Below are 72089 nucleotides of genomic sequence, written 5' to 3' on the forward strand. Positions count from 1 at the left end.
GAGGAGGCATATGGATTTAGGGGTATATCTTAATATGACATAATGTAATTCTTTTACATATGAATGCCGGTTGATATCCCCGCAGTAAGGACCAAGCATTTGGGATTTTGCTGTGCTACCACCATTGTGATAAAATAGGTGTGGTTTGAAGTGGGTGTGGTTTAAAAGGGGGGAGTGGTCAAAACTGGCTTACATTAGCAGCCCTCCACCATGTATGCTAGAGAAATTCCGTCCCTCGGCACCGCAGAAGTTGGACAGCACTGTTGTAGATTATTAAACTATGAAGTGTTACTTGCCATTATCTTAAACAACATCAAAGAGGTTTTGTAAATACTTGAACTTGATAAACAAATGACCTTTCTCAGACTTAATAGTGTTGTAACTACTGTATAATTAAGTTATTCAAATATAATTGTACTTTGAACAAGGCACTAAACAACAAAACAGTTCTCAGTCCAAGATACTGCCTAGTAAAGCTGTTCCGATGAAGCTAAATCTTGATAAAAATCCAGCTCACACTACCAATATGATAAATGCTCACTCCAAGGTAAACAGCATAAAATAAGGTCATTCAACTGGCCTTGATATTCACAGTTGCAAAACTGGGTGATAAATGTTGACTTTATTGACAGGAACGCCATGCACAATCACATAATTTTCACTTGGCAAAAGTAGGGACAGCCTGGGACAGGTGGAGCAGCAGGGGTTGGGACAGGTGGAGCAGCAGGGGTCAGGGCAGGGGGATTTATAGAGACATGAGGAAAGGTGGTGGTTTTTAAGGAGGAGTAGGTGGAAGGAGAAAGAGCAGATTATATAGGGGAAGTAGGAAGTGGATGAGCATTGCATCATGGACAGCTGACAGGAACACAACATCCCTCCCACTCGCCCTTGGGCAGAGGCATGAGGAAGGGGGATAAGGAAAAGGGGTATGACACAATTGTCGCAGCTATGGGTGTGGTAGGGCTGCCCTAGTGAGAAGTCACAAACAGGGTAAATAGATAAAGGGGCTGGTGTTTTTCTGGAGGGGCAGGCCGGGGGCAAATGCCCACAGTAGGCACAGAAGAGAGGGAAGTTTGGAGGTGGATGCTTAGTCACAGGCTTGGTCCTGGGTTGTTCAAATAGTTTATGTTAATGTTAATAATGATCCACTTATTTGGTGAGGTCGACAGATTCAGCCACCTTCATGCTGGGCCAAACCGGCCTGATCCAATCATTTGGCCCCTGGGCCAAGATCAGATCATAATAGGTGTCTATGCAGAACCATCAGGAGAGGACTGCGTCAACATGCCAACGTAGTCCCTGACCTAAAAGGTTTTTATTTATGTCTGTCGGAGAGACAGTCGCAAAGCAGGCCCAGATTTGTAATGAGGCCACAAAGGCCCAGGCCTAGGGCAGCACAAATTTAGGTGCATGCCGTGCAAGCCGCACTGAAACTTTGCTCACATACGGAGTAATGGGGAATGGGGACCAGACAAACTTCAGCGTGTCCACTCCCCACTGCTCTGTACGTGAGTTAAAAGGACATGAATGTGCATGCGTGGGGGGGGGGAGGCACGTGGTTAAAGGCTTATTAACAAATCCAGCCCTGCCACAGAAGGGCCCATACATAAGCACAGGGGCGGGCCAAGCCGACCGGGCGCCCTAGGCAACCGGGTCGGCCACCTCGCCCCTGCACCTTCCGCCCCCCCTCACGTTTCAACGTGCATGCGCAGTTCCGGGGGAGGGGGGACGGTGGCTACGCGATAGTTCATTGCCCCCACCACGTATTGACAAGCGGCGGGGGCAATGAAAAAGGAGCTAGGGGTAGGCAGTAGAGGTTCCTGCCTGGTGCCCCCCAGTGTTTGCGCCCTAGGCAACTGCCTCTTCTGCCTACCCCTAGTTCCGGCCCTGCATAAGCAGATAAGATCAACATCTTAAATCTGCCCATATATCACCAGCTTTACTTTCTCCTTGTCAGTATCATATTTACACTATATATTGCCCCCCTGTCCTACCTACATCTCTCAGCATTGCTTGATAGTGATGAGCGAATCTGTCCTGTTTCGCTGAAAAATTTTTGAAACTGTGGAAAAATTCGCAAAATGGCAAAAAATTCACAAACGTGGCTATCGTTTGACTTTTTTGACGCTTTTTTTGACATGCACAACTTTTTCACACACGTGGCTTTGTTTTTTGGCTTGCGGCAATTTTTGCATGCAAATCCATGCCTAGTTTTTCTCTCTTTCCTTCTATATCAATATGTTTTAATTACTACAATACAGTACCTACTTCCCCTTGTGCAATACACTCTGTTTTGTGATTCATATTCATATGAAATTTACAGTAATGCTGAAGCTGTTATAAATCACATCAAAATATTTGCAAAGCCATAAAATATCATATAAAGATCGGAATGTACCAAGAGTGATAGGGTACTTCTAAACAGGTGATTGAAGCACAAGGATTTTTCCACCATACCGAATGTGTTCCTGTTAAATTCCATGCTGTTATTTTAACAAATTAATAGCGACTGGTATGTATAGCAGTCATTTAGATAAGTTGCCTGTGATAACAACATGCAAATAACTTTGTGCTTATCAAGAACTGGATTGTGCAACAATATGCTAAAGTTCAGCAATGTTAGGCTTGAAGGAAGTCTGTCTTGCAACATCAACATTCTAAATCACACAATATATTCTATAAAAGTACTTATAGATGAAGGAAGCACTACCACAAAATGGAATTCATTTATCTATAAGGTTAAGGCCACATGGGTGACAACATGTATCTTGGTAACTATAAACTATCAGTGTGTATGAAGAGCAACTACCCTCTGTTTTTTACTATACCACAAAAGCTAAGCCTCTTCATACAGCCTCTGAACAACCCGCTTCTTACTGACCTGCCCAATGAGCACAGGTGTACAGAAGAAGTAGACTCAGTTGGATATCTAGTAGTATGGATAAGAATTTTAACTAAAGTGCTTTTAGATTTAAAAGCACAATGAGACACAACCTATAACCCAAGGGGCTAGTCAGGGTTCCCATACTTATGTGCTTCTTTGCAGAGCCGTGCAGTAGGAAAATGTGGAAACGAGGCCCAAGATTTGAGACCCAGGTTCATTGGCTGATTGTAGATCTTATTTATCTAGCGCCTGGATTCTCTTTATTAGCTATACTTTGCTGATTTACCAGTTCTTGCCTGTTCCTGACCCATGCCTGAATCTCTAGCTATTATTAATGAAACCTTCGGATACTTCTGTGTGACTTTGACCTGTTCTTTAGCGTCAGGCTCAGGCGCAAAAACCTTTTTGACTTTGAACCTTCAGAACATAATTTTGAAGCAACCCATAGGGCTCAATGGCACTCTGCAGCTCCAACCTGGCCCAAGGAAAGCCTCCCATAGGGCTCAATGGCACTCTGCAGCTCCAACCTGGCCCAAGGAAAGTCTCCCATAGGGCTCAATGGCACTCTGCAGCTCCAACCTGGCCCAAGGAAAGTCTCCCATAGGGCTCAATGGCACTATGCAGCTCCAACCCGGCCCAAGGAAAGCCTCCCATAGGGCTCAATGGCACTCTGCAGCTCCAACCTGGCCCAAGGAAAGTCTCCCATAGGGCTCAATGGCACTCTGCAGCTCCAACTTGGCCCAAGGAAAGTCTCCCATAGGGCTCAATGGCACTCTGCAGCTCCAACCTGGCCCAAGGAAAGTCTCCCATAGGGCTCAATGGCACTCTGCAGCTCCAACCCGGCCCAAGGAAAGTCTCCCATAGGGCTCAATGGCACTCTGCAGCTCCAACCCGGCCCAAGGAAAGTCTCCCATAGGGCTCAATGGCACTCTGCAGCTCCAACCCGGCCCAAGGAAAGTCTCCCATAGGGCTCAATGGCACTCTGCAGCTCCAACCCGGCCCAAGGAAAGTCTCCCATAGGGCTCAATGGCACTCTGCTGCTCCAACCCGGCCCAAGGAAAGTCTCCCATAGGGCTCAATGGCACTCTGCTGCTCCAACCCGGCCCAAGGAGAGTCTCCCATAGGGCTCAATGGCACTCTGCAGCTCCAACCCGGCCCAAGGAAAGTCTCCCATAGGGCTCAATGGCACTCTCCAGCTTCAACCTGGCCCAAGGAAAGTCTCCCATAGGGCTCAATGGCACTCTGCAGCTCCAACCGCCCCAAGGAAAGCCTCCCATAGGGCTCAATGGCACTCTGCAGCTCCAACCCGGCCCAAGGAAAGTCTCCCATAGGGCTCAATGGCACTCTGCAGCTCCAACCTGGCCCAAGGAAAGTCTCCCATAGGACTCAATGGCACTCTGCAGCTCCAACCTGGCCCAAGGAAAGTCTCCCATAGGACTCAATGGCACTCTGCAGCTCCAACCTGGCCCAAGGAAAGTCTCCCATAGGCCTCAATGGCACTCTGCAGCTCCAACCCGGCCCAAGGAAAGTCTCCCATAGGGCTCAATGGCACTCTGCAGCTCCAACCCGGCCCAAGGAAAGTCTCCCATAGGAATCAATGGCACTCTGCAGCTCCAACCTGGCCCAAGGAAAGTTGTGATAAATACGATTTTGTGGCGCAAAGTGACGCAAAGCACAAAAAAGTCGCTGAAATCAACGAAAATATAGTGGAAAATAAAAATTTTTTCCATTTGGACCCAATCTTACTTTAATGAATGTGCCACTTAGTATTTTCATAGAATGTCCTCTTTCTACCTGCTTTGTAATTGGCTTTATTTATATTTTTTAATGATGTGCTTTCCTCTACCACCTCTTTACAACTTTCAATTGGGGGTCACTGATCCCTGCAGTCAAAATACTATTACTCTGTAAGGCTACAAATGTCCTTTTTAATAATTACATTCATATGCAGGACCTTGCCTATTACCCTAGCAACCAGATAGCTGCTAAAATTCCAAACCAGAGGGAAAAAAAACAACAACAAAAAACCAATTGTAAATTGTCTCAGAATGTCAATGTCTACAGAATTCTAAAAGGTGAACTACACCTTTAATTTATCCACGTAAGCTTCAAATCAAGTCTTTGTTTTGCAAAGCAATAAAAAGCGCTTTAGCTTTATGTTATGGAAGCATCTGACAATTGAAAAGCTTCCATTGTTTACTTTGAAAAATTGAAATGAATCCACCTTTTTTAAGACCTGGTCCACACAAAGGAATATCATCTATCAGCATCAGTAAAGTGACACCATTACAAAACAATGAGACCTGTGTGTGGGTGTCCTTGCTTTCCTTTCTGGCAGGTATGATTGTAAATCAGATAACTATACGATTTAAAAGATGTTTTAGAACAAAATGTTCTTATTCTTTAGAACAAAATATCATCAGGTAGATGAAATGTAGACAAATTTCCATAGATTATTATTTTTTGTATATTGTTGTACATTAGAATTGTTCATTTATACAGCACTTTACTGCCTCTTGCTCTTCTTTATATACATAACTATATATACATGGTATGATTTGTAAACACAATAAGTCAACTCTCATATATTCTTCAGCAGAGGGAAAGTAATCACTGCTAAAAACAATAGTGAACCCTTTTATAAGACCTTTGGCATTTATTGCACACTAAAGTGATAAGCATGAACCTGAGGTTACATGAAGGGACATTTAGTCACTGAGTATTTAGTAGACTGTTTACCAATATTGGGCAACTATGCAAATCTAATTGCTGGTTGGTTGCTATGGGACACATTGTCAGTGATATTTATCTCCAGTGTTAGTAAACATGTTTCTTACTATCAATATAATTTACTCAGCTCTTTTTTTTTTTTTTTTTAGTTTTTTTAATAATTTATTTTTTGTTAGCGCTATTTTGGAATAGTGCAGGTTCCCCAATGGCCACTTCCCATCAGTATATCCAAGCAAGAACAGTCTGGAACAGAACCACTTATATTATATTCTTGTTTAAAATGCCTTCATTGCACACATCTTAGGGCATTACAGCAACGTTTCAGGCCATGTGTTAAATAATAGCAGAAGAAATTATAAAATCAAACACCATGAAAGATTTTTGTTTTCTTCCCCAAGCAGGTTAAAGAATTCAATCACAATAACAAAATATCTATAACAAAAGCAAGATGTTAACCTTTTAGTGCCAGACAATTTTCCATAATAACACTACCTGTCAAGCAGGTTTTAAACATTGTTTCACTCTTTTAGTTTAGGGATATTTCCTAGTGGATCGTCGACCCATGGTGGATCAAACCACGTATATATGAGTGTGGAGCAATAGATAGTTTTCGTTTTTTTGCCTTTGACTTTGCATATAAATATTTTATGGTGAACACCCAGCCTTTGATATTAGAATGATGGCGAGTGGCGTCAACAGAGGATATATATATATACATACATAAAGGATGGCACACCGCTACATATCATACCTCAGGTGCTCAGTATATATATATATAATAGATTGCATCTTGGACTGCAGTGGCAAGGAACAGCAGTAGTTTTTGAGCTGTTAAAATTCAAAATACAGGTACCCATGAGCTTATAAATAGAGTAGGGCCAGTCAATAGTAAAACCTAGTCTATAGGTGCCCATACACTATAAGATCCCCTCGCTTGGCGATGTCGCCAAGCAAGCGGATCTTCACCCGATATCCCCACCTACGGGTGGGCGATATCGGGTAGCAAGTACCTTGAACAAAAAATAATTCGAGCCGATGCGGTCCCCGATCCGACTGGATTTTCTAACCTGGCCAATCGAGATATCGGTCGGCCAGGCCGCTCGGTTCTGCCCATACATGAGCCGATAGAAGTAATTCTATTTAATATTTTGCACTTCTGTCAGGTGTAATAATGGCGGAACATAATTCTCTGGAACATTCCACTGCAGGTTTGACATCATGGATATCTAAAACATCTATTTTATGAAGTCCCTGTAGCCACATTCACATTCGTTTACTGCCCTCAGATTTCAATTTATAGGTCCCCCCCCCCCCCGTCTGTAACCCATTACGGGTCTGTCTTTATCAATGAATGAGAACAAAAATTAGTTTTCTATTTATATAATAAAACCTCATGGATACCAGGGCTGTGTAAGGAAAAATGTATTATATACACTTTATATATAGGGATGTAGCGAACCTCACAAAAAAAGTTTGCGAACCCATTCGCGAACTTCCGCCAAAAAGTGCGAACTTTTGCGAACTTTGCGAACCTCATAGACTTCAATGGGAAGGCGAACTTTAAAAACTAGAAAAGCCATTTCTGGCCAGAAAACTGATTTTAAAGTTTTTTAAAGGGTGCCACGACCTGGACAGTGGCATGCAGGAGGGGGATCAAGGGCAAAAATTTCTCTGAAAAATACTTTGTTGACACAGCGTTGCGTTTTGTGCTGTAAAGGGCAGAAATCACACTACATTTCTAAACTTGTGTAATAAATTGCTTTAAAACGTCCGGCGTCTACATGCCAATCAAGTCGTGTAAAGGTTACAACGCTGCAGTAGTGGATACAGAATATTTTATTGCTGGTGGAAAAACATCGCTCAGGTGATTTTATTGCAATGCAATGTCACTACTATGTGTAACGTGTTTGGTGCACTACTAACAGCAAACAGCACTGGACACGTTAAAGAACAGTAAGTTAAATTAAAAAAAAATGAAAAAAATAATAATAAAAAAAAAGTGATCTCTGGTTGGTGCTGGGGGTGAACTACTAGGAGCAGCACACAAGTCCCCAACACAGCTAGACTAATAGCACTCGGCTCTATAAATTACAGTAGCAAAATAAAAAAACACAAATAAAAAAAAAAATGATTTGAATGTGTGGTTGGTGCTTAGTTGCACTACTATGAGCAGCACACCTGTCTCCAACACACACAGACGGAGCTGCAGTACACAATGAAAGAAGAGTAACAGTAATCAGAAAATAAAAGCACTCCTTACAAGGACTATTGGGTTACAGCAGATGAGATAAGCAGGACAGCTGCCCACAGCAGCTACATACAGAGCAGTAGAAAGTAGATTACTAGTCAGCAAAGCTACCTAAACTGTCCCTCAAACCCCTGCACAGCTCTCTCCCTATGTGCTAATACAGAGCAGTAGAAAGTAGATTACTAGTCAGCAAAGCTACCTAAACTCTCCCTCAAACCCCTGCACAGCTCTCTCCCTATGTGCTAATACAGAGCAGTAGAAGGTAAATTACTAGTCAGCAAAGCTACCTAAACTGTCCCTCAAACCCCTGCACAGCTCTCTCCCTATGCTAACTCATCAAGCACACACAGGCAGAATGTAAAATGGCTGCTGGGCTTCAGTTTATATATGGAAGGGAGTGGTCCGGGGGTGGTCCAGGAGGGAGAGCTGCCTGATTGGCTGCCATGTATCTGCTGGCTCTGGGGTGAGAGGTCAAAATTTGGCTCCAGCTAAGGCGAACCCAAAGTTGCGAACATCGCTAAAAGTTCGCGAACTTGCGAACACCCGATTTTCGTGCGAATTAGTTCTCCGGCGAACAGTTCGCTACATCTCTATTTATATACACTTATAACGGAGAGTCATTTTTAATAAAGACTTTTGTGTACATTTCAAGGCTTTTTTTCTATTTCGTTTTGAAGGGACTTAGTGCTGTATATTGATCGCAAACCTTGTTCCTATCAGGTATTGTGTTTCACTCAAAGGAATTGTGTATACAGGACCACCCTGTAAGGGATACCTTGGGTGGTGTGAGTATGTAGAACACTGTTATGGTCTGAAGGTTTAAGGAACCATTTTAAGGAACCATTGTCCCATTTTAAAAATCCAAATTAATGTTGGAGTTTGTATTCCATGGTGCATTTAACAGGTGTGGGCAAATAATTAAGATAAAGGAACAATGTGGCAAGGTGCCATTGTGACGGGGAAAAGTTTTTACATTTTTTTTATACATTAACGGGCCCATTCACTAAAGTCGAATTTTTGGGGCTTAAAATCACGATATGGAAAAAATTCGGAGCAGCCATAATAATTTCTGATGTTCTAAAATGTCACAAAAATGCTTTTATCGATCATACGAAAATATCAAAATTGCCTTCCGAAAGTCACAAAATTTTTGGAGCCGAACATTTCTAAACGGCACGAAAGCCTTTCTGGCTTTGAAACCTTCAATGTATAATTTTGGAAGCCTCCTGTAGGACTCAATGGCACTCGACAGATCTAACCTGGTGAAAAGATAGTCACAATACCAAAGCTTGAATGAATTCTGAAATGTTTGTAGTCTTTGCGAAAAGTACGACTTTTTTTGTGGAACTTAACAAAAACCACGAAAATGTTGTGGAATTTAAACAAAATTATCGTGGACATTCCGAAAAATACGATTTTATCTCATAAATAATTGAGGTTTTGTAAATGGGCCCCTAAATGTGATCGAAACATCAGCTTTCACATTTTCTTTCAAAAAAAATGTTTGTGTCCATGCACATCCCCATGGATAAGGAAGTCTGTAAATGTATGAATACAATCTTTTTGTTTGGCAAAATAGACTAAAACACTTCTTGGACATAAATGTATATCCATCTTAGTGGGGTTTTCTTATTTTTGCCTGAACTTTAGCACATTGTGTACAATATAAAATTGTGTTATATTACATACTACTATGCTAGACTACAAACTGCTCAGTTTTATTTTGCCTCTAACTAGTTAATCTAATCCCAGAACTTGTGATCTTATAAAAACTATTCTGCTGACTCGAAGGTACAACACTGGTCACGAAAACATTTATTGGTCACGAAAACCTATTTTAATGTGTGCTTCTATTCACAGCAAGTGGACTTTACCCTCATTGTGGCATGCATGCTTGGTGTAGTAACATTATTTTTTATGCATTCATTATATTTGATAAAGTATTGCTTTCATTTTCTATTTATGTATTAATTAGTATGATGTCACAATGGAGGTTTGAGTACCAATTCACTGTAATTATGTTGGGACATATGATTTGTAGCTAGTTAGGGCTCTGGCACACGGGGAGATTAGTCGCCCGCGACAAATCTCCCTGTTCGCGAGCGACTAATCCCTCTGAGTTGCCATCAGCTGCCATCCCACCGGCAAATCGCCAAAAATGCCTTGCGAGGCATGCCTTGCGCAGCGTGTGCCATCCCACCGGCGACGTACATTTTCGCCGGTGGGATGGCAATCCGGGGAGATTAGTCGCCCGCGAACAGAGAGTTTTGTCGCAGGTGACTAATCTCCCAGTGTGCCAGAGCCCTTATAGAGATTATCGTGAGTAATCACAACTAAGAAAGTGATTGTTATTACTGGAGTTGGGAATAGAAACATGCACTGTGACTTTTGGATTTGTATCTCCTTAGCGTGTTGTTCAAATCAGTTATGTGGTACAGAGTCCTACCAATTCTTGGCAATGGTCAATGCTTCTGTTTATTGTCAAACATCCTACACTTGCTATTGATCCAATATATTTCTTGTATGTTACCTTGAAGGAGTACAAAAGTGTTGCTTGATAATCTTACTAGTGGCTAAGTCCACAGATATGAAATTAAGAAAAAAACATTCATATACCTTATCTCTCCAGTACTCCTGAAGCATTATAATTTCTCTGAATATGGTATTTTTAAAAATCCCTGAAATCTGAACTCAATGTGCATCCGCTACTTTATTGAGGGTGCCCTTACCTTTTGCTAAGGCTGCATTTAAGACTGCTGTATGAGCAGTGACATAACTAGACCTTAATGCCAGCCAAGCTAAACCATTCCAGGGCCTCCATCCTACAAGCCTTGGAGAACTTTGTACTTTGCAGTCAAATAGTGAAACTGTGAATCAATTAAACCCCTTGGTGGCCCTTTATAATCCCCCTCAATGGCTCAGAGGAATCTATATTTCTACCCAAGATAACCCCGTGTAGGCCTTCCTTATCCATTGTTAACGTAGATACCACCTGGTCTGCATAAATGCAGAGTGAGAAATTCAGTATATATCTATACATTTATAGAGTAGATTTATACTGTGGAAACATTTGGGTTTCTAAAAATATGGCCACAGAAATTGGTTTCTTGTGTATAAATAGTATTAAAGAAATTACATATAAATAAAAACACTACAGAATGTTCTACTGAAAAATTGTGCTTTGGCTGTGTATGTAAATAAGACGTTACAGCAGACGTATCCAGATATCTGCTCGGCATGGCATTGTTAATTCCTTTTTGAACAGCTGAAAAACTGGAAATATGTGCAGTAAATAACAGTCTGAAGGTGGTCTTTACGTATTTCTTTTATCTAAGCTGTACAGCACATGCACACTGAGAACAAGACTTTCCCAGGTTTTACTGAGTCACTGTAACCTACAGAAATGTAATGTTTATTTTTACAGTGGCGTTAATAGCAGCTTGAGTCTAACTCACGCAGGGAATCAAAAGGGGGTTTCAAAACTTTTTTTTTTTTAACTTGCTACGTCAAAAATGTTCTTTGCTAACAAATGAATGAGTATTTATTACAGGTAGGGGAACTGTTATTCAGAAACCCATTACCCAGAAAGCTCTGAATTAAAGGAACAGTAACACCAAAAAATTAAAGAGCTTTAAAGTAATAAAAATATAATGCACTGTTGCCCTGCACTGGTAAAACTGGTGTGTTTGCTACAGTAACACTACTATAATTTATATAATAAGCTGCTGTGTAGCCACGGGGGCAGCCATTCAAGCTGGAAAAAAGGAGAAAAGGCACAGGTTACATAGCAGATAACAGATAAGTTCTGTAGAATACAATAGTGTTTTATCTGTTATCTGCTATGTGCCTGTGCCTTTTCTCCTTTGAATGGCTGCCTCCATGGCTACATAGCAACTTATTTATATAAATTATAGTAGACTTTCTGAAGTAAACACACAACTTTTACCAGTGCAGGGCAGCAGCACATTATATTTTAGTTACTTTTATACACTTTCATTTTTTGGTGTTACTGTTCCTTTAAGGAAGGCCATCTCCCATAGACTCCATTTTATCAAAATAATTCACATTTCAAAAGAAATTTCCTTTTTCACTGTAATAATAAAACAGTACCTTGTACTTGGTCCTAACTAAGATATAATTAATCCGTATTAAGGGCAAAACAATCCTATTCATTTTATTTAATGTTTAAATGATTTTTAGTAGTGATGAGCGAATTTTTTCGGCAGACATGTATTCGTAGAGAATTTCCGCATTTCACCATTGGCGAATTGTTTTGCGAAACTTCAGAGAAAATTTGCCGCGGGAAAAAGCGCGGGCGACGAAAAAATCGTGCAACAAACGCATTTCGGGAATTTTTTTTGCCGTTTCAAGAATTTTATGGCAAAGCGAAAGCGACACATTCGCTCGTCACTAATTTTTAGTAGACTTAAGGTATGTAATTCAAATTACGTACAGATCCCTTATCAGGATACCCAAGGTCCTGTGCATTTTGGATAACAGGTCCCATACCTGTATTATTAAATAAAATTTCAAGTAAACATGTGAATTTTCTATGGGAGAAAGGCTTTCCCACTATCTGTCTATAATGTCCTCTAATGTTATTGTAAAGAGCAACAACCCCTTGACAGTTTTTCTTCATAGATAAGTATTCTGTCTCTGTTACCAGTTTAGTTGCAGTCTGTGCACTCTCTCCAGCTCATTAATATCCTTCTTAAGGACTGGAGCCCAAAACTGCAACTAAACTGGTAAAGGGGATGGGAGAGTTAAGCTATGAGGTTAGACTGTCAAGGTTGCATACTCAAGGTGAGGCCTTACCAGGGACCTATAAAGAGGCAAAATTATGTTTTCATCCCTTGAGTCCATGCCCTTTTTTATACAAGACAGCACTTTACAGCACTAGCTAATGCCGTCAGCTTCGAAACAGGGCACAAAGGCCTGTACCTATCTGTGCATGCCCGAACACAGCTTGCAAAGTGCAAAAACCTATAAAGAGGCAAAATTATGTTTTCATCCCTTGAGTCAATGTCCTTTTTTTATGCAAGTAACCAACGAGTGACACTGTCTAGCGTTATACATCTTGTTATCCACAAAAATCCTTCTCTATTAAGGAGGCCTTGTACATACTACTTTTTTTTTTTTTAAACGTATTTTTATTGGTTTTTTAACTGAAAAGTTAGAAAAGTAGGAAAAAGAGGGGAGGGGAAGGGGGGAGCTGGACATCTTTGGTTTTCATTCGGTGGTATTTGCCGAGGATTCGAGCCATGGGGACCAAACACCTTCAAATGTGCTTGCACAGCCTCTGGCCAGGTAGGTGAGTTTGTATAGTTGCAGTTGAGAGTTCATCAGGGAGATCCATTTGCCGAGTGTCGGTGGGGTTGGGCTAATCCAATGCATGGCGATTGTCTTTTTTGCGTAGAAGAAAAGTAGCCTCATTAAACATCTGGTATATGCTCTGGGCACCAGGGAGTCAAGTAGGCCCAGTAAGGACGTAGTTGGGTTATAGACTTGAGGGAGTAACAGTTCTGTGGCCATGAATTGTACAATTTGCCTCCAGAATTTTTGTATGTCTGGGCAATCCCATATTAGATGGAAGAAGTTAGCGGAGGAGGCCCTGCATCTCAAGCAGTTGGGAGAGGCAAGTCTTCCAATGGTGTGTAGTTTTTGGGGTGTGAGGTAGGTTTGGTGAATGATTTTAAATTGTAAGAGTCTGTCTCTCACACTCACTAAAGGTTGGTATAGATTTTGTACATACTACTTTTAAGTGTTTAACTCACATTGTTTGTGTACCAAAATGAATAATAGGGATGTACCGAATCCAGGATTCCGTTCAGAAATCAGCCAATATGTTGGCCTTTTTCAGCAGCATTAGGATCTGGCCAAATCCACATGCCTGACCGAACCAAATCTGAATCCTTAAAATCAAGTGAATTTTTGTCACATGACCTTAGATTGTAAGCTCTACGGGGCAGGGACCCCCTTCCTACTTTGTCTCATACCACATGGCACTTTTATATATATTTATTGTATTTATTTATTATACCACTTGTCCTCCCTGTGTGTAATTGTGTATATTGTAAGATTGTACAGCGCTGCGTACCCTTGTGGCGCTTTATAAATAAAGTTATACATACATACATACATACATACATACATGAACACTTAAAATCTTTCACAGCTCAGATTCGGATTCAGTATTCGCCCGAATTCGAGGTTCGCCTGGATCCCAAAATAGTGGATTCAGTGCACCCCAAGTGTATAACCTTGCACTTATCAACACTGAACCTCTTTTCTTTGCCAGTTTTTGAATTATTCAAATCGCTCTGCAAAGCGGCAGCATCCTGCATGGAACTTAAAGTTTTGCGCAATTTAGTGTCATCAGCAAAAATAGAAACAGTACTCTCTATGCCCACCTCCAGGTCATTAATAAATAAGTTAAAAAGCAAAAGACCAAGGACTGACCCCTGCGGTACCCACTAACCACACTGGCCCAATTAGAAAATGTTCTATATTTATCACTGCCCTTTGTAATCTATCCAAGTACATATATTATATTCCAGGCCAATTAACTTGTGATGGTGTAATGATGTGACTGAATTGTTATACTTAATAAGTTATTTTAAAGAATCCCAACCAATCATACCAGCTGCACAAAGTCCACACAATGTAATGAAAATGACTCGTTTTACAAAAAAAACACATGTTGAAAGCTGTAAATATCATTATATTTGGTTCTTACAGATGTCATCATTTCCATTTACTTCTCCTGATATTGCCATATGCCATACTACAGATTAATCCTGTTTTATAAAAACTGATAATTTACCAAATTTGTACATATTTAAGGCTATTAAAATTTACCTTGGAGTTTCATGGCCTTTATAAAAGCGCTCAGACTGTGGCTTTGTGCCTTTATACCACTGTCAAAAGCCCTTGGTAACCTCTAACATCCATATATTTTATAGTAATGCTGTCTAACTGCTTCCATATAGTGGGACAACTATTCTTTAAATATATTATATGTTTAAAGGCCAGATTACAATAAACTGATAATTCAAAGAGGTCAATGGAGCTCGAGTAGCTTTGTGGGTCATAAAAAGTCTACAGTCTGGGGGCCAAAAATGGGTCCATGTATAACACACAAGTTTTTCTTCTATTATGTATACTGTACATGACAAGGGGACTCCTCAATTTCCCTTCGCCTTCAGCCATCCCTCTGAACCCCATTGTTACATACATTAATAAAACACCAGGAGACGGAAATGGGTAAAAAGAGGCCACAGCATTTATTTACATTTTATCAAATAAATAGGACCTTGCCAGCCTCACCCCAAGGCAATATTCAAAGCCAGAATTCCATAAGAGATCGCTACTATGCTCTGCTGTTCCTTACTGAAGACTTGAGATCAGCACTATGTCATTATATCCACCACTGAGTATTAGGCTGCCTCTACCTACAGAGAGGATGGCCCCAAACTCTGCTACCAGCAGGAGCTGCATCTCCCACCATGAGAGAAGTTCAGCAGCCCTGCTGCCGGTCCTGAATCTGCAGTGCCTCGATGATAGGAAATCCAAGCAGGCTGTCACCTAGCACAAGCAGTAGTAGCGTCTGTATCAATCAACCCACCGTGCAGTCAAAGGAGAGAAGCTCCTTTCTCCCTCTTCTAAAATTTCCTGTGCAGTACTCTGGCAAGGTCCTACTGCTGCTGTGACAGAAACAACTTAAAATACATTAACATATATCCACTGTTTTGATCCAGAGGAAGGCAAAAAACCCAGCCTGAAGCCTGTGCCAATTATGCCTCAAGAGGGAAAAAATTCCTTCCTGACCCCACCTGGCGATCGGAAAATTCCCTGGATCAAGGATTTCACTTTTATTTAACATTAATAATACCATGCAGACTCTCACATTCATACTGTATAGTGTTACCAAAACCACAATATAACAGTGCATATAGGAAAACATTCACATTCTGTTATTAACAGATAATATGAGAGCATAAAAAAGAAAATATCCTGGCATTTTACAAAATATGCAAAAAAGAGGGGAGGGTGGGTGGGATGTTTCTACCTGTTCAGAAGATAGGAAGTGAACTCCTTCTTTTGTGACATCATATCCCTATCCTTCTCCACCCCCAGCCCAGCTTTTTCCCTCCTTAACATACTGCTTCTCACCCAATCACAGCTGCATCTGATTTTTCAATCTTTAAACATAAACCAGTGTAATCTGGCTGCTGGTCATTCGGATCCCTTGTCATGCAGCCCCTGCGTTTATAGCTTCAGGGCTTCCTGTAATGTTACAGCATTTTACCTTATTAATTTAAGTCCTTAATATATATGTCCTTATATAAGTAGTCTTTTCCAGCTTTGACATCTGTTGTTGAAATAAAAACTGCTCTGATATAGCAAACAGAAAAGTCTGTTCTAGGAGGCACAAAGGCAAAATGACAACTCTAATACATGTAATTTATTAAACTGAAGGGGCCTAATACCAGCTGTGTATGAAAGTCAATAGGGTTATATTTGATGTCTGCATATTCTGCAGGGCTTTATAGAGTATGTTTAGTCATTCAAAATATCGCTTAATCAAACAGAGCTTACAATTTAATTTTCAGTACTGTGAATGCTCAGGTCTGAGTTGTTCTTGAAATGCAGATGGAGCACCTGAAGGAAATCCCATTTAACTGTAGAATAGACACACAGATAGTGCCCTGAAATAGCACCCAGGACTCCAGTGTTAAAACGGTAATTTCCAGAGGAAAAAGGGAATATCTGTACCTGTATGATATTATCCTCGTTATTTACATATATATACTACAGTCTCTAGAATCTGTTTATTAAAATGTCACATTAGGCAGTACCTTGTAGAGTAGCTAACATCCTGCTGTAACTATATTTGCTGATAGTGATAATCAGGGAGTAATTGTTTTATAATATGGATCCAATAGTGTTAAATACCCTCTGATACGAAAGTACTCCATTAGTAAATAATGAAAGTGTTCTATTTCGATTACGTTCATTTTTTGCCTTCAACATTTTCTGAGTCTAACTGTCTTTTGTAATGAACTGGGGCATCTTATAATACAACTAAAGGTGCCCATACACTATAAGATCTTCACCCGATATCCCCCACCTACGGGTGGGCGATATCGGGTAGCAAGTAACTTAAAAAAAAAATAATCCGATCGTTTGGCCCTGTGGGTATGGGGCAGTTGGTTCGGGGACCGCATCAACGAGCCGATGTGGTCCCCTATCCGACCGGATTTTCTAACCTGGCCAATCGAGATCTGGCCAATTTCAGGCCAGATATCGGTCGGCCAGGCAGCTCTGTTCTGCCCATACACGGGCCGATTAGCTATAGTCGGCTATAGTCGGCCCGTGTATGGGGACCTTAAGATAGATTCAGTATAGTCATCTGTTGATTTTGGTCAAGCATCTCTATAGATATAGGTCTTTACAGTTGTCACAGGAGCTCCCCATCTTGGATTCTGTTAGAACTGTCTGGAACAGTGCACATGCTCAGTGCGCTATATATACAGTATATTGTGAGTGGGTCCCTAAGCTCAGGTAAGTGCCGGCAGCACAGAGCAAGGGCAGTGAATTGGCAGAAAAGAAGAACATTTTAACACCTGACAATATCCGTGAACTTGAAAAATGTCTGTCACTTTTTAGTTGTGGTATTTAAATTATTTGAAATATGCCCCTTAACGGAGATAATTAGCTGTGGAACATTCACAGGTCACAAACGTTGGAAAACAATGTCAGTCCCTTTGCAGTGATAATGGAAATTTCCAGCAATTTTTAGCAACATGTATTTTTCTAGAACTTACTTGATGTGAGTGTTAAATTACAGTTGGTAATAATGCGCCAGAAGCCTGCGCGGTCCTGACCATCAGATTAATGAACCCCAGAAACCTCATCATATTTTGATATAAATGGGAGCATACTTATGGGAAGGTCCTTGTGCCCCACCCACTATGTACTTATTGGCACGATTCAGCACCACCCCACGCTAAGTCAACAATAAACTAGATCAGGTAGATCTTAAACCACCCTATCTCTTGTGAAGGAGAAACACCGCCCATATGTGTGCAGCCAAAAAAAAAAAATAGAAGATAATAATGATAAGTGTAATAAATAATTAGATTATTTAGAGAATTGGTTAGGGTCCAAATATTGTTACAGACTGTAGTAACATACAGAATAACATGGGGGGCTTTGGTATGCTCCTGAGCAGAAATGTGAAAGCACTATGGGGCAAAGATCTAATCAGCAGGTAGCATCTACTAGAGCTGGACTGAGTTGAGTTTATGTGCCCCTTGGCCCCCCCAGGATTCTTGAACCCGCTCACCCACACCACATTACCCTCCCTGTAATTTGCACCACTAGTATTGGATACAAGAGGGCCGTCCTCCCCAGTGTGACTAGCTTGAAGGCCTCCAGCATGTAAGGGAACACATTGCCCCTCCAGGTCCGAGACCTTTTGGACTCACCATACATTAGGGTTGCCACCTCTGCCGGTGTTTGTTGCTGAGCAGGGGGGGAAGTGACATTCCAGGGACGTGGAAGAGGCAGGGTGGTGATGCCCGGGGGGTGGGGAAGAGGAGGGGCCGTGATGCCACCAAGCGGGGCTATAACATGTGATCGGTTATTGGCCGATCGCCGCGTGAATCTCAGTGAGTCCTGCCCAGTTTTCCTAACAACCGGGCAGGAGGTTTTGACCCGCACAACCCTTCTGAAAACCTGGCTGTCCGGGTCAAAACCGGACAGGTGGCAACATTGTACATTTACTGGTCAGTTTAAAACCAAATATCCTTCTGGTTGCTATGAGTTACTGCACCTGGGCAAACACTGTACACTTTATAAAAGAGTTTGCAGTGCAGCGCTGCTATATTCAGGTATCTTTCACAAGCTTCCTGAACCTTTCAGTGAAAGCTGCTTAGATAATACATATTACATTGCTAAACATTAAAAAGGTGTTATTTGGGGAAATGGTTGAAGCCTGTGTCTGTTTTCAACCTCACCTACCATGTATTGATATATATGTAACCTGCCTCAAGCTCAGCAAACAAAACTGGTCATAAATAAAAAAAAAATCACTTTCTAATAAAACTATTAAAAAAAAAATGTAAAAGCACAGGCCGAGGCACAGATTAACTTGCAGAGGCAATTCCCTAATCATTTTCCACGGGACTACTGATATGCAGGAAATGATTTTTACTGAGTCATTTAGTAAAATAATTTCCACTCTTGCTATAAAACTATACCCCCAAACAATGTAGGTCTCTATAAAATATATTGTATAACAAGTTCATCCGTAAAACCCTGCTTCATCTCAACCATTTTCATAAAAATATACTTTTTTAGTAGTACAAGTATGGGATCCCTTAAGCTCCAAATTACAGAAAGCCTGTCTCCCATAGACTCCATTTTAATCAAGTAATTCAGAATTTTAAAACTGATTTCCCTTTTCTCTGTAGAAATAAAACAGTACCTTGTAATTGATCCCAACTAAGATATAATTACCCCTTATTGGGGGCAGAACAGCCCTTTTGGGTTTATTTAATGGTTAAATGATTCCCTTTTCTCTGTAATAATAAAACAGTACCTGTACTTGATCCCAACTAAGATATAATTACCCCTTATTGGGGCAGAACAGCCCTATTGGGTTTATTTAATGGTTAAATGATTCCCTTTTCTCTGTAATAATAAAACAGTACCTGTACTTGATCCCAACTAAGATATAATTACCCCTTATTGGGGCAGAACAGCCCTATTGGGTTTATTTAATGGTTAAATGATTCCCTTTTCTCTGTAATAATAAAACAGTACCTTGTACTTGATCCCAACTAAGATATAATTACCCCTTATTGGGGGCAGAACAGCCCTATTGGGTTTATTTAATGGTTAAATGATTCCCTTTTCTCTGTAATAATAAAACAGTACCTTGTAATTGATCCCAACTAAGATATAAATAATCCTTATCGGATATACCTGTATGTGCCATTGGGTAATCCTAAATAGAGAATTGCCATTAATCCAATTTATATGATATTAACTAGCTGTTAATAATCTGTTAGATATTCATTCTGGGGGTATAGTTTTCCTTTAAATCAATAATCATAATGATAATAATAATAAAGATTAACTGTCAGTTTTATTGTTATTCAGATTTATATACTGCTTAGCTCTCTTTTTGTAGGACTTTCCATCTTCCAAACTGCTGCCTGGTTGCTATAGGGATGAAGCCTTAGCAACGAGATAGCAGTTGAAATTTTGGGGATTTACAGCACAAAATTCATATATACACCAACATGAATTCAATTATAAAATATATCAAGTGAATTCCTGTCAAAATATTTATTTTGTTGGTAAAGGGAAAGTGGACAAAATGGACACTGCAACAATGTAGTTCACATTTGCTGCAATGATATTCTAAATACAGGAGTTTATTTATGTTTCCATATTTTTTCTTATTGCAATACCCGATGTAGGAAACTACACGTGTTTATGTTCTGACAGCAGGAAGATTTACAGATATAACTTTTTATTATTCAGATTTTTTTCATTCTATGCATCTCTGTATTAATTTATTGTGATATAAAGTTCAATATGATTTTATTTGGTTTAATTGCCAGTTTCACTGCTGCCTTTGTATCTATGTATGTGTTCAGATGAAATGTCTATATACTTTTGTATATTTAGAAACTCAAATCTAGGGAATTTCATTTCAAAATAGTTCTTTTGTTACTTAATCTTTTTTTTTTTTCAGTAGCCTTACTGAGGCAGAAGAGGATAGGGTTAGCCAGAAATCTCCACCCTTCTCCATACTGTTGAGAAATTGCAGTGAGTAGTTTAGTTGCTATGCATATTAATGACTTTGTACCCAGGGCAGTAGGAGCTGTTTAAAAAGAGGACAGGCAGGGAAGCGAGAGCTCAGACTGGAGGTGGAACGGAGGCAAAGTGGGAGCAGCAGCAGCAGCAGCGTGGAGCTTGCCCTTCCCAAACACAGGAATAAGCAGCCACCAGAGATTTCACAGGCTAGAAGATTAAAGCATATCAGCGCTGAATAGCTGCCTGGGGATTTGGCAATGAGACCCATCATAGCTGCACTCCTTCTGCTCCTTATAGCGGTCTGTACACTCCATGTGGAAGGTGAGCTCTTCTGCCTTTTATTCACACACTTCTTTTCAAAGCATTTGCCCTACAGACATTTAGGATTTGTTTTTATTTAAAGAACTGGATTATTATAAAAGCGAAAAGGTATTGCTAACTGGCTACATGTGTTTGCATCTTGCATTTACATAATAAACAACATTAAAACATTAAATGCAATAACATGGTGACTGAGCCAAAACTAATGTCAAATTATTCACTTCTTATTATCCCCGACATTTACTTATTTAATTACGCAACATGCTATTGTTAGTGAAAATCACTATTTATATATGTATGTGTATATATATATATATATGTAACAGCAGGTGCAAGGTGACTTTAACGCACTGTGAATATCAGAAGGCTTCTTTTCAGCAAAAAACCCTTTTATACATTAGTTATGAGTTAAATTATGGAATCTGAAGAATTTTTAAAAAGCCTTTTCTTCAGGCTTCAAAAAGTGAAGCTTTCATGCGTTTTGAAATTTGATGACCTTTCTTATTTTTTTTAAGAGTTTTTTATTATCGTTCAAAAGTGCAGGTTATTGTGTGTACTGCAGCCACACTTCAGTGAAGGATATATAGATATATTTTTTCCACGATTACTCCTGGTGCAATGAGGCATACATCGCATTTATTTGGCATCCATTTGCTTTTTTTTTTTATCTAGGTTCAAAGTGCAAATGTTCCAGAAAGGGGCCAAAAATAAGATTTACAGATGTGCAAAAACTGGAAATCAAGCCAAAATATCCATACTGTGAAGAAAGGATGATAATGTAAGTAATTCTTTAGACAGATGATAGATAGATAGATAGATAGATAGATAGATGATAGATAGATGATTAATTTGTGTTATATTTGTTTTTGTTCTTGTAATTGTTTCATATAAAGTGATCACTTGCCCTTTAGCATTCCAGTTGCATCACTCTGCATGCAGGCTAGTATTATATTGTTTACCACAAAGCCTGTGCCATTCTTACTTTTCGAGTGATGCCTAACATAATAGAGCAGCACGGAACGTTTATATTGAGTTGCCTCCAGGGATAACTATCAACTGCCCCAGAAACAACATTCATCATAGGGATCTGCAAACATTTTGTATAAGGCAGCCCTTGCAATCAATTGTATTTGTCAAATATTGCAAATATAACACCTGCAAAGCAGCTATAGAGTTTCCCAGAGTTGTGTTTAACTTCTCAAGCTGCATTTATTTGAAAGGAGTTATGTTCCATAGTGTTACAATGAATATTTGAATTTGTGACCAAATACAATTATACTGTGACCCCCCCCCCCCCATCATAGAAATTTGTGACCCCTACAAATTTAGCCTCTGACCCCCCCGGGGAACTTTGTGACCCCACAAATTTGCTGTGACCTCCTCTCATCTCTCAGTCGGAGAACAGCTTTTTTTTCAGTAAATGAAGTTATTTCATTTTCTCCCAGTTTCTACTTCCAAAGAGCAGCATTTTGAAACTGGAAAAACGATAAATCATCTGACGGTCAAGATATTTTACATGTCTTTCATTGTAGCTGTTTATAGGTTACCTTCAAGGTTCACTATGGTTATGGAATTTTACATATCTTGCATTTTATTCTTTTATATGGCATCTTGAGTGTTCCCAAAATAGCATTCAAAGGTGACCTCACAACTACAGTGTTCAGATCAGAGAAAGCAAAAGCAGGCATGCTAGCTATTGTACGACTGCAACTCCCATTGCTCACCACTATAAGAGCAGGAGAAGAATTCTGAGAGCTGTAGTTTTAAAACAGCAAAACCCTAAGAGTTACATAATCATGGGATAGACTGAAGCATGGATTACCATTTCTTTTAAATATGTTTTCAGTCATGTAAAAAAACATTTGTAATTGTGCAATAGGTTTTAGCAGTCAATATTTTATCAAGCTGCTGTTTGCTATGACATTGAGTGTATTGTTGTATTTGCCAGTTTCGATTTCTTTGATTGCTGTTATTGTATAAGTAATGGACCTGTTATCCAGAATGTTGGGGACCTGAGGTTTTTCTGGATATGCGGTCTTCCTGTAATATGAAGTTCCCTACTCAAAAATCATTTACACATAAAATAAACCCAATAAAATTGTTTTGCATCCAATAAGGATGAATTATATCTTAGTTGGGATCAAGTACAGGTACTGTTTTATTATTACAGAGAAAAGGGAATCATTTAACCATTAAATAAACCCAATAGGGCTGTTCTGCCCCCAATAAGGGGTAATTATATCTTAGTTGGGATCAAGTACAGGTACTGTTTTATTATTACAGAGAAAAGGGAATCATTTAACCATTAAATAAACCCAATAGGGCTGTTCTGCCCCAATAAGGGGTAATTATATCTTAGTTGGGATCAATTACAAGGTACTGTTTTATTATTACAGAGAAAAGGGAATCATTTAACCATTAAATAAACCCAATAGGGCTGTTCTGCCCCCAATAAGGGGTAATTATATCTTAGTTGGGATCAAGTACATGTACTGTTTTATTATTACAGAGAAAAAGAAAATAGAAATCTCCTACAGACTACATTTTAATGAAAAAATGAAACATTTTTTAAAGCTCTGTAATAATAAATCGAAACCTTGTACAATCCTATTGGGTTTATTTTATGTTTAAATGATCTCTTAGTGGGCTTATGGAGATCCAAATTATGGAAAACCCTGAGTCCCGAGCATTCTGGATTATGAATCCCATACTTGTAGCACTCAAATGCACAGTTTTTACATGGTGACAACAGTCATATTTGTAATCGATAGCAGAGTTTATACAGGGTGACAATAGTCATATAGACATTAGCCTTGGATGCATTAGCATTCGTTTCAGCATAAAACTAAGAAGCAATAGGCAAATGTTCAACCATCAGTACCTACATTCTGTCACTCACCCACCTAGCTAGCCTAAAGTAGAAGCATTGCTGGATGATACAGTCACAGCTTTTTTGTTACTAGTCATTTTGGAAATAAATTATGCCAATTATGCATACCATTTAATATATAGCAATTCAATACCTGTAATAAATTTGTGTTTTGCAACATTACTACAGAATTGAATCCCTAGGTTTTGTGTCAGACTGCCACTACAGTTACCAGCATGTATTACATTCCCCACTACACTGGATAAAGTCCATTCGCACACACACTAGTGGCTAGATGCAGAGGGCAGTCTAAAATAGTAGGAAGGAGAATTGGGCACTTTCCATGTCTACTGCTGTTAAGCATTCAATTTCCATTGAACCAAGCCCATGTCAAAGTTCTAACCACGATTGAGCTCCATGACTGACCACCTTAGGGGTAACCCATAAGCATCAATGCCATTCATGACCATAACACAACACCTGGCAGACTGACAAGGAACCCGCCTGTAACTGACTGGGATGACATAACAAAAACTGCTCAAAACATAACAAAACTGTCTAAGATCTATTAAGATCAATTGTTACAGCTAACAAAGCAAACTAACACAACAAACCACCACCCTTGGATATCAGAGAATACTGAATATTAGGGTGGAGAACCTTTCCTGTTGCGTCCCAGCTAGATACTGGTGGCAAGCTTCCTGCCTATCCTTACCTAACCCCTTCTGTCTTACTGTACTGTGTTACTATACAAATATCAACTTCAAGTCTATATAGGTGCAATTTAACTATTTAAAACCATAGCAACTACTTAAGTTTAATCAATCTACTTATAAGAACAATGAAAAGGACGTATGTCAGATTATCGATGCATTACATAAAACTACAGCAACTAGAACTGTTGCAAATGTAGCACCTAATGTAATATTACCATAAAACTGGTTGATATTAAAAAATTGCACAACAGAGACCTTTCCGCACACCCTAGCTCTCCAAAATAGCTGAACGCCCGGTGCACACTGCTGGAGGGATCGGCACCCTCCCAAATCCAATGTAGCAACAAAAGCAAATGGCACTCAGGTGCCTTTTTTTGCTACATTGATATTAAAAAATTCACAGACTTAAAGTTATAGATAGCTTGAAATTCCACTTTCTCCATATTGCCTTCTTTAAAATTTTGGGAGGGGTGGAAGTTAAGGGATTTGAAGCCTTTGAAGTGAAGTGTTGAATCATCTGGAAAATAATTATCCAAATCACTGCTTTATCCTGCTGAACAGAAGGTCAGTAGAGTTTAAAGTATATTAAAGTAATGAAACTTTCAAAGCCATGTTATATTTACTTTTTAATTACATAACTAAAGACCAAGCAGCTAATTTATTGACATATATTTTAAAGGAAAACTATACCCCCAAATGGATACTTAACCAACAGATAGTTTATATTATGTTAAGTGACCTATCAATGAATCTTACCCAACTGAACCTTGAGAAAGGTCTGAAATGGGGACCAACATGTCTGCCTGTTTTCTTTTTAATGATGTTAATGAAAAGTTTAGTTTTTTTCTTACTTAAAATACCTGGTGTGCATCTATATTTTGATTTTGTGTATTACTAAGCTTGGATAGCACCCAGGTTTAATGCTTTTTTGTTTTTTTGTTAGGTGTGCTTGAACTTTCAGATATATAATTTAGGATCTTCCAATTAAAGTTGAAATTACTGGCAAATTTGTTTAAATTGTTAGGTACCCCTGTGATTCTAGTCACATATTTGCATTCTGTACTGCGCTTGCATTGTCCAAGTCGTCTAACAGGGGAAGCCTGACTCCCTTGTCCCGCGCAAACAGTACCACAGGGTGGGGCATTTTTTGAAGAATAGGAGTGCCAGCCCAGGGTAGCAGGTAAGTGACCTAAATTACTGGGGGGTGATGCGCGATTCTGTCCCATTTCGCGTCACAGAAAAAATTGCAAAACTGCTGAAAAATATGCGAAATTGCAAAAAGTTGTGCAACCCATTGAAAGCAACAAATTTTTACACGGCAACATTTTTTACATGCAATTCTTTTTCTCACTCCAAAGTCAATGGATGTTTTTTTTTGCAGCGACTTTTTTTTTTCTCTGTGAAATGTTTGTCTTGGTGACTTTTTTGTCACTGTGACATTTTTCTTGAAGACATTTTCGTCTCGGCTAATTTTTTGGCGGCAAACTTTTGCCACAGTTTCGTGAAGGAATTCACTAATGGTAAAATGTGGAATTTCGCTGCGAATTCATGCCTGGCGAAAAAAAAATTAGCTCATCGCTAGTGTCTAATAACTTGGCACTCTCAGTGATTTAACTTTTCTTTTACAATTTAGAGATTTATTATAAATGTAATAAGTTGTATAGTCTGTCTTGGCCCCCCTGCAGAAAAACCTTCAGAGGGGACTGATGCCCAGGGCTACCCAACCAGCCCCTGCTGCCCCATCCCTGCTTCCTGCCCACAGATAGGAAAGCAGCTGGGGAGGAGCAGCGCCGGATTTGTCTTCCGGGCGCCCCAAGGCTGCCCCCGTTGGTCACTCCCCCCTCCCCGAGCATGCATGCGCCTTTGTGGCCTCTCCACAAATCTGGGCCTGGGGAGGAGGGATTTATTTGCAACAAGAAGACTCCATGGTCCGGGCCCCCCTGTTTCTGGGCCTGCCCTCTGCTTCATCAATAGTTATGCCGGTGCACACAGGCCACATGTTATCATGGAGTTATGATTCCATATACAATTCCATACTGAATGATTTTTTCAAAACACAATAATTGGCTTTGTCACTACACAGCTGTTAATACTAAGATATAATACAGTCATGCCATTGAGTTATATTTTGTACATAAAGTGAAAATCTAAACTCTTAATGAGAAGAAAACAAACAGAAATTTCATGACTCCAGGAGAAAGTGCTGCAGTGGCAGTTTTGACTTGTAATTCCTAAAGCAGAGCCCCAAAATAAATAAATAGGAAAAGGCTGAGATTTTAATATCTAACCTTGTTTTGATATTCAGCTCTTGAAGGGCAACTTCATCAGCATATTTTGTGGATGAAAATTAATCAGAGTATTGTTTGCTTAATGAGTTGCGATTGCAGGCGTTGTAATCCTGCCAGGTCCCACAGATGTTTAACTGCGAATGACCCAAATATCACCAGGCACAGCTGTTCTACTGCTCATTTATCAGTTCGGCACGGCAGACTTTGTGCATAGCGTTGCTGTACGGTAAACTGACAACAAGCTGTATGGTGAAATACTATATGGTTGGGAACAAAAAGATGCACGCAAGCCACATTAATACCTATAATAACAGTGACCTAGATTTGCTAATACCCAAATATGCCCCAGGAGATTTACATTGACATAGACTTTCTTTTACCATGTTTACAGGTTGCTTTATGCCTTAGTAACAGGTACATTCTGTGCACTGATTTGTAAACATTCCTGAAAACAATGTGCAATGTAAATGAAGTACAGGAGGAATGGAAAATTTTGTATAAATGAAACATAAAAACTGTTAAAGGGGAACTCCGGCTTCTGAACCAAAATCCCTACACAAAATCACCTAATTTAATCACTGTAATCTGTTCCTTCAAAAAGTATGAATAAATACCATTTTATATGCTGATACCCAGCTGTAAAACAGTTATTCTCTTTCTGCATCATTTGAAAACCTGGCAAGGGAGGAGGTCCTTAAACACTGATGTTACAAATTCTACCAACTTCTCCACAGCTTACAGACAGCATGCAGGAACTACATAACCCACAATGCATTGCACTATGTTCCTTTCCTTATTAACATCACGTGTGCAGAGAATTGTGGGATTCGGAGGATGCAGGCTGAAGGCAGGCTGAGGACAATTCACTACTGATATTTTTTTTACGACTGAAAGTAGTCAGCCAGATCAGCAGGAGAACAGGGGGCCGGGCTTAGGGAACTGTTCCAAACTGTATTATTAAAAATCATGAAAAGGATGCATATTTTTTAACTGATGTATATTGTAAAGTTGTTTCTAATTATATTTAATTTTCAAAAAGCTGTGTTGTGTTTGGGTGGAGTTCTTCTTTAAGCTAATGGTATAATGGGAATATTCACCTCTGGCATTTATCAGTTGATTGAAAAGTCTGTGCCACCTCCTCAAAAGGAAAGGTTGTTGCCAAAGGTCTGAAAAACCTGAAGACTGAACACTTTTGTGGTTGTGGTTTGTGGTTCCGTAATAATTACACATTTATATTCCTATTTTGGGGCTAATGCATGTAACATGTTGCTAAGTACTATCTTCTTTAAAAAGCATAAAGATTAGAACACCAATTAGGGTTTACATAAAGTTGGCAAATTTGCCTGCATGGGCAACATGGCCAATGCCATTGCTTAGGCTCCACCCCTAAGCTAGATAGTAGTAACATAGTAGGACAAAGCAATTGACCATGTTGGGTATGTAACCCTGCTTTGACTGAACCAAACAAACTGTTTTAGGTCCCTGCCTGCCGACAAATTATCTCAACAATTTGATTTATGGTCTCCCCTACTTCAACCAACATTTTCTTACTAGTAGTCATCTGATTAAGGCTATGGGTAGCTCCACTGGTGCAGTTTAGTACCCTTGCTAGTAAATTAGACTCTAATAGGGGTTATGTAGTAAAAGGTACACTGTTAAGTTAGGTCTAGTCTGACAGCAGTGGCTGGCCAAGCCAACCAGGCACCCTAGGTGACCCAGTTGGCCCTTATATATGGGGGTAAGAGCATTTTAAACATGTTTTTGGTCTTCTGTCAGGTTTTCAACACATAAGTTGAATGTTTTTAGTGGAATTTAGCGTCAGTATTACTGGCTGCAGTGTGTTTGAGCATTGCTAGGTATCAATGTCATGGTATGCTGCTTTATTGTAGTCACAACCGCAGCCTGATTTTCTTCTTCCATTAATTTGGGCTAAAGTTAGATATATAAGGACTCCAAGTCATCTGATATCTGAGCCTAAAGCTAACAACTTCTTCCCCCAAGTGTATGGGGTCTTCAATGGTTCTTTTTAAACTTTTGGGCAACTTTGTAAAAAAAAAAAAAAACACACACACAATTCCTGAAAATTGAAGATATGTGAAGCATAATATTTTCATTTAAAACAAATGCATTGTAAAACTGTAAGCATTGTGGCACTTTGTATAACACTGGCTTTTTTTCGTTGTTGTTTTTTCAGCGTAACCATGCAGAATGTCTCTCGGTTCCGAGGCCAGCAATATTGCTTGCACCCTAAACTCCACAGTACAAAAAAATTCCTGAAGTGGTACACAATATGGAAGGATAAAAACAGGTAAATTATATGGTTTTGATCTCTAATGTGTCTCTTTTACCAATGTAGCTTTTCTGATGTTAGGTACAGAGCAAATACAACCCAATGCTGGCGGCTATTTATGGAGCATAGCATATGTTTCACAAGGAACTAATGGGGCAAACAGTTGTTAGAAGAAACAGGTGCTTACTTCAGGTACAGCTATTGGAGAACATCAAAAGCTCATATAGGGTCAAACTGTTTTCCAAGCAACCTGTGCTGGTATAGTTTCCAAGCTGGAAATTCCATGGAAGCAATAGATACCTCTGTGAGTACAGCTATCAAACAGGGAATTGGTGCTCACTGGGTTACAACTAGCTCTGCAGTTCAGACTATCATGGAAGCAACAGATGCATATCTAAATATACATTTTGTAAGAGATCAAATCAGCGCCTCTTATTGGGGTACCTTACAGTTTATAACAGATTACCGAAGGCCGAATTGTCCTTCCCTTTGTTCCTTTTGCCCACACATATATTTATTTTTTAGGACCAGGGCACCAGATTAATGACAAGGTATACCAATGTAAACCAGAGGTGCCCAACCTTTTTTACCCGTGAGCCTTATTCAAATGTAAACTGAGTTGAGGAGCAACAAAAGCATAAAAAAAAGTTCCTGGGGGTACAAAATAAGGGCTCTAATTGGATATTTGGTAGCCCAATGTGGACTAGCAGCCTATATTAGTCTCTGTACACCTGATTTTTATGCAACCAAAACTTGCCTCCAAGCCAGAAATCCAAAAATAAACACCACTGGAGCAACACCAAGGGGTTGGTGAGCAGCATGTTGCTCCTGAGCCACTGGTTGGGGACCACTGATATAAACCATATAGTTTAGCATTTTTTTTTATATTAGGGTCCAACATACTTTAAAATAATTATACTCACAATCAGGTGGTTGTTAGAAGTCAGCAAAGCAAATGCTACACTCATGGATAAACCATGAATGCGGCAGGGAACGCGGCCGGCGGGGGCACCTTGGGGGGTGTGGGGCCCCTGCTTGACCCTACACCCCCCAGTCCGACCCTGTCTGTAGGTTAGGTTATTCATTATGGGGGTATAGTTTTCCTTTAAACTTCCAACTTATTAACACTCACAGCATCCAATATGGTGTTGGTGTCTAAACTTCTGCCTGCCCATTAATAAGCTACATATATATTCTAAAAGCACAATATAGCCCCTTGTTCTGGTGTTTCTCCAGACAACTGTATAGTGACTTGCTTATAATGGCCTTATTGTCAAGTACAATGTCTTTTCATTTAGTGTGATAACAATCAGACCAGAGATTTAAGCTCCCCACTGGAACTGACTCATGCAGATTATGGGATAAGTAACAGTTAATTAGCAGTTAATAAGTTAAATAAAATTATAGAATATATGAAGGAATATAGTACAAATTGTTATCAGAAAAACGTTTCATTCTTTTTTATGAGCCCTGCAGTGTTAGTAGCCTATTGGCCCATGTATGAGCCCAAAATTATGGACACCCTCATTGATATCAGATCAGGCCTCGTCATTGCCAACTTCTTGATCACAACTTTTTACCCATGGAGCAAACGATCAGCCCCATTAAGTTCACCACTTGGGCTAATCTATGTGTGCCTGGCCAGCTTTAGCAGGGCTTCAGTACAAGACATACTTTTTCTGTCAGTAAGTATCATAACCTTCTGCATGCATGGGCCTCGAAAGGGCTTTTTGCTTGGCAATGCGTAGCTCTGACACTGTGATAATGGTATGATGTAGAGCTTGATATTCAATTTGCAAATTGCAATTGGTCTTCAATTTTTATTTCCGGTGGATTTTTGATTGTTTAGCTTTTTGTTTTAGCAGTATCTGGTTGGTAGGCTTCAAATTACCCTAGCAACCAGACTGTGGTTTGAATGAGAAACTTGAATTTTGAATAGGAGTGTGGCTGAATGGAAAGATAAGAACTAAAAAGCAGCAATAACAGTAAAACTATAGTCTCACAGAGCAATAGCTTTTTGGCTGCTGGGGGTCGTTGAGCCCCTTTTGAAAGCAGGAAAGAGTCAGAAGAAAAAAGCAAATGATAAACAATAAGAAATAAAAAATGAAGATCAATTAAAAAGTTGCTAAGAACAGGCAATTTATAACTAGGGATGCACCGAATCGGTTTGGGGTTCTGCTATTTTCAGCACAATTCGGATTCAACCCAATCCATGCGCCTGGCGGAACTGAATCCGAATCCTTAAAATCATGTGTCTTTTTGTCACATAAACACGGAAGTTAATTGTTTGTGACACTTCTCTTTAACCCTTCCATATGCATATTCAAATTAGGATTCGGACAAAGGGTATTCAGCCGAATCTTTTATGAAGGATTTGGGGTTCGGCTGAATCCCAAAATGGTGGACTCGGTGCATCCCTATTTATTACATACTGAAAGTTAACTTGAAGATGAAGCTCCCCTCTAATGATAAAGCAGTCAAAGTTAATAGACAAAGCAGTGCGAAGAGATCTGCCTTAGAGCTAGCAAATAATAAACCTGATGAACATGTTTGCTGCTTTTGATGGCACCACCTATAGAAGAACAATTATAGCAATTATACAGTATATAAGCCTTTCATAACCCCTTGTCTTTGTCTGTCTCTGTGCTGCTATATGGAATGTGTCAGAGTACATAAATATAAATGGCCATATATGTAAGATCTAAGACATTTTGCCAGCAAGCCATTTTTCAAATATATCCTAGAAACTCTAATGCCAGTGAGATATAAGGGGCAGTCCGCAATGTTACATGGGTAGGACAATGCCAAAATTCTGGGGCTATCATTTCATGGACATCCGGAGGAGAAAGAAGTAGAAAAAGGGTAGTTTTCGCGCAAGTTCTGGGTGGATCGGGGGAGGCCAGGGGCTGAACATCAAGGTATCACAAATTTACTGGCAAATACGTTGCTGGTAAAAATTAAATAGTGGCCAGGGCCTTGGCAGTGTTTCACCGGCCTGGAGGAAACTCTAGTGGCACACACAGGCCAATCTGCTCCAATCTGCCCTGTGTTGGATACACATTGACAGGCACAGCATTAGTCTATTAGCACACACATGGGGCGGATTTAGGCGCAGAGCAATAAACTGTAAATATGCTAAGTGTGCCACTGGCCTAATAGCTGAGCAAAGAAGATCTGATTAGAAAAATTATATAGAAATTATTATCATTCATGCTGTAAGGCTCACTGGTCTGTTCCTCGTCCTTTATATAAACAGGCCCCTGATATTTACTGTCACTTTATGTGTACTTTCAGTGGGGTTGCCTCCCAGGCCTGCAAATGCAGCATGATGGGGGCCGTTCTAATAGCACAGACGGAGATAGCGCATTTAAGTTTACAAGCAATCATTTTCACATCTGGCATGGCAATTACTTTTCATTTCACATGCCTGTTGCAGACTGAACTGATTTCATTGCAACCATGCCAGCATTATTATTCTATGCATTATTATTCTGTGCACTTTTTCGGGAAAAAAAATACCAGCCTTCCTATTTACTTTACTATTAGGCTAATGTCAGACCAGGCGTATGGCCTATATTTTCGGCAAGCAGAAAAACACATTCCGGTGCAGGCACAGGTAGGAGGCGTATGGCGGTATTTTCGGCAAGCGTTTTTCTGCTTGCTGAAAATATACGCCATACGCCTGGTCTGACATTAGCCTTAACAATGGTATCATGCATTTATGGGTCAGGATGGTAAAGCACAGGCAAGATGGCAACCATAAGAACAAGTGGTTGGAACTTTGAGAAAATACACATGCTAATAAGCATATTCAATGACAGCCCCATTTATCAACATTTTCATGGTTTCAGTGTTTCTTGAAACCACGAAAAAACAAATTTTCTCTAAAACCACGAATGTCAAGTAATTTATTAAAACAAAAAAAAACCATAAATAATTTGTTTTGTCGCACAAATGAACGCATGAAAAAAACCTCTAGAACCATGAAGCAAAGAAAGATTAGCCTGAATAAGGACAGCGTACAAATCATAAAAAAAATAAGAAAGGAACGTTAGTAAATGCCCCCCTTAGTGTCTATTATTACATAACCCCTTTGTGCTGAGTATAAGGCATTGCGGAATTGGGCACAACATTAGAATGGCATAGGGGCATGGTGCAAAGTACAAAGAACGGCTTCACTTTATTCATTTTCTTTGCCTGACAATAATAAATGAGCCTTAATGGAGACACAGTTTTATTTAGAGTTAGCCTTCAAAGCCAAGGAATGGTTTCTATAGTTTAATAAACAGCATTGTGTGTGATTTTATCTAACATCAATTTATTATCCCTTTTTATAATAATTATGCTGCTGTTTTGCAAATGCTTTTTTTTACTTTCTTATGTTTGATTTACCTATTTGTAAAACCATGCAAATAATGAAATGCTTGCAGAAAGGCTGAGAATGGGAGCAGCTAAGCCAGAGGTGAAGATAGTTCTGTAACTTAGTTAAATGCCATTTCTACTTTTTTTTAATGATCTTGTTAATTGTTCTACCAGCCCAAGGCAACCCCAGCCCTTTAGCAGGGAAGATCTGTGCCCCAAAGATGCCCCAGTAGCCCCCCATCTTCTTTTCTGCTGATTCCCTGCCCATGCTCTGTGCTGCTGGCACTTACCTGAGCTTAGGGACCGACGCACAATATACTTTGTTTATAGGATATAAATGTCACAGTATATGACTAATTAGTAATTAATTCAGATTCCAATTACATGGCAGCTCATACATCAGTGCAATTAGCATACTAATGTAATTATCAGCCCTGTAGCATCAGCTTGTTTGAGTCTTATCTTCTGCTTAATAATTTGCAACAACCCCCTAAGCTCAGCTTCTCAACAGCAGCCCAGAGCACACTGAGCATGTGCAGTGCCACTGACACTTTCCAAGATGGGGAGCACCTGTGACAAATGTAAAGACCTGGTTTATTGTTGCTATTGAGATGCTAAAACTTTAGGCTAGTTTAGTATATAAAATATGGCATTTATATGCAAAATTATTTTTAGGGTTTAGTTTTCTTTAAGCCTCTGTCATTCCAAGAATGAAAAGCCAACATAAATTTGGGTTTATACTTCAGAGACCTTTGCGAAGCTCAAAACAATTCTAAACATATCATATAACAGACTTTCTTTCTCCTTTATGTGTACAGATTTGGTGCTTTCTACTTTCCTTAGTAAATTCATGTCCTAACCTTGTAAAGAATGTGATAATGAGATCCAGTCTATTTATAGAAGATTTAGAGTGGCCCACATAATTTTTTTCGCTTGCGGCAGAGAGTTCTGATTAGTCCGGCAAATTCAGAGCAATTATTTATTTGAAATCATGTGTCAGTCTATCACTGAGGAGCCTAGGCTGCGGGGACTGCTATTTCCCCTGATACATTCCCATTCGACACACAGCCAACCATTAGAAAAGTAAAAATAGAAACTTTCTGCCAGATCAATGATCTGGCAGTTTTACCTACAGTACTTGTATTTTGTACAGTTGCAAGAAAAGTAAACCTTTTAGAATTATATGGATTTCTGCACAAATTGGTCATAAAATGTGATCTGATCTTCATCTAAGTCACAACAATAGATAATCACAGTCTGCTTAAACTAATACCACACAAATAATTAAATGTTTCCATGTTTTTATTGAACACACCATGTAAACATTCACAGTGCAGGTGGAAAAAGTATGAGAACCCCTAGACTAATGACATCTCCAAGAGCTAATTGGAGTAAGGTGCCAGCCAACTGGAGTCCAATCAATGTGATGAGATTGGAGCTGTTGGTTACAGCTGCCCTGCCCTATAAAAAACACACACCAGTGTTTGGCTTGCTTTTCCCAAGAAGCATTGCCTGATGTGAATGAGCTCTCAGAAGACCTACGATTAAGAATTGTTGACTTGCATAAAGCTGGAAAGGGTTATAAAAGTATCTCCAAAAGCCTTGCTGTTCATCAGTCTTAGATGAAGATCAGATCACATTTTATGACCAATTTGTGCAGAAATCTATATAAGGTTCACATACTTTTTCTTGCAGCTGTATATGAATGACTTCCTATGAATCCTATTCATTCATATTGCAAGTTTGTGAAATACAAGAATACAAATGTTCCATTAAAAATGTGGTTGATTCACCAACATATGGCGTAGGGTTCAATTTAACCTTGCTAACAGCACTGGCCAATCAAACGTCTCATACCAGGTCTCTTTCAGCCAATGACAGTTTGTTTTTGCTTACGTAGGGATTTGGCTGCACTCTTAAAGGGGTGGTTGACCAGCTACTATTAATAGAAAAAAAGTAACATCATAAAATGCAATATATTCATTTAAAATTAGTTGACTGAGCACCAACAATTGTAATCTTACTTGGCTCCTGTTTTATATGAGAAACATTTTTGTACTGTAGTTCTGTAGAAAGCCATGAATGGATAGATTAAAGAATAGAGGAGCAGCAGATCATCAATTGCTCATATTTGATATCAATGAAGTAGAATATCTGTAAAGCACTGTGTAGATATGTTGACATGATACATTATATATTATATTTATATATACATATATTATAATAAACATCATGAAAAGGCTGCATATTGGTTAACTGATGTATATAGCAAAGTTGCTTGAAAAGATGTTTACTTTTCAAAAAGTTTAACTTGTGTTTGGGTAGAGTTCCCCTTTAAATGGAATTTCGGACTTTTTATAATGATATACATGAGGACAGGCCTCAGAGATGCTTCGTTATTACTACTGAGAAGCAATGCTAATCATTTTGCTGAATTGCCACAATTTCCCATAGACAGCCAGAGAATGACAGAACTGCTTATGATCTGTGCCGAAGGTTATTCAGTTTCAAACATCACTGTTTAAAGTTGGGGAATGTTTCCTGCACAAATAGCAGGCCCCTTATTTAAATTGTTTTCACATAAAAGCTACTCCTTGGACTACCCTTTAACAAATGCCTTTCGGACTCTATCACTATAGCCCTTTATTCACCACCGCAATTTATTTTTCTGTGACCTGAAACAAATCTCGATGTTGACAGAATTTTTTTCTCTTCTGTAAATGAGATGCCTAGAGGCAATAAATGCCCCACAAAAAGAATGCTGAATCATATAAACACAGGGACAGAAATCCTAATATTAGAAAGGGCTCGTGCAAGGAAATGTTTAACCCTTTCACTGAAGGTCCTACAAACAGTTTGGAGCAGGACACACAGATGCGGAGAAGTGAAACTGTATGGATTAGAGATGGTGTATAGGAGCAGGGGCTAGGACATAGAATAAACAGTTCACTATAACCATGAATAGCTTTAAATCAGCATAGAAATAATTTTTCATGATGTGTTTAAAACACATCATGTAATGAATATCTTTGAGAATCCTTAAGGTGATTCATACCCATTAAATGAAGAAAAGGAGCGTATGTGGTGCCTACAAACAAATGTGTTTCTATCTGAATGAGAAAGAGGAATGAGTGAATGCCTGTAGGCCTTTCTGCTGATCTTATAATCCTACCCACTGTTTATAAACATTAATTGGATTGTGCCTTGGCCCCTAAATACTAACCTTTATATATATATATATATATATATATATATATATATATATATATATATATATATATATATATATATATATATATATTAAAAGAGCTTACATTTAGGCTGTCAGTTGTAGTGTTTTCTTTTTACGGAGGAAGAAGCAACATCAATTAGCGGCTGTCTTGGTGTCAAAATGCAAAACTGTGTATTTTTTGGCAAATTCAACCCCCATCTACCCACTGACAGAGAAATTCCATGCCTGTCAGTGCTGTTCAGGGTTGGACTGGGATGCCAGGGGTCGACCTGAAAACCTTAGGTCCAATTTCCAAACATTTTTCCTTTTCTCCTAATTTAACCTGTAAATAGTAGGGGGTGGGACATTTATTATCACAGGGGGGTCAGTTGGTTAATGAGAACAGGGAATAAGCAGAAATTGTGAACTCTTATTTTTCATCATTTATTTATATAACTACTGATGCCTGGGTCACTCAGGAGGGAATTCAAAAGAGACTTGAACATGTAAAGGTAAACAAAGGTCCAGGACCGGATGGTATTCATCCCAGGGTATTAAACAAGCTTAACTCTGTGCAAACCTCTTCACTTAATTTTTCAGGATTCATTGAGGTCTGGCATGGTGCTGAGAGACTGGCAAATGCTAATGTGGTGCCGTTATTTAAAAAGGGATCCCGTTCTCAGCCTGAAAACTATAGGCCTGTTAGTCTGACATCATTGGTAGGAAAGCTTTTGGAAGGGGTTATAAGGGATAGGGTACTTCAATACATTGTAAATCACAATACTATGAGTTTGTGCCAGCATGGTTTTATTCGTAACAGATTGAGACAAACTAATCGAATTGCTTTTTATGAGGAGCAGAAACCTTGACTTTGGAATGGCAGTGGATGGCAAACTAAATGGTAGTGAGTTGGGGGGTATCCTTAATTGAGAAGGATCTGGGGATTTTTGTCTTATTCCAAGTGCTGTTTTGTATAAACAAGGGCAATAACTCAAGGGATGAAAACATAATTTTGCCTCTTTATAGGTTAGAGTTAGACTATGCTTCCTGCTGATTGGCTCAGATCATACAATCCTAAGGGGGAGGGAGGGAGTTCTTAGCATTCTTGAGGGAGGGGGGACCAGGAGAGAGGTGAGAGCTAAGAACTCCCTCCCCCCCCCTTAGGAATGTGGATCTGAGCCAATCAGCAGGAAGTTTCCTCATAGTCTTACAAACTGAGCATGTACAGGGGTCTTGGTCTTGGTGCAGGAGCGAGGCATTATGGGAACTTCTTGACAGAGCTCAGTGGGGTTTTTTTCCTATGAGGCTTCTGATCATCTGAACGGGAGAAATACGGGGAGGCTTAAGGGCACTATTGAGAGAACTGAAGGTATGCCTGCAGCTTGAGATTAGCTCTATTAGCCTTTCCTTCTCCTTTAAATAGGGAGACCCAGCAAGTCCATAGGCACTCAGTTTTATTGTAAATAACAACAAAATGGTTATAGAATGACATAAAAATGTTAATTAGATGTTTTTCTTGTTACCTGTGGTGATTTTGCTTGCCTCTAAAATGGCTATGTTTGCATTTTGTGTTACATAGTTTTCTTGCTGTAAAAACATTAGCTCCGTACAGTAGATAATGTACAAAATGTGAAGTTATAATGAAAAAGTGCTTTTTCTGCTGTTTAGAAAAACAGTCTCTGATATGCCAAATTTAGCACATTTGGAACAAGTCAAGTTTACTGAATAGAGCAGAGACTTCCACAAATAAGCCTGAAGTAATGCAGGACATTGTGGCTCTATATAATTCAAGGTAAAACTGAAGAATGCAGTAGAAGAGTTTTCTCAAATAGTTTGTAGCTTTAGGGCATTTAAAGGTGAAGTACTCAAGATATGATCATGTACTGTGTACATAAAGTGACTTTTTTAGTTATCATTTGCCTTTTTTCTGTATGGCTTTAGATTAGAGCCAGACAGGGCTGTTCCTTGAGTGCAGACACAGAAGACTAAATATAGGAGAGGAGGGGCTGTTTCTTGATATGCAAGCTGAGAAACAGTCCTGTCAGGCACTAGTCTTAATATTATGATTTCTCTAAGTGGAGGCACTCATATAAGTCATTGTTGGGTCAATCACATATTTAGGGAAAACAGTCATCATTCTGGTTATCAAATAATCACTTACCAAAGTCTAAAGCATGAAGTCTGTGAGCTCTGTTCCAGTATAACCAACTACACTTGGCCCCACAATCTTATCTGCAACCTTAAAAGTCACTGGTACTGGGAAACCACAGTGTTATCCACCACTCCAACAAGTGTAGAGATGGTGTCCATCACTAGTCAGGCCAATGGTTGCTCAGCATTTTCCTAAAAACAATGAATCTGACAATGTGAATGCTACTTTATATGTATGTACAGGTATAGGATCTGTTATCCAGAATGCTCGGGACCAAGGGTATTCCGGATAAGGGGTATTTCTGTAATTTGGACCTCCATACCTTAAGCCTACTAAAAAATCAATAAAACATTATTTAAACCCAACAGGATTATTTTGCATCCAATAAGGATTCTTTATATCTTAGTTGGGATCAAGTACAAGGTACTGTTTTATTATTACAGAGAAAAGGGAATCATTTAACCATTAAATAAACCCAATAGGGCTGTTCTGCCCCCAATAAGGGGTAATTATATCTTAGTTGGGATCAAGTACAAGGTACTGTTTTATTATTACAGACAAAAAGGAAATCAGTTTTAAAATTCTCAATTATTTGATTATAATGGAGTCTATGGGAGACAGGCTTTCCTTAATTCGGAGCTTTCTGGATAATGGGTTTCCGGATAAGGGATCCCATACCTGTATATGTATATCTAGCTGCAGTCAAAAACCGTGATATATTAATTCCATTTCAACAGGGCCGCTTTAAGGTACCAGTGGGCCCAGGGCAAAATGTAATTGGTAGGCCCCACTGCCCTAAGAAATTTGTGATAGAATAACCCTCAAGCAAGTTCAGTATGGTAAGGCAGGCAATGAAGAAATGGTCTGCACTTACTGAAATAGACACCATGCTCAGGTATGCCATCCTGGACCAACAGCCTGGGTTGCTTTAAGGTACCAGTGGGCCCAGGGCAAATTGTAATTGGTAGGCCCCACTGCCCTAAGAATTTTGTACCAGTGGGCCCAGGGCAAAGATCTCATTGGTGGCCCCCAAAACTGTTCCAGAGGAACTTGAATGCAATAAAAAGATACCAAAATAAAGTCGGTTCTTACTGAAATATACATGAGGTCCAGGCATGACCCTGTACCAACAGTGTTGGGAAAAGATAAACTGTCATAACAAATATCAGCTTTCTATTAAAAAATATATCCTTAGGGGCTTTTTTCTAACAAAGTAATGTTGAGCGCGTCCAGGTGGGCACTGGGCAATTGCCCCTTCTGCCCATTTATTAAAAAATCTGAAATTAATTAGCAAACAGCCAATTTCTTCCTAGCACAGTGCCTGGACAGCTTCTTAGAGGAGAGGGCTGGGGAGGTTGATGTAGAAGGCACAATTCACCATAGGCAAACGTGCAGATTTCACTGCACCAGATAACATATTGTTGCTAATTTTGGCAATGAACTATCAATTTATATGAGGTGGTCCATTTCTGCCACTAACTCTGCCATACAGGAGGTAAAAGTGTTGTAGCAGAAGGAAGCAGAGACAGTTATCTTCTTTTCTGGGAATAAAAAGACACAAACATTACTATAGATTTTCCAATATCCAAGTTAAAGGAAAACTATTCCCCACAACAATGTAGGTGGGTCTCTATAAAAAATATATTGCATAAACAAGCTCATATGTAAAAACCCTGCTTAATCTAAATAAACCATTTTTATAAAATTGTACTTTTTTAGTAGTATGTGCTATTGGCTACTCCTAAGTAGATAACTGCCATTTTAAGAATTAAGGGCCGCCTCCTGGGATCATAGGATTCACAGTGCACACAAACAAGCCAAGGCACACACATATCAGCCAATGAATGGACAGAGTTCTGCCTTTTACTCCCACACTACTTCCTGTTACAGTCTGAGCTGCATTATTTCCTGTCAGCTGATCTCTGAGGGAGCACACAGCCCATCACTAAATGGCGGCTCAAACAAACAAAAAGTAAAAGATCAATATATATATATACTGTATATATATATATATATATATATAAAAGAAACAAAAGGAGCACCTCCTACAAACAATCAACTGCCCCAGGTTCTGGCCAAAAATGGTTTGTACCTGAAGAAGAACATTTAGGGGCACATTTACTAATCCACGAATGTCCGAAAAGCGTCCGAATGCGTTTTTTTTGGTAATGATCGGTATTTTGGGACTTGTCGCAAATTTTTCGAGCGTTCAATACGAAAAAGTCGCAACAATTCATGAAAGTCATAATGGCTATGCAAAAGTCGCGACAATTCACGAAAGTCATAATGGCTATGAAAAAGTCGCGACAATTCACGAAAGTCATAATGGCTATGCAAAAGTCGCGACAATTCACGAAAGTCATAATGGCTATGAAAAAGTCGCGACAATTCCCGCAAGTCGTAACGGCTACGAAAAAGTCGCGACGGTGACGAAAAAATCGCAAAAAATATGAAAAAGTCGCAAAATGTTCGTTTCCAATCCGATTTTTTCCCATTCGGGATTCGGATTTGTGGATTAGTAAAAACCAGCCCCTTAGTGTTCGAAACGTTGTATTAATAAAGATTTTTTGTTTAAGTTAAGATTTTTTTTAAGTCCTTGTGTATGCGGCATTCTGTTCTTCAATTATATATATATATATATATATACTGTATATAATGATTCTTTAATAGGACATAACATAATATAAGCTATCTGTGGTTAAGTATTCATTCTGGGGGTAAAAAAACAGCACATTGCAATTTGATCCAAATAATAAATCCTTTCCATCTAGTTGACATTGTCCATACGTCAGAAATGTTCCATATAAAGTGAAAGGTGCTTGCCGTTACAGCTTGCTACATAAAATATGCTTTGAGCAACAGCAGAACTTTGAGTTTCTACGTATGTGTTTTGGTTTAAAGCATAATTATATTTCTAGCTTCAACAGTCTGGGAACGAAGACAAGTATGCACAATAATTATAACTATGCCACTGGGCTAATACCAAACCACTGAGCCCGCACTTTCCCAAAGACAATAACAAGTTCTCAAGTGAAATATGCAAAATAAAGAGACTGATGTCTGACACTAGGGCTGTAGGTTAAGTGCTAGAGGTTAATAACTGCGTTACTAATAATGGCACAAAAATGCTCCTGCAAAATTTTCCCCCATAGTCCTCCCATTCACAGCCGAAATTTCTGTGTCATTACGTTGTGGGGTTTTTTAATTTTAAGGAAGAAATTGTAGACATTTTTGCACTTGTGAATATGGGCAGGTTGCTACAATTACTTTTGTCTGGGTTTTTCACTAGTGCAATAATCTCTAAATCAGTGGTTCTCAACCTTCCTAATGCCATGACCCTTTAATACAATTCCTCATGTTGTGGTGACCCCCAACCATAGAGGAGCGGTGTCCCAGTTCCTAAGACCATCGGAAATATGTGTTTTCCGATGGTTTTAGGCGACCCCTGTGAAAGGGTCGTTCAACCCCCAAAGGGGTCCTGACCCACAGGTTGAGAACCCCTGCTTTAAATCATTAGTGTATGAAGTGGAGTTGAATGATTTTACCATAGTACAAAGTGTTTACTTTTTCAAGCTCAAAACCTAAAATATTTTGCTTTAATTTTGGAGGTCCACTATACAGAAAGCTATTTAAAGGGGAACTCTGGCTTCTGAATGAAGATTTGTTAACAACACACAACACAGAGAGACATATTTATCAAAATATGAGTTTAGAGCTTAATACATAAAACTCACTCACATTCTATACATCCCTAAAGGATCTTTTAGAAGTGTATTTATTAATGGGTGAAAATCAGAGAAAATCCCATAGAAATCAATAGAACATGGATGAGGTTTTTATGTATTAAATGCTAAACTCACATTTTGATCTGCCCCAGAAACCCTTAATATACCTATTGTATATGCTGAAATCCAGCTGCAAAACAGCTCTTCTCTTTCTGCCTCATTTGAAATCCTGGCAGGAGAGGAGGGTCTAAAATACTGATGTTACAAATTTGTAAAAACTGTTGTAAAAACGTATCCACAGCTTACAGACAGCATGCAGGAATGATATAACCCACAATGCATTGCACTGCAGTGTTCCTTTCCTTATTGACAGGGAATTGTGGGATTAGGAGGATGCAGGCTGAAAGCATGCTGAGGACAGTCAACTACTGTAACATTTTATAAGTGCATCAAAGTGGTCAGCCAGATCAGCAGGAGAGCCATGTTATAACAAAATCATGAAAAGGCTGCATATTTTTAATTGATTTATATTGCAAATTTACTTTTTTAAAAAGCTGTGTTTGGGTGGAGTTACCCTTTAAGATAATTCATGGTCTGAATATCAGTGCATATTAGGTAATGTTCTGTAATATGCACTGATATTTAGACCATGAATATATAAGACCTTACGAGTTTGGAGATACATGAGATGTAATAGCCACAACATAGCTTTTATAAAGGGAATTGTCAGACTTCAGAAAGGAAGGATTTTCCAGAAAGAAGAAGAATTTCTGGAAAAAAGAAAAACTTCCTTAGAGAAAGGGGAATACATACATGGAACAGTGTAGATGTGGTAGGGACTCATTCAGTAAAGAAATTTTAAAAAAGCTGTGATAATACAGAAACATGCATCAGTGCATATTAGGGAACTAGAACAAGTTGGGTTTAAAAAATAGTTTCTTGAACTTTTTAAAAAAAAATGTTATTTTCTGCATACCCACACTATATCAGTTATGTTTCTTAAAAGTTCCCTAATTAAACATAGTATTGAAATCCTTAACAACCTCTTCTTTTTCTTTTTTTTCAGAGTATATGAAGATTAAATGAAAACGTGTCTGGAAAGCAATCTGGATATGGGCATTTTGGCTGAAGAGTTGGCTGAGCACAGATCCTTCCCTGTGCTTCAGATACAGATGGTGTTTGGACTTTATTACGAGGCTCTCTTTAAGAAGAGCCCGTTTTAACGGTTTCTAGTCATACACAGACGGTTTTTAGAACTCATAATTGTCTCCTACACTTCTGAGTTTATCTATGCCTGCATATTCCGTGATATTGGAAAGACTGTACTGCCATTATTTTATGATCCATAGTCTGCGCTTGATCGACAGATTGATAGAACTGTCTATGAGCTTTATAAGTTCGTCACATCCGAAGGTAAACTAGCATCCCAAAATCTTCTTTCGAGTTGCCTAGATTTGCAACAGCGGTAGAATTTCTCCCCCTTTAATGCAAACTCCTCTTTTCATTGACTTTATTAGACTGCTGTATATGTCATCTATCGTAGGGAAGGCCGCATTTTTTATTTTTTGAGACCCTGCCTGTAAAATAGCTTATTTGGACTCCTTTACAAAGTGTTACGCTTTAGTTGCAGCTAAAATGGCTTAATATTCTCAAAAATTTGGCACTTTGTGGATATAACGCACTTTGATTTTGTAAAGATTAATTCCAAAATATGTTTGTTTTTTTAAGACATTACATTTTTTTTTATCTTATAAAGTCTGGTAAAATGTTTGCCGGATTATTTGGCATGCACAATTTATTCATAGCAAATTTGGAAATTTTGTGGTAAATTATTTGGATGTTCAGTTTCTAATACAGATTTGCTTCTCTATTTTGTTAGTATTTATTGATGCAAAATAAGCTTGTTTAACTCATTCGTGCCCACAGCATTAGCAACACCAAAGGCTAGATTTTGTAAAGTGGTCTTTTGCTGAACCCCTTTGAGAGTAAGAGAATGATAGGAATGAATGAGGAATAAACTCACTAAGTGGCCACTTCTGTCTCAAGTGCCAAGTGATTATAATGATGAAATCCCCCCCCCAAAAAAATGTAATTTGTGATGCTAGACATATGATCAATAGAGATCTGAATTTATTAGCATCTAAGGTTGCGGTGACTTGGCCATTTTCTGATAATTGTAAATAAATTCTCTAATTGACTCTGAATACCCTATCAGCATAATTGAATTCCCTTCCCCAAATACTTGAGAAGTCAATACCTTGTGTATGTATAATCAAGGAGTTCAGAGTAGAATTCCTGACTTCCTTCCCATATCAGTATACATCATACAGGTATTGGAAACCTTATCAAGAACCCAAGGAGTACTAGACAGGAGGTTTTTGTGGGACCATAGCACTGATCCAATGGGTCAGCAGTTTTATAGTTAAACAACCTGCCACTTCTGCTTCATCCTCCATTACAATCAATATCTACTTACAATTCTGGCATTTGGGTCAATTTAGGTTCCTGGTTTGGATACTGGGACTGAGAAATATAGGAAATTACACTTTAGCACATGACTATTTAGTTACTATTGATTACTGTATGTGTCGGTTACTAATTTACGTATGGGACTTAATCTGGATACACATGACAGGTACTGATGGCAAGGTTTTAACAAAACTGCACAACTGTGTTTACTTAACTCCAAAAGACCCAAATACTCTGGTCAACTACATGGAATTGACCAGATTCTGGGTGACGTATTAGTAAATCCATTCAGCAGGAAGTCAGTGGCACGTATTTAAAATCAAAGGACAAATGAATACTGAGCTATCTTCTAAATGTAATCATTTAGCAAATTGTCAGATGAGGTCCTATATTGGACATTTTGGCTGCCGGTGTTCGTAGCCAACTTCACAAAATGCCTTTATACGTCCTGCTTAGGATATTTACCCTCATGTGTCAAAAAAAGGAGCTAAGTTTGCCCAGCAGCAGTAACCCATAGCAACCATAAGATGTTTGCTTTTATACAGGTAATGCTTTCTGCTGATTAGTTACTATGGGTTAATGCTCTTGGGCAGACTTTGTACCTTTTGTTACATAACCCTATTATAATGGTACATTATCTAAAATATCCTAAGGACAGTGGACATGCCACAAAGTTTTTGAATGTCAACTTAATGGGACTTTTTGGGGTAAATATATGTGTATGTGTGCATATATACAAATAATAGAATAATAATGTAAACTGTCAGAGATGTGCAACCCATTTTAGATTTGCAAATGAACATAATTCATTGCTATAGAACGTCAAGCTTTTACGGTAACACACACACGTGTCAGTCTTAAGTTCCCACAGAAAGCAGATCATTCAATAATAACTATAATTTGTAAATAAAATTTAACAGAAACGCTTCATATAAATATTTGTATATTATCTATACATGTAATGTATTGTATTGCTAAATTATCATGTAATATTTATGTATTTTCCTTACGTAGAAAGTTGCATGCTGGTTTCTTATTTCTTTTTCAAATAAACTGGTAAAAAATTAAAAATGTCTTTCTCTTAACTTTGATTTTCCTCTTCCTCTGAATATTAGGGAAATAAGTCCATATGTGTATCCCCTATAACAAATAAAAAAAAAAAACACGTTCATTGGAAAATAATGATGGACCTACCCTTATGAAAATGATTTGGAGCTGGAGCTACCCTCCTGTATTAATTCTGCCATGGATTTAGCATTACATGGACAGCGCCGAGTCTTGGACCCTTCTTCCCACCACCATTATCACCCTCTGAACTGAAGAACTCAAACAAATACCTCTTTTTTTGGATTGAAAAGGCCCAGCTTAACCACAAGTTAACCATCATATAAGGTCACATTTTTACCAGCATAATAAACTTTATAATAAACCAACCAGATCTACTATCGTTCCCTACAATATTGGAAACCTAGAAGCTAGCCCTCTTTTATTTAACCCCTCCTGTTTTAACTGTGAAATCCGCAACCCCTAGCCTCAGGCCTAAACAACTTCTGCCCCCGACTGGCATTAACTTACCCTGCTCCCTGCCTTCATCACCCCCTATAGGGAGGGTGGGGGCTGCAAAGGTAAAATGCAACTGACTCCTGTTCTGTACACTTCACTCCCTTCTTATCATCCCCAGCCAATCACCTCTAGCACTACATTTCCCACAACACCTTGTAATTAACACCTTTCCAACTCCCTTCGTAGCCCTGTCATCGTCCCATCCCCTTCAATTCCTTATGGTCTTCCAGGGGCCACCTTTATTGTTGCACAAGATAGAAGGGACAGGGCAACACACAGACACTGACATCTAAATTTATATATATCATTTCCAGCATATCTATATAATTTGCATCTAATAATTAATCTACTATGTTTAAAGCTTAAGATTTTGCCAGGTACTTAGAATACCCAGTAGTTACTATATATTGTTCAAAGTACAAAATAAAACTGCTGGACCCCTTTAAAAAACAAACCTCACTGAAAAATAGCAATGGGACCCAGGCACTTATCATTTACTACAGTTTATGTATTAATACCAGAAACCTTAAGTTATTGCTTTTGATTCCTTTGATACATTTTTTAATGTAAATTTTTATATTATCATATGATGTCTTTAAGTGGTATTCCCAGATTTTTAGTGCTTACTGTTCAAAAAACCTCCAAAAAAACTTCTAATTGAAGGTCATGTTCACATAATCTAGTCCATATATGTCAAACACAAGGCCCGGGGGCCAAATCCGACCCACCTGGCTGTTTTATGTGGCCCTTGGTGAGTGTGTCTGACCATCCAGCCTGATCAATTTCCATTTTCCTCACATAGTAACTAAGACTAATGGGTATATTTATCATGCTGTGTAAAAAGTGGAGTGAAGCATTACCAGTAATGTTGCCCAAGGCATCCAATCAGTAATCAGATTTCAATAGCAGCAAAGCATCAATTGGCTGCTATGAGCAACATCACCGGTAATGTCTTACTCCACTTTTTACACATTGTGATAAATATACCCCTTAAGTAAGTATATTAATAAAAAATTTGGCCCGAAACTTAGCCTGTGTTTTAGATTTTGGCCCCTTTATGTGATTGAGTTTGACACCCCTGATCTAGAAGAATCATTTGAGGAATAGGTTTTTGGACCCTCCTTATAAATATGTACATAAATTGATTATATTGGGCCTTAAACATTTCCTTCCCAATGAAATTGTTAGAAACTATTAATAACTTATCCACAAAATAAAAGCTAAATGAACACAAATTTAAGCACAAGTAATACAGGCCATCGTTGTCAAGGTCCATAGGGAGCGTGAAGTTATTATCACAGTTGAGCGGCTGCCTACAACATAAATATCATCAATGTTATTTCATGTCACACCACATAAGAGAACATCCTAAGAATTAAGCAAATATACTCTCCCATGATTCCTGATCTACACAGTGAGGATGATGGCAGAGGAAAGTTATACAGAACCACCAAGGTGGGCACAATTTTGGTGCATCTTTGCATCACTATGAAACCAAGAAGATAATGGTTCCCCATTTTATATACTAACCTGGCACATTCAAGAATACAAGCTCACCTCAACGCTGGTTCTCCCATGTAATTTGCACCTATTATGTTCTGCACAGACAGCCCTCTTTTACCAATGTCTCCACTTTGACCCATCAAGAGCTAATTGCAGGGTAAATGCTATGAGGATGATGCAATACATTACATTCCCATCAGACCATGGAAAAACTCTGTAATGCTGCACTGAAGAAACCAAACCAAAAATATTCAAAGCAAATTAAGTATTATTTTACGTTTAAGTTTAAGCTATGCTACACTAAAACATACAATAACCTGACCACTTGACTTGTTTACAATGCACGTGGAGTAAAGGATAAGAACAAGAATCGGTCATATGCATCATTTCCAAATATAGATGTAGACACTTCTTTTATGAGATAAATCTAAATACTGGAAAATAAAAACATTTCCTGCTCTTTAAAATGCAAGACGCTCCATGTGAGTTGTGCTGTGGATTGAGTCTGTTTCTGCTTAAGATCAAATGACGCACACCCCTCCATGCATGAAATAAGTGGGAGTAAGGAGTGTGTGCTTACCAAGAATTCTTTACTTGCTCTTTGGCTACTAAACAACTAACTGATATTTTCTGGAATTGCTTCCCTCCAATTACGGAAAGTCTGATATTTTCTTCGGAACATGGCATGTATCATATAAAATAACATACAGTATCCATTGCTGGCTTTATTCTATTTATCTTTACTGAAATATATATATAAATGTATGTTGTAGGGGCAATATACTTTTTTTAAGGAAAAATGGATAATTCGAATTTGAGTTTTCAAAACTTGCGTTTTCAAGGTTTATTTAGTGTAAAAAAAAATGGTAGCAGCCAATGAATGGGCAGAGCTCTGCCTATTACTCCCACACTACTTCCTGTTACAGTTAGAGCAGCATTGTTTCCTGTCATGTGATATCTGGGAGAACACATAGGCCATCACAAAATGGTGGCTCAATGTAAAAAGGCAATATATACTGGTATGACAATTTGTTCAGATTCTTTAATAGTGTCAGGAACGCTCCACTTCGGATTCATAGCCACAACGCAACGTCTGTACCCACATAGTGAGACCTTTGAGGTCTTCACAAATAGGTCACATGATAAAACTTATAACTAAAAATAACTAAAAATAGTTATAAAAACTGCATCTTACCTCTAGGCAGTGACCTTATTCTGTTTCCACCAATTGAAGGGATGCAAATGGCCCCAGAATAAAAGGTCCTACTTTGTACGACCAAATTAAGCATCGGCTCGTTGATGCGGTCCCCGAACCGACTGCCCCATGGCCGCAAATGTAATCCGATCGTTTGGCCCCTGGGCCTGTGTTTAGACCTGTATCGTTAGATAGGGGTAGAATCCCTATTGTTTCTACCTCCATATCTGACGACTCAGCCCTGAACATCAGTGGAGGGTGGAAACGATCTTAGTTGTAAGGTGTATGGCCACCTTTACTGTGTGCATAAATCTCCAATACAATCACAGTAAGATAAGTACGACATCACTGGTATAATATTAAGGTTGAGTTGAACGCACGATGATGTGGTTAATTACTAAGGGGCGAGAGTTTGTCTATGTATTTGTATTGAAGTAAATATAACATTACATCGACTGACGGAATAAAATGATTTTTATTATGCTTTATTCATAAGTGTAAGTAAAAAAAACTTATTTTGCTTTGAATTTTTAAATTTTGCTTTAAATCATTTATAATTATTATTCTGAAAGTTTTAGAAATATTTTTTACTGATTTAAATAATAAGTTTAGAAGAGATAAAAAGAGAAAAGCTGTCACTTTCAAGTTGGCTGTCCATAAAGGCTTATGGTGCGGATTACTTTTGCTTTTTGCTTTGGCTTAGACCATGAATGATGAATGAAGGCTGTTTTTACCTCTATAAGCAGGCATGTTATATGCCGAACTCTCTTGATGTGGGTTGCTGTACTGCTGCCTCAGGGCACATCAGGAGCCATATGTTATTCCATAGGCTTTGTCTTACTTTATGAAAAATCCTTTCAATGACCCAAAACAGTCAGGGAAGAGAATATTTTACAATGTCCTTATATACCTGGAACCCGTATGGCCATACCATATAGAGATTAATAACCAGATCAGGTGCAATGTGGTGCAATACAATACATGGCAATACAGGAGCCTGATACCTTTCAGTGTTTTGGATTACTCTTTATATCAGTCTGATACTACCCACTGCATGAAATAATACCAAAATGCATTAGAGGTTACATATTACAAAAATAAATGAAGAAAATAGAAAGTGGGCATGAAAAGATTCTAGCATGTACAACCCTTAGGACAGTGGGCCATGGGGAGATTAGTCACCTGAGGCTAAATCTCGGCTTCCACAGGCGACTACTGTCCCGGAATGACTTGGAATCACCTGGAATCAAGTGAATTGCCAGTGGGATGGCATACGTGTTGATTTGTTTTCCAGAGTTGCGCTAAGTTTCCTCCTGTAGAAAAAGTCCTTCTGCGGCTAATTTCGTTCGACTTCGGAAAATGAATCAAAGAGTGTTCCCTTTATTGCCAGTGGGAAGGCATTTAGGGGAGATTAGTCACCCTGTGCCATTGCCCTTACAAGGGAATGAGTGGAAAGACTGAAAGAAGCTTGGGGGCTAATTACACCTAAACAGAAATGGCCTTGTATGGGTATTAACTCCTCTCATTGCCAGGTCTTTGACTTTGATCTATACTGTGCCATTTGTTTGTCTGGCCAGTAATAATATAAACAATATAACAAATTAATAGAAATCTGAAATGAAAGAAAGTATAAACAATCAAGGCTGGTCTATATACTATAAACAGAACCACTGTTGGTATTGGGCAAAATTTGAATGAAGTCATACCGAGTGGAATGGGACACCCAGGTGTATATACCCCGAGCCTATCACTAATTGGAAAAATTCAGAAGTCCCGACACAGTCAAAACTTGTTTGTGCCGATAATAACTCTCCGTGTCTTGAATGTGGTCCGGGCGCTTAAAGCCCTGAACCCGTAGCCAAGGGTGGTAAACCATACAGCAGAAGAGATTAATCTAAGCACGCCGGAAGACAGGATATCCACTTAAAATTTCAGCTTTATTGATACCATTAAAAGCCTGACGTGTGCTGCTTTTAATGGTATCAATAAAGCTGAAATTTTAAGTGGATATCCTGTCGTCCGGCGTGCTTAGAGTCGTCTCTTCTGCTGTATGTCTGGCCAGTAAGATCAAAGATTCTTTGCCCTATTGTTTAATGTTAAAGTTTTATTTGAAATCTTAGACTACTTGAATCGCCCCCCACCCCATGGTCTCCACTCATTATGAACCTGGATTTCTGCCTTTATATATGAATAGTTACTTAGTTACTTTAGTTCCTGTCCAGTACCAAACCAACATTCCAAAACTATTACTATACTATAATTTCTGCAATCTCAGTGAATGTTTCTATAGTTGACTGCAGTCTCCTGGCATGGATAGAATAAAAATTCTTTCCCCAGCCAAACAGTCTCATTTCCTATTCTATTAAACTGACTATTTTTTTTAACAAGCACAGATAACAAAATGGATATTTTATATCATGAAAGACCAAATAAGAGTATTTAACCCCCATTAATATCACCAGAAATTGTAGTTTTTATGAGTAATAGTATTAGGGGTGCACCGAATCCAGGATTCGGTTCAGGATTTGGCCAATATTCGGCCTTATTCAGCAGGATTTGGATTCGGCCAAATTCATGCCTCTGGCTGAACTGAGTCCTAAAAATCACGTGATTTTTTGTCTAAGGGACTTATATCAGCAGCTAGAATCGGCCCGTGTATGGGGACCTTAAGGGCTAAATTAGCCTCCTGTGACATCTGCCTTGTTGTTGGCCTCTATCTCCAACATTGAGTACAGGTCAATAAAGACAAAGGTGAGCACCCAAATAAAGGGCCTTCATAAGGTCTTAGTGTAGCAGTTTGGCTTCTGATCTGTTACTGATTTATATATATATATATATATATATATATATATATATATATATATAATATAATAATGCTATTAACGGGCTATGTCCTTCTACTAATATGCACTTTGTCCTTTGATGTTGATTTGTTGTCTATTTGTTGTTTATTCATTGTTTTTTGCCCCTTTTATGGGTAACGTATGTTACACATCATATGCTTATGTCACTTGTCTGGGTTTTCCCTCCACACTCTGTATTTAAGTTTGTTCTACATTTGATTCTATAACTTTGAGAAAGGCTGCAGTAGCGGCCGAAACGTCAGTCTTGTTATACGATCTTTCACGTGGAATTCCAATAAAATTGATTCATGTTTGTGGCTGTAATGTGACAAAATGTGGAAAAGTTCAAGGGGGCCGAATACTTTTGCAAGCCACTGTATATATATGGGGTATCAGTTTCATAGAATCAACTAAAACTTTTTAAGTTGAATTTGATTATAATTCTGCTTTAATCCTAAAAGTCTCAATGTTTAAACTCCAGGTGATTCTGTAGAGATTTAAGGCATTTTCTCACAAACTTTTCTAGCATTCCCTACAGTTTCCCTTTAAAATATTTTATAATGCAATCTTCTTAGACGAGATATGCAGTACTTACGTATATATCTGGATTGTCTTAGTTGTTCATCTCCTCCCCTAGTATCATGTTATCCCTTCTGTGCAAAAACAATAGTGAAAAGGGTGGGCCAAAGAAAAGCCATATCATATGATCCTCGTGCTTTTTGTGAGATGTCAAGCAAGCACGGTATAGGAGCAGTCAATAGTTAGCTATGCATGAATGGCTAAGGAGTTAGTAACAAGCCTGCGCCCCTAGAGAGTAGGAAGTAGGCACTAGTCAGTAAGAAAGGGCTAGTAATAATACTATTAGGCTAAGGTCCCACGGGGAGATTTAGTCACTGCAATTTTTAAAAAGCAGGTTCCAGTGACAAGTCGCTCATATTGTCTCTACATAGAGAAGAATGTAAATCGCCAGTACCTTAACATACGATACTACTTCAAATCGCTTTTCACCCCGAATCCCTGAGACCCTTTTTCGAGCGATTTTACAAAGAAAGCATTGTCATTCAAAACTTTTGGAATCGCTGAAAGTAAAACCCACCGAGTGGGAAGTCGCTGCGATTTCCCCATTGCACTGAATGTCATTTCTAATTGTGGCCGGAGAATATGACACCTGGATTTGTGGGAAACAGAATCGCTCCGTTGTTGAAATCTCTAGTAATCACTTGTTAGGAACTCTAGTAATCCCTGGAACTCGCTTTTTAAAAATCTCAGCGACTAAATCTGCACGTCGGACATTAGCCTGAGTTTAAACAGCCTCTTAACTCTTTTACTGCCAAGCACGTATGGCATACGTGCTGGCAGTAAAAGGGCTTAAACGCCAACGACGTGTCTCATACGTCGTTGGCGTTTAAGCGCTGCCCTCTGCAGCGGCGGCATGTGCCGCCGCTGCAGAGGGCTTCTAACAATGACAGCCCCCCTGGGCAATGTGCCAGGGGGGCTGTCATCAGGGTCCTGCGAGCCGATCGCTCGCAGGACCCTCCAGGAAGCAGCAGATGCGATCGCATCGCATCTGCTGCTTCCTGCTTCCTCCCTCTCCCCCAGCGCCGGCCCAAATGAGGAAGGAGGCGATCGGTCTTCAGGAACAGGTAAGGACTTTTTTTTTTATTGCATTTACACACTTTTACACACTTATACACACATTTACATACATTTATACACACTTACATACATTTACACACACTTACAGCACACATTTTAGCATTTTTTATTTTATTTTTTTTTTTTTTTTTTTTATTTTTCACACTTTTATACACTTATTTACACTCATATACACACTTACACACTATCACACAACTTTTACACATATACACACATGTATACACAAACACTTTGGTTTTTTTTGTTTTGCTTTTTTTTTTTTTTTTTTTTCATTTTACCACTTTGTTTTTATTTTCTTTTACCTAAAAACTGTTTATTTTGACAGCGTAACTATTGGATCAGATATTCTGGCCACTAATTACACTGTCATGTAACTTATTTTGTTGTTTCACTGATTTGCACAATTTTTGTGGTTTTATCACATTTTATCCCTATATAAGTGTTCCTGATCTGTTTTTAGCGTAGCTTTGCCAGGTGTAACTTTGGTGTACAAAAATAACTTTACCTATTTTGAATTCATCAGAATGTGTACTTTCCAAAAATATATGGTTTTCTGGGGGTCACTGTATAGTTAGGGGGGGGTTACTGCACATAATACACTGACAGGGGGCTCTGTGTGCAAAAGCTGAGCTGGCAGGCGAGAAATCCTTATGCGCTATTTTCATTTTGGGTTCAGTACATACCGCAGACTTTGGTATATCTATGCATATTGGGCATCAATCTGTTCAGTAGACCTCTGGTGTTCCTATTTGGGGTGACTTGCCTTTGTACGCAAGAAATTGTGTGAGATAAATGCGACAAATTGCAACATTTTTAGGCAATTTTCTGAAATGTCATAAAAACCAATAACTTTAGGAAAGCTCTGCAGATTGGTACTTTGGTGTAGAAAGGACTCTTTACCCTTGTTGGATTTGTCAGAATGTGTACTTTCCAAAAATATGCGGTTTTGTGGGGGATCTGTATAGTTAGGGGAAGTTTTGGCACATAATACACTGACAGGGGGCTCTGTGTGCAAAAGCTGAGCTGGCAGGCGAGAAATCCTTATGCGCTATTTTCATTTAGGGTTCAGTACATACCGCAGACTTTGGTATATCTATGCATATTGGGGATCAAACTGTTCAGTAGGCCTCTGGTGTTCCTATTTGGGGTGACTTGCCTTTGTACGCAAGAAATTGTGTGAGATAAATGCGGCAAATTGCAACATTTTTAGGCGATTTTCTGAAATGTCATAAAAACCGATAACTTTAGGAAAGCTTTGCGGCTTGGTACTTTGGTGTAGAAAGGACTCTTTACCTTTGTTGGATTTGTCAGAATGTGTACTTTCCAAAAATATATGGTTTTGTGGGGGTCTCTGTATAGTTAGGGGAAGTTTTGGCACATAATACACTGACAGGGGGCTCTGTGTGCAAAAGCTGAGCTGGCAGGCGAGAAATCCTTATGCGCTATTTTCATTTAGGGTTCAGTACATACTGCAGACTTTGGTATATCTATGCATATTGGGCATCAAACTGTTCAGTAGACCTCTGGTTTTCCTATTTGGGGTGACTTGCCTTTGTACACAAGAAATTGTGTGAGATAAATGCGACAAATTGCAACATTTTTAGGCGATTTTCTGAAATGTCATAAAAACCAATAACTTTAGGAAAGCTCTGCAGATTGGTACTTTGGTGTAGAAAGGACTCTTTACCCTTGTTGGATTTGTCAGAATGTGTACTTTCCAAAAATATATGGTTTTGTGGGGGATCTGTATAGTTAGGGGAAGTTTTGGCACATAATACACTGACAGGGGGCTCTGTGTGCAAAAGCTGAGCTGGCAGGCGAGAAATCCTTATGCGCTATTTTCATTTAGGGTTCAGTACATACCGCAGACTTTGGTATATCTATGCATATTGGGCATCAAACTGTTCAGTAGGCCTCTGGTGTTCCTATTTGGGGTGACTTGCCTTTGTACGCAAGAAATTGTGTGAGATAAATGCGACAAATTGCAACATTTTTAGGCGATTTTCTGAAATGTCATAAAAACCAATAACTTTAGGAAAGCTCTGCAGATTGGTACTTTGGTGTAGAAAGGACTCTTTACCCTTGTTGGATTTGTCAGAATGTGTACTTTCCAAAAATATATGGTTTTGTGGGGGTCACTGTATGGTTAGGGGAAGTTTTGGCACATAATACACTGACAGGGGGCTCTGTGTGCAAAAGCTGAGCTGGCAGGCGAGAAATCCTTATGCGCTATTTTCATTTTGGGTTCAGTACATACCGCAGACTTTGGTATATCTATGCATATTGGGCATCAAACTGTTCAGTAGACCTCTGGTGTTCCTTTTTGGGGTGATTTGTCTTTATCTGATCTTTATCAAGAAATTGTGAGAGATAAATGCGGCAAATTGCAACATTTTTATGCGATTTTCGAAAATGTCATATAAATCTGCAAACTTAGGAAAGCTTTACAGCTTGGTACTTTGTAGCAATAAGAAATATTTACCCATTATAGATTCGGGGGGATGTGTATTTTCCAAAAATATATGGCTTTCTGGGGTGAATGTACTTTTTTTGTAGCATTATCCCACATAAAGGATGTAAATGTGTTGATTTTGCAGGAGCTGAAATGATAGATCATATGGGGGTATGTTCCCATTGGGGCCCCTACATGCCACATACTTAGGTAAACCTATACATATTGGGCATCAAACTGTTCAGTGGACCCCTGGCGTTCAAATTCAGGGTGTTTTATCTTGGTACCTAATGCTATGTGGGAGATAAGATGCTTCAAAATGGAAGCTTTGAGGGGATTTTTGGAAATGTCATCAAAATTGCTAACTTTAGAAAAGCTGTGCGGCTTGGTACTTTGGAGTAGAAAGACATGGGTACCCATTTTAGATTCGGGGGAATGTGTACTTTCCAAAAATATATGGCTTTCTGGGGTGAGCGTACTTTTTTGTAGCTTTATCTCACATATAATGATGTAAATGTGTTGATTTTGCAGGAGCTGAAATGACAGAAATGACAGTATATATGGGGGTATGTTCACATTCGGGCCCCTACATGCCACATACTTGGGTAAACCTATACATATTGGGCATCAAACTGTTCAGTGGACCCCTGGTGTTCAAATTCAGGGTGTTTTATCTTGGTACCTAATGCTATGTGGGAGATAAGATGCTTCAAATTGGAAGCTTTGAGGGGATTTTTGGAAATGTCATCAAAATTGCTAACTTTAGAAAAGCTGTGCGGCTTGGTACTTTGGAGTAGAAAGACATGGGTACCCATTTTAGATTTGGGGGAATGTGTACTTTCCAAAAATATATGACTTTCTGGGGTGAGCGTACTTTTTTGTAGCTTTATCTCACATATAATGATGTAAATGTGTTGATTTTGCAGGAGCTGAAATGACAGAAATGACAGTATATATGGGGGTATGTACACATTGGGGCCCCTACATGCCACATACTTAGGTAAACCTATACATATTGGGCATCAAACTGTTCAGTGGACCCCTGGCGTTCAAATTCAGGGTGTTTTATCTTGGTACCTAATGCTATGTGGGAGATAAGATGCTTCAAAGTGGAAGCTTTGAGGGGATTTTTGGAAATGTCATCAAAATTGCTAACTTTAGAAAAGCTGTGCGGCTTGGTACTTTGGAGTAGAAAGACATGGGTACCCATTTTAGATTCGGGGGAATGTGTACTTTCCAAAAATATATGGCTTTCTGGGGTGAGCGTACTTTTTTGTAGCTTTATCTCACATATAATGATGTAAATGTGTTGATTTTGCAGGAGCTGAAATGACAGAAATGACAGTATATATGGGGGTATGTTCACATTCGGGCCCCTACATGCCACATACTTGGGTAAACCTATACATATTGGGCATCAAACTGTTCAGTGGACCCCTGGTGTTCAAATTCAGGGTGTTTTATCTTGGTACCTAATGCTATGTGGGAGATAAGATGCTTCAAAGTGGAAGCTTTGAGGGGATTTTTGGAAATGTCATCAAAATTGCTAACTTTAGAAAAGCTGTGCGGCTTGGTACTTTGGAATAGAAAGACATGGGTACCCATTTTAGATTCGGGGGAATGTGTACTTTCCAAAAATATATGACTTTCTGGGGTGAGCGTACTTTTTGTAGCTTTATCCCACATATAATGATGTAAATGTGTTGATTTTGCAGGAGCTGAAATGACAGAAATGACAGTTCATATGGGGGTATGTTCACATTGGGGCCCCTACATGCCACATACTTAGGTAAACCTATACATATTGGGCATCAAACTGTTCAGTGGACCCCTGGCGTTCAAATTCAGGGTGTTTTATCTTGGTACCTAATGCTATGTGGGAGATAAGATGCTTCAAAGTGGAAGCTTTGAGGGGATTTTTGGAAATGTCATCAAAATTGCTAACTTTAGAAAAGCTGTGCGGCTTGGTACTTTGGAGTAGAAAGACATAGGTACCCATTTTAGATTCGGGGGAATGTGTACTTTCCAAAAATATATGACTTTCTGGGGTGAGCATACTTTTTACTAGCTTTATCCCACATATAATGATGTAAATGTGTTGATTTTGCAGAAGCTGAAATGACAGAAATGACAGTATATATGGGGGTATGTTCACATTGGGGCCCCTACATGCCACATACTTGGGTAAACCTATACATATTGGGCATCAAACTGTTCAGTGGACCCCTGGTGTTCAAATTCAGGGTGTTTTATCTTGGTACCTAATGCTATGTGGGAGATAAGATGCTTCAAATTGGAAGCTTTGAGGGGATTTTTGGAAATGTCATCAAAATTGCTAACTTTAGAAAAGCTGTGCGGCTTGGTACTTTGGAGTAGAAAGACATGGGTACCCATTTTAGATTCGGGGGAATGTGTACTTTCCAAAAATATATGACTTTCTGGGGTGAGCGTACTTTTTACTAGCTTCATCCCACATATAATGATGTAAATGTGTTGATTTTGCAGAAGCTGAAATGACAGAAATGACAGTTCATATGGGGTATGTTCACATTGGGGCCCCTACATGCCACATACTTAGGTAAACCTATACATATTGGGCATCAAACTGTTCAGTGGACCCCAGGCATTCATATTTAGGGTGTTTTATTTGGTTACTTTATGACCTGTAGGAGATAAGATACTATAGACTAGAAGCTTTGAAGCGATTTTTAAAAAAAATCACAAATTTTGATAAAAACCAATAACTTTAGGAAAGCATTGCGACTTGATAGTTTGGAGTAGACAGACAGTTGTGCCTATTCTGTATTCCCCAGAATCTGTTCTTTCCAAAAATGTACAATTTTCTGGGATAAACCTTCTGTTAGTGGAATTTTGGCCTTGAAATCCAAAGTATGCAGTTTTTTTGGAGCAGTGCTTTGGGAATTTGGTAGTGTACTGCTGGGAGTTTTTGACCTATACAAGTGAGAAATCTCCATAAAACTATATATATTTGGTATTGGCACGTTCAGGAGACATGGGACTTTCCAAATCAGTTGTATATTCGTGCATAAAATAATTTTTGTTTCTAGTATGTGTGATTATATTATGGAAAATTTGATTTTTTTTGCATTTTTAGACATTTAGAAGCCTATATCTTGTTACAGAATTGGAATTACACAAAAATTCTACCATATTTTGAAAGCTTAGGTTGTTCTGAAAAAAACAATATATTGTTTTCCTTGGTAAACTAAAAGTCCCCCCGAGGAAAGGCCCCTAAAGTGAAACAGTGCAAAATGTTCAAAAACTGTCTGGCAATACAAGTTCCGCTTTGACCAAAATGGCTGGCAGTAAAAGGGTTAAACACCCAGAAAGACAAAACCATAAATACAAAAGGAGCAACTGGAAATGTCACATAGAAAATCCTAAAGAAATGATAAAAAGAATATTAATAAAAAGATCACCGAAAAAAGCATTTAATGAGTTTTACCAGGCAGCTTAATCTGAAAATAGCTGCACTATCCACCAAAAAGATTTCTGATAAGTTCATGAGGCTTATCCTTTCAGTGAAGTAGAAGGTATAACTTATGAAGAATTGCAGTCTATAAATATATATAAACACATTCACTATATATATAATATATGAAAATGAAATGCATTAAATTCATGATTTCTGAGCTCTAAACACCTGTAGATAAAAATAGTACTGTATATAGTCTCAATCTGGATCTTATGTGGGGCAGAAGCAGTCCTGACTACTGCTCTTAGAAATGAGATCAAATGAGACAGAAAATAGTCTAAAAACCAACAATTGGTTGAAATGAAACTGTAGACAGAATAACCAGACAAGTTAATCTAATTAGAATTCCACACAAGGGTTATGGCACATAATGCAATTTGAATTGTTCAGTGCCAGGTCAAGTTCTATTGGCACTCAGAGGCTGGCACTCCCTCCCCACCACAGTCACTCATTTACGGTCACTAACTCACAGACTAACTCTGGTATTACTCTGCTACTATATGTAGCTGTAAAGGGGCCCCGTAACAGAGCGAGGGAGGAGTTTAGGGCACGGGGCCATGATAGGGTTAGGAGGAGGGCCCGGGAAGGAAGTGTTAGGGGTGAGGGATTATGGGTATTGTAGTCCAGAAGGTGATTGGCCGCAAGGGGGAAGGAGCAGAAGTAAAGAGGAGGAGCGCGGAGGAGAGGGGCCATCTTGTTTCCAGCAGCTCCCACCCGCCCTCCCTTATTTGGGAAAGCAGAGAAGGTGAATGAATGGAACATAGTCGCAGCCGGCGGAAGGTTAGGCCTGAGGCTAGGGCTTACAGCCATAGGGCGGTGGTAAATGGGGGTTTCTAACCTCAGGGAACTGTTTGCGGTGGGGGGCAGTTACAGCTTCCACAAAGCAGCCTTCAGCGGCTTGTTGTTATTATGTTTTCAAAGAATAAGTTATGGTATTTAATTACATTAATAGGTTATGGTTAAATGGGGTTGTTTGGCAAATTTGTTATTGTTGTAAATAAACGGGCTGCGGCCTTTTCTACCCAAAATGGTGGTGTGTGTGCTTTCATTGTCCAGGGGCAGAAGGGATAAGCATAAGGGGATGGTTTGCCTGGGAGGGCCCAGGAAATTGACGCTGCCCTTATCATGAAGCTGTTGCTGCCCTCAAGGCATTGCTACCCACTGACAGGAAAGTGCATGATATCTGTCCGCAATGACCCATACAGAGCAGTAGGAAGCTGCCTGTCTGATTCATGTTAATGCAACAAATAGAAGGCAATCTGGTCTCATGTGTAAATAGCTGCAATGAGAACATTGCACCATAGGCAAGGGATGCCAAATTTCTAAACACAAAGGGTTTATTTGCATGACTTGGCAGCAAATATAGAAGGAAAGGATAGGATTCTCTGTTTGCTATTAAAGAAGATCTCCAGCTTCTGAACCAAAATTTGTTAAAGAGCCCCACACAACACAGAAACCCCTAATATACATATCACTGTAATTTGTTCCTTCAAAAATGAGTAAATGCCATTTTATATGCTGAAATCCAGCTGCAAAACAGGGGAGGAGGGCCTAAAACACAGATGTTACAAATGGTAACAACTTCTCCACAGCTTACAGATAGCATGCAGGAACTACATAACCCACAATGCATTGCTCTAAGATGTTCCTTTTCTTATTGACATCATGTGTGCAGGGAATTGTGGGATTTGGGGGATGCAGGCTGAAGGCAGGCTGAGGACAGGCGACTACTGTTACATTTATTTGAGTCTCAAAGTAGTCAGCCAGATCAGCAGGGGAACAGGGGGCGGGGCTTAGAGAACTATTCCAAACCGTATTATTACGTTAAAAATCATGAAAATGCTACATGCTTTTTTTTTTTTTTTTAAAGCAAAGCTGCTTGCAATGATGTTTACTTTTCAAAAGTTGTGTTTGGGTGGAGTTTTTAACAGGGTGAAAAGCAAAGTAGAAACTTTATGACTGCAGTGGTAGCAAGAACTGATAAGGCCATATCTTTATAGATACAACATTAGATAAAATAGTTCACAAAATGTAAATAAAGGCAAGTTATTTATAAGGCTAATGAGACATGGGACATCACTTCCATCTGGCAGAAAACAGCGGTAAACAAAACACCCCTGTCCTTTGGTCACCGTCCAATGGAAATCACATTTGGTACATGGAGGGCTATCTGTCAGTGCTGTAGGCAGGGTGCTTTCCAGTAAATACCATTAGGAGCAGTTACAGGCAGTTACAGGCCAACAGGATAATGACAGCCAGTGCACAGTTTTAGCCTTTTCTTAATAATTGTTACAAAAATCTCAATCTTTATCAATCATTAAATGGCAGCTAGGAGCAATATTAGGCTACAATTTGTAACCAAAACTAAAAAAAAGAAATTGACAGGACTAACCCACTGTTACCTGTTGGACAGCAGGGGGGAGTCAGGCTCAGCTTTTCATAAGGTACAGATAAATAAAATCTTAATAAAGGGGGATTTTTCATTACCCAGATATAGGATAGCGTAACAGTCTCATTTTATATAAAAAGCATACACTGTATCTTCGAAGACAGGAATGCAACTTTTACATCTATAAGAAGTTTGCTTTGAGTTTCTTTCTCTGTGAGAAACCCCTGGCAAAGTATTACAATCCAACCAGCATGGCTTACTGAAATGTATAGAATGAAATAGGAAGAGGAAAGAAGGCAGTTGAGAGCTACAAGTCTAAAGCAATGGAAAACGTAACACAAAACATGGGTTAACTCCAAAAGCTTCTTTATATACAACTATATCATTAACAGAACAAAGGGGATTGAAAGCACTGAAAAGGCAAATGTATATAATTATGGAAATACAGTTGCCTAACTGAATAATGCCATTATTCGGCAGCAGCTTGGGTCATGAAAATATTAGGAGCCCTTTACAACCCACAAGTTCAGTTGCAGTAGCGCAGCTTTAGGCACAGTTGGTGTGCAAATTGTTGCCTTTTATTAAAGATTAGTGATGGGCAAAATTATTCAGCAGGCATGGATTCGTGTGAGTATCCGCATTGTGCCATTGGTGGATTATTTTGTGAAACGTGCATCATTTTTCTACGGCACGCGTTGGTTTTTTGACGCTCGCATCATTTTTTTTTTTTTGACGCACAACGGAACTGATTTGCTCGTCACTTTTAAAGATATTTGCATCCAAAGTTGTTCCTTACACGTCTTTTTTGTTATGAACACCAATTGTTCCCTGGAGTTAATGCCACCTCAAAGGTAGCGGTAGACCATGGTTCACACTGCAGTCTGCATCAACTGACACAGCAAACTTGTGCCTAAAAAATGGTGCACAGGTGCATCAATTGTGCTGGAATTATAGGGAAAATGCTGCATTGTAGGGATAAAAACATGGCAACTTTTGCTCTGAAATTGCATTTCGCACAATGCATTTGTGCTCGTTAATAAGGCTTATTGCTTAAAACGAAATGATAAATAGAACATTATGGAACAGAAAAAGAATTCAAAAGAAAGAAATGACCATGGACATAGTGGGTTAATAGCATTCATTGAGCCTAATTAATAAATAGGCTCAATATGAAAAAAAATGTCTTCTGTTCTAAATGGGAAGCACACTGTCCAATGTATGAGACAGACCCTGTTTACAAAATGCAGGGCTGGGGGCAAGTGTAAAAAATGGGCACACACCTCCATGATTTTTGCATTTACACCTGGCCCTGCACTATAGAGAATTGGTCTTTTGTGTTTCATTTAGGAGAGTCTGCCCTGCATTCCGCTGTATTCCGCTGTACACCCTGAGGGACAGGGTGGGGGACCCATAAGCGTCCCGCCTGAGTTGCACATCATTCAGACACAGGGTAGGGAGCACAGGGTATAAAGGAACCCTACTCAATGGAAAACAGGTTCCATATCTGTATTTATGCAAGGGGAACCATGCTTAAATTTACTGGACTTCTTTATGGGAACCCAATATATTTCTTAACTTGTTGGTATCATTATAATCAACTATAGAGACAGGATCTGTAATGAAGGACACAAGCTTGTGTTAATCAATATTAGCATTGTGTACATGTTTAGCTTTGTGCTGAGTTTTCTTATCATTTCAATTTTTTTTTAAAAAAAAAAAAGCTTTTTTTTCCTGACTGTAGAACCAACCCGCTCTCCTTTTGACTGCTTAATTACCCCTTTTCTAAGGCATATGAAAACCTATCCGACTGCTTCGCAGAATCTCTGCATGAGTACACAAATGAAAATAACATACTTCGTATTCCCCACGCTGGGCCATTCATCTGAGGGTTATCGGATGCCAGGCAGATCAGGCTGCTATTGTAGTCTGGTGGCTTCACACTGGTTATGGTTTATTTTTCTCTTTGTTATGTTTTGTCATCATATGTATTAAGTTATCTTACCTTTTTTTTCTGTTCTTCTGAAGTGCATTGAAATGGAAGATGATTAAACAACCTCATTAAAGAAAAAAAATAAAAGATTAGGAGCTTATCGGAGTTGGGCAAAAGTATGCCAGTATCGCACAGCTGTGCCACAAAATTTGATCATGGGCATCACCTTCCCCTCCTCTTTAGATCTTTCATTCTGCATTACATTCATTTAACAATTCACCTATCACATTCTGTTTTGAGGATATCAGATGACTTTCGCTAGCAGCTGTGTAAATTATAATTATCATCAGCTTTCACGACAGCTTTGTTTATCTTCTTTAAAATGCAAGAAAACAGAGAACGCAATTAAAGACTCTCTGACTAATCGTTCAACTGTAAAGTAGTATTTAAAAGAGGAGAAAACATCTCTTTGGAAACTCTTTGAAAATTGAAATAACTTCAGTTCCCTTGCAATTATTACTGTGTTCGAAAAGACCTTTTATTTTGAAGTTGTTTTGGAGTAAAGCATGGGCTGTTATTCTTAAAGGGGCAGTAATATCGGAAAATTAGGGGCTCTTTTACAACACAGCCATATTCATTTGACTTCATTCATGAAAGGTGCTTGTGCCTAAACATGCGACTTGCATATTATTGCCAAGGGCAGTTGTGTCTGGTTACTCTGACTGATAAATCATGTGCAAGTGCAGGGAATCCCCGGGCTATTGCCACCCTGAACTTGCCAATAATTCAAGGGTCAACAGGAACAACAGACTTGCGCCTAAGAATGCCAAGCACCGCATCCCCACTCCTACAATTTTAAGCACAATTGCGTCCGATTTGCAAAAAAAACACAATTGCACTTGCATCCGACTCAATTTCGTTGAGTGCAAATCTGTGCATGGCCAGAATTATTGGGAAACACTGCATTATGGGCAAAAAAAATTGCCAAAATTGTACTTTGCACACTGCAGCTGAATTTGTAAATGAGCCCTATAATGTTATATTGTAAACTCTACGTAGCAGTGACCCTTTTTCCTCCTGTATATAATACACAAGAGCCATGAATATCCTGTAAATTAAATCCTTATAAAAAGTGCTTGGTGATGTCATCAGTTATAACTGGTGCTCAGTGATGTAATTTCTATCATGTGACTTGCTGAAACTTGTGTACTATAATAAATAATCTATCTCAGCGTTCCATGACCTATATACAGTGGAGGAAATAATTATTTGACCCCTCACTGATTTTGTAAGTTTGTCCAATGACAAAGAAATGAAAAGTCTCAGAACAGTATCATTTCAATGGTAGGTTTATTTTAACAGTGGCAGATAGCACATCAAAAGGAAAATCGAAAAAATAACTTTAAATAAAAGATAGCAACTGATTTGCATTTCATTGAGTAAAATAAGTTTTTGAACCCCTACCAACCATTAAGAGTTCTGGCTCCCACAGAGTGGTTAGACACTTCTACTCAATTAGTCAACCTCATTAAGGACACCTGTCTTAACTAGTCACCTGTATAAAAGACACCAGTCCACAGAATCAATCAATCAAGCAGACTCCAAACTCTCCAACATGGGAAAGACCAAAGAGCTGTCCAAGGATGTCAGAGACAAAATTGTAGACCTGCACAAGGCTGGAATGAGCTACAAAACCATTAGCAAGAAGCTGGGAGAGAAGGTGACAACTGTTGGTGCGATTGTTCGAAAATGGAAGGAGCACAAAATGACCATCAATCGACCTCGCTCTGGGGCTCCACGCAAGATCTCACCTCGTGGGGTGTCAATGATTCTGAGAAAGGTGAAAAAGCATCCTAGAACTACACGGGAGGAGTTAGTTAATGACCTCAAATTAGCAGGGACCACAGTCACCAAGAAAACCATTGGAAACACATTACACCGCAATGGATTAAAATCCTGCAGGGCTCGCAAGGTCCCCCTGCTCAAGAAGGCACATGTGCAGGCCCGTCTGAAGTTTGCCAATGAACACCTGAATGATTCTGTGAGTGACTGGGAGAAGGTGCTGTGGTCTGATGAGACCAAAATAGAGCTCTTTGGCATTAACTCAACTCGCTGTGTTTGGAGGAAGAAAAATGCTGCCTATGACCCCCAAAACACCGTCCCCACCGTCAAGCATGGGGGTGGAAACATTTTGCTTTGGGGGTGTTTTTCTGCTAAGGGCACTGGACAACTTATTCGCATTAATAGGAAAATGGACGGAGCCATGTATCGTGAAATCCTGAACGACAACCTCCTTCCTTGCCAGGAAACTGAAAATGGGTCGTGGATGGGTGTTCCAGCACGACAATGACCCAAAACATACAGCAAAGGCAACAAAGGAGTGGCTCAAGAAGAAGCACATTAAGGTCATGGAGTGGCCTAGTCAGTCTCCGGACCTTAATCCAATAGAAAACCTATGGAGGGAGCTCAAGCTCAGAGTTGCACAGAGACAGCCTCGAAACCTTAGGGATTTAGAGATGATCTGCAAAGAGGAGTGGACCAACATTCCTCCTAAAATGTGCGCAAACTTGCTCATCAATTACAAGAAACGTTTGACCTCTGTGCTTGCAAACAAGGGTTTTTCCACTAAGTATTAAGTCTTTTTTTGTTAGAGGGTTCAAAAACTTATTTCACTCAATGAAATGCAAATCAGTTGCTATCTTTTATTTAAAGTTATTTTTTCGATTTTCCTTTTGATGTGCTATCTGCCACTGTTAAAATAAACCTACCATTGAAATGATACTGTTCTGAGACTTTTCATTTCTTTGTCATTGGACAGACTTACAAAATCAGTGAGGGGTCAAATAATTATTTCCTCCACTGTAACAGTACTCAGCCTTCAGCCTTATGGCTTTACATGGTCATGGAACGTCTTGGTGACTTATCCTTATATTTTACAAAAGTGGAGGGAGGTCTTTAGCTTCATGTCTATGGTCAAGGAACTACTTGGTGACTTCCTTAATATCCTTATATTTTACAATATGGGGTACTCACTATTTAATTATTTCATATGTATAATAACGCCTGAATGTTTGACTGCTTCAAGCAGCTGAACATTGGGGCATTTTAGATAGTAAAGTAGGTAAGTAAACTGGTCAGTAAGTTAACAAAAAGTGTTAAAAAAGAAAAGACACAATCATGAGAGATGATTCGTGATTGGTCAACAATGGCTTTACTAATCCTTAATATTTTCTATATGTATATATTTGGAAGGTTTGTTTCTTATTCCATATGGAGATTATCGACCAAAATGTTTCAAAGCTGAGGTTTTCTCAGAGAATGTTTTGCGCTTCACCTGGAGATAAATCAATAATTAAAGCCAAGAGAGAATAGAAAATTGATATCCAGTAGGTATCAGAATAGCATTCAATAGTAAGAAATCCAAGTCCGGCTTGGGACTCCTCCAGTTACATGGGAGTAGGAGAAACAATAGGTTACCTGAAAGCAGTTCTAATGTGTAGCGCTGGCTCCTTATGCTAATTAGGATTTGGATTCAGTTCAGTATTCGCCCGAATCCCTTACAATGGATTTGGGGGTTTGGCCGAACCCAAAAAACTGGTTTAGGTGCATCCCTATTAAGAATGGGAATAGATGCAACCCAATGATGTTAGGGATGGAATCAGTGTTTGGATACACAGGTATGGGACCCAGATTATCCAGAATGCTCGTGACCTGGTGCTTTCCAGATAAGGGATCTTTCCATAATTTGGATCTCCATTCCTTAAGTCTACTAACAAATCATTTAAACATTAATTCAACCCAATAGGAATGTTTTGCCTCCAACAATGGTTAATGATATCTTAGTTGGGATCAAGTACAAAGTACTGCTTTATTATTACAGAGAAAAGGGAATCATTTAACCATTAAATAAACCCAATAGGGCTGTTCTGCCCCCAATAAGGGGTAATTATATCTTAGTTGGGATCAAGTACAGGTACTGCTTTATTATTACAGAGAAAAGGGAATCATTTAACCATTAAATAAACCCAATAGGGCTGTTCTGCCCCAATAAGGGGTAATTATATCTTAGTTGGGATCAAGTACAAGGCTGCTTTATTATTACAGAGAAAAAGGGAATCATTTAACCATTAAATAAACCCAATAGGGCTGTTCTGCCCCAATAAGGGGTAATTATATCTTAGTTGGGATCAAGTACAGGTACTGTTTTATTATTACAGAGAAAAGGGAATAATTTAACCATTAAATAAACCCAATAGGGCTGTTCTGCCCCCAATAAGGGGTAATTATATCTCAGTTGGGATCAAGTACAGGTACTGTTTTATTATTACAGAGAAAAGGGAATCATTTAACCATTAAATAAACCCAATAGGGCTGTTCTGCCCCCAATAAGGGGTAATTATATCTTAGTTGGGATCAAGTACAAGGCTGCTTTATTATTACAGAGAAAAAGGAAATCATTTTTAAAAATTAAAATTAAAATAGAGTCTATAAGAGATGGCTTTCCCACAATTCGGAACTTTCTGGACAACAGGTTTCTAGATAATGAATCCCATAACTGTACTAGTATTTTCCACTTGCTGAGCTGCCACACAGGTAAAGAGTAGTCATTATAAACAATCTGAATCAACCAATTTACTATATTTAACCCACTTTCAGCATGGATAAAGAAGAGATTAGGTTGGATGAAATTAGACTAGAAGGTCATGTAGTCCTACAGGATGTATTTGTTCTGTGACTGAGAGCAAAGTGTCCTCTGCCCTCGCTGTCGCCTCTTTCCCACACTGAACTTCACAGCTCAATAGGAGAAAGAAAAGAAAAAAACAGGCTATGGTATAGCCCAAAAGGAAGACATATAAATCTATTTACGTCTCTTTAGTAATGCAGGAAACATTCTATTCAACTGTATATATCTATGCATCATATGTGGGATTAGTTATAGAGCAAGGTGGCAAACAACATGCAAGCCTGGCAGCTTCTAACATCTTCAAATTCAGCACAGTTCACAGACATTTCTATAATACACAGTGCCCTGTTTATAATTGATTTCAAGTGTAACACACTGTTAATTGCCATACCACGGCTGTGTGAACTGTAACTGCTAATGGGTTTCAGAGACCTCTAGTGGGAAAAGGTAGAATCTGTTACTGTCAATGTCCTTGACAGCTTTATACCCAATCTGCAAGGACAGAGAGACAAACAGATGACAGACAGACACAGAGATAGATAGATGATAGATAGATAGATAGATAGATAGATAGATAGATAGATGATAGATGATAGATAGATAGATAGATAGATAGATAGATAGATAGATAGATAATAGATAGATAGATAAATAGATAGATAGACGATAGATAGATAGATAGATAGATAGATAGATGATAGATAGATAAATAGATAGATAGATAGATAGATAGATAGATAGCAACCACTAAAATGTTTGCTTTCAAACAGCAGGCCACTAAATGCTATATGTTGATTGGTTGACATTGTTACAAAGACAAAGGCAAACTTTGCCCCCAGCCCAGCGTTAATGTTACCAGGATTTATGGGAGAAATGATGGTATGCTTCTGGCATGTAGCTCTTGGATGGCTATAGTTAAGGCTTTTGCCATGGTGCCGTGTACAGGCAGAAAACACTGTGGAGACTTATTCCCTCCTTTTGTACCTGACCCCCTGATGGACTATCCAAGGACTATCACCCGCCATATGCTGTGACAAAATATTAACACCTTTTAACAATCAGAATAAACAGTGCTTTACCGAAATGTATATGTGAATTTTTAAGTTTTTTTTAGGTAAATATGCCTAAAAAAAGGGGCGGGCGGGAGGGAGATGCAGCTCCGGGCACACTGGCAGCAGCAGGGTGGCACGCAGCACGGGCAATGCAGGAAGAAGAGGGGCTGCCTTTTCGCAGGAAGATGATCCTGGGTAAGTTAATGCTTTATGCACGGAGGGAATTAAATAATTAATTTGCTCCACAGTCCCTCCGCGCTTGCATTAAGCATTTTAGCGCTTTCCAGGAGTACCAGCATAAAACATTTTGGGTTTGGGCAGGTCAGCTATAATTCAATACGTATGCAATATGGTGACTTACATGCTCAGGCAGGCAGGGAGCATGGTTGATATTGTCCAAATTGCTAGATTCCAGTTGGAGATGTATATTATGTTTTGTTGTCTTTGAGTGGATTCAGTTGTCCTACCTTTCCTTTTATGCATTTATTAACTCCTATGCTTTTTTGTTCTCAAATCTTAAGCCCTGTTACATAATATTTTTCTACACACACCATTCTTTACTTTTCCTTAACAGAATTAATATACTTTGTAGAATAAAAATAGTGGATAACTGTAATGGTGAATCTTACACAGTACGGGGATCCATTATCCAGAAACCCATTATCCAGAAAGCTATGATGGGAAGGCCATCTCCCACAGACTCCATTATAAGCGACTACTTTGACTCAACCATGACTTTTTTGATGCAACCCAATGAATTTGATGTGACCGCGACTTTTTTTTTACACCGTTTTTTTTGAGGCAACAACGACTTTTTCCTCACTTTTGCGAATCCATGCCTGGTGACAAATTTTGCTCATTGCTAATGGTAACTAAGCTGCATGAAGCCATATTGATGGCAAAACAATCCCATTGGGTTTATTTAATTAATAAATGACTTTTTTGTAGACTTAAGGTATGGAGATTCAAGTTACAGAAAGACCCCTTATCCAGAAAGCCCCAGGTCACAAGCATTCTGCATAACAGGTCCCATAGGTCCCAAGTGCCCTAGAGTCTCTGAAAATTTTGATGAAGATGGCCATACAGTATGCTGTCTGAATGCCTATGGAATGTGCCCAGCTGGCCCATGGTTGGAACAGAAGGCTACTGTATGAGTGGATATCCATGTGCATGGTCACATTTCATTGTTGGGTTTGTTGAGGGTGACAACTTGAACAATTTGTAATGCAGCTGCTGTAAGATGCCATTATCCTTTCTTATAACCAATGAACTCTGCAGGCACCATGGGTGTTTCCTCACTACTATGATACACAGACTCCCACTTACTTATATATGGCAGGTGTGTTATTCTTTTGTATTAATAACTTTCTTAAAATGTTCCGAGCATCTGTATGCTCAGAATATGCAAACTATGATCGCCACCCAGTCGGTATTTGACCGGCCTATCCAATAAATCAGCAGCTAGTGTCGTCGCTGGTATTACAAATTTGTAATGGCCTATAAATAACTCCCTTTACTGACCCTCTCCACTGCCACCCTTTATAACTATGGACCCTCCTCTGCTCTGCCTATAACCCCGCCCAGTCTGCCCATTTCCCTACCCATTTACAGGGCCCATCCTTTCCCTTGTCCAGCCTATCCATAGCCCCACCCCAAATGATGTTACACTCCGCCCCCCAACCCTGAAGGCTGTCAGCGCTAAAAAATGATTGCGTTTATAAGGAATCTTTGCAGCTGTTCTTGGCAAAAGTAGCTCCTACCCCATAAAAATATCCATAACATTCTCTCCTTTCACTCCTTTCCCCTGTGAAACAAGGAACTATTTTGTTAGGCACATTGAATATTTCCTTTGTGAGACTGCAACATCTGAATATGCTTTAGTGGGAATTCGGTTTATCCCACCCGCCCATCCCTACTGTGGAAGCTGCGCAATAAAAGTGAAGCTTCTGAGCCAAAATAATTCAGCACATGCACTGGCATTCACACACATTCTATCATGTCATTCATGTTGTGTTACTGTGTGCATTTATTGCCTATTAACCTTACTGCTATCATTTTAGCAATAACAATTTGCAAAATATATTTGAAAGGTTTTAATACTTGCAACTGTGGGCCATCAAACCATGCCAATTTCAACAAACCAGATCGGACTTTGTTTACAATCCTTCTGAAACCAGATTACTCGCCAATTTGTACTCACGAGATGTCCTAGGCCTGTGTTTTGTTAAGT

At 39.0% G+C, this 72089-nt stretch overlaps 1 protein-coding gene across 1 annotated transcript; it reads left to right on the plus strand.

The window, feature by feature from the left end:
- Positions 1–20821: 20821 nt before the first annotated feature.
- On the plus strand, positions 20822–46167 carry cxcl14 (chemokine (C-X-C motif) ligand 14). The gene is given in 4 exon segments (NM_001114242.1): positions 20822–21014; positions 21687–21792; positions 29082–29195; positions 43694–46167. Coding segments are annotated over 4 exon segments (300 nt in total). The 5' UTR covers positions 20822–20950; the 3' UTR covers positions 43710–46167.
- The last annotated feature ends 25922 nt before the right edge of the window (positions 46168–72089 follow it).

The sequence above is a fragment of the Xenopus tropicalis genome, chromosome 3 (assembly GCF_000004195.4).
Source record: "Xenopus tropicalis strain Nigerian chromosome 3, UCB_Xtro_10.0, whole genome shotgun sequence".
NCBI classification, from domain to species: Eukaryota; Metazoa; Chordata; class Amphibia; order Anura; family Pipidae; genus Xenopus; species Xenopus tropicalis.